At 35.2% G+C, this 72,089-nt stretch overlaps 4 protein-coding genes and 1 long non-coding RNA gene across 6 annotated transcripts; 3 read left to right on the forward strand and 2 right to left on the reverse strand.

Annotated features, from left to right (window-relative positions):
• The first annotated feature begins 1,558 nt into the window (after positions 1-1,558).
• On the forward strand, positions 1,559-4,735 carry LOC145953895 (uncharacterized). Its single transcript, XM_083067676.1, has 4 exons — positions 1,559-1,621; positions 1,825-2,074; positions 2,176-3,110; positions 4,637-4,735. The coding sequence occupies exons 1-4, from the start codon at positions 1,559-1,561 to the stop codon at positions 4,733-4,735; spliced, it is 1,347 nt and encodes a 448-aa protein (XP_082923802.1).
• Positions 4,736-7,879: 3,144 nt separating this feature from the next.
• On the forward strand, positions 7,880-20,944 carry LOC145959092 (receptor-like protein EIX1). Its single transcript, XM_083077194.1, has 2 exons — positions 7,880-11,257; positions 20,619-20,944. Exon 1 carries the CDS (start codon positions 7,933-7,935, stop codon positions 11,206-11,208), a length of 3,276 nt encoding a protein of 1,091 aa, XP_082933320.1. The 5' UTR covers positions 7,880-7,932; the 3' UTR covers positions 11,209-11,257; positions 20,619-20,944.
• LOC145959093 (uncharacterized) lies at positions 12,424-14,702 on the reverse strand. Its single transcript, XR_014434721.1, has 2 exons — positions 14,287-14,702; positions 12,424-13,402 (listed from the first exon to the last, which is right to left on the reverse strand). It is a non-coding gene; the product is annotated as an uncharacterized LOC145959093 (long non-coding RNA).
• A 6,204-nt stretch (positions 20,945-27,148) lies between the features above and the next one.
• LOC145953913 (uncharacterized) lies at positions 27,149-28,872 on the forward strand. The gene is made up of 3 exons (XM_083067684.1): positions 27,149-27,217; positions 27,849-27,920; positions 28,039-28,872. The coding sequence occupies exons 1-3, from the start codon at positions 27,149-27,151 to the stop codon at positions 28,870-28,872; spliced, it is 975 nt and encodes a 324-aa protein (XP_082923810.1).
• A 20,106-nt stretch (positions 28,873-48,978) lies between these two features.
• Positions 48,979-53,913, reverse strand: LOC145959094 (uncharacterized). 2 transcript variants are annotated; one of them, XM_083077211.1, is made up of 2 exons: positions 53,706-53,913; positions 48,979-51,708 (listed from the first exon to the last, which is right to left on the reverse strand). In XM_083077211.1, the coding sequence occupies exon 2, from the start codon at positions 51,700-51,702 to the stop codon at positions 49,162-49,164; it is 2,541 nt and encodes an 846-aa protein (XP_082933337.1). In that variant the 5' UTR covers positions 51,703-51,708; positions 53,706-53,913; the 3' UTR covers positions 48,979-49,161. The 2 variants fall into 2 exon arrangements, 1 of the variants encoding a protein (XP_082933337.1); XR_014434723.1 differs by lacking the exon at positions 48,979-51,708 and adding an exon at positions 51,918-52,175.
• Positions 53,914-72,089: the final 18,176 nt, after the last annotated feature.

Below are 72,089 nucleotides of genomic sequence, written 5' to 3' on the forward strand. Positions count from 1 at the left end.
AATTCTACAATTTCAAGAAATTTTACAAATACTTGAATTTCAAATTCTTTATAAATTCTTCATCCAAACAACTTATTTCACCTCAAAGAATTTAAAATTCTTCAAATAAATGAATTACTCCATTTAAATTACCTATCCAAACACACAATAAAGCAATTTGCAAGGGATTTATTCTCTAAATTTGCGAGGGAGTTAATAACAATTTGCAAGGGTCCTGTTCTCTAAATATTCGAGGGATTAGCGAAAAAACTTTTCCCTCACTAATTTGCGAAGGCTTTGCGATGGCTATACTTATAACTCATTTGCGACACACAAACTCTCTCGCTAGATGAAAAATTTGTTTTTTTATTTTGACTCATAATTTGGCGAGGGATTTGCAAGGCATTTGCAAGGGCCTAAGTTTCTCGCTAAATAAGCACTAACTTCAGCGACAGATTTGCGAGGAAATAAAGGTTGGTCGCAAAATGTTCCTATTTAGCGAGGGATATAAACCTAAGCTATTTGCTCGCTAATTAGCGAGGGATTAGAGAGGAAATGTGTTTCTCGCTAGTCCCTCACTAATTAGCGAGCAAATAGCTTGGGTTTATATCCCTCGCTAATCCGCGAAATTCTTGTAGTGTGCGCAAAGTTTGTGACCTGGCATGTACTCCTAAATTACTCTTCGTGTATTGCTAGTGGCAATATGCCACGTGATGTGTTATTGGTGCCACATGCATGATAATATGTAGTTTGTGTCCATACATGTGCATTTTTAATGTTATATGATAAATTGATATTTTTATGTCTTGGATGAGTGGGATGTAATATTGTTGTTAATCTATCTATTTTATACATGTCTTGTTTGTGTTTGATTATCTGGTGTATATTCCTACACTGTAAGTCAGAGTGAGATGTTTCTCACTCCCTTTTTTTTGTGTTGTTTTCCTTTAATTGTTATACAGGTGATTATCAGTATGAGGCTAAGGATGTTGGTGATGAAACTTAGGCTTCTATGTTTGGCTTTGCTCTGATAGGACATGTGACATCGGGGCGTAGACAGGATTAGATTAGGATGTTGTTCTTATTAAATTATTTTGGAAACCTTAGTATTATTTCTTTGTAATTTCTACTAATTAAGTTATTTGTTTAAGTCATGAATGTGGTAGTCTTTATCTAAATACTTTGGTACTCTAATTATGACAAATTATGTTATTCAAATTTTGTTATCTATATGTTATGGTATGCGGGGTAGAGGGTGTCACATTTAGTGGTATCAGAGCACAGTTGATTCAAACCGGACGTGTGTGTTATGTGCTTAACATGATTTTGTTGTGTACTTTGTTGGTGTTTTGCTTTGTGACGATTGTGGTTGCTTTGTATTGTTAATGATGGCTTAATTGTGTGTTTCTTTTCTTAGATTATAGCTGGTAGAAATGATCGTGCTATTACTGATGCTCTTCAAGCATTAGCACAAGCTGTGAGTAATAGTAATAGGATTGGCGTCGCTCCTAACTAGTTGGAGCAATTTCAGCGAAATAATCCACCTACCTTCAAAGGAGGATATGACCCAGATGCTGTGATGAATTGGCTAATGGAGATCGAGAAGATCTTCAATGGCATGGAGTGTCCCCTCGCTCAAAAGGTGAGTTTGGCTACCTTCATGTTGACTATTGATGCCCATTTTTGGTGGGAAGGAGCACTTTAGAGGATGATTGATGGAGGAGTGCACTTAATTGGGACAACTTCAAGAGGGCTTTCCTTGAGAAGTATTTCACAGACAATGTGAGGAGTCAGAAGGAAGTGAAACTTCTTGAGCTGAAGCAAGGGAATGATACAATGGTATAGTATGCTGCCAAATTTGCTGCTTTGGTTCGTTATTGTACTCATTGCCATGGTGAGGGTGGTGAAATAGCTAAGTGCATTAAGTTTGTGAATGGCCTTCATCTTGAGGTGAAGACAACAATCAATTATCAAGAGATTTATCACTACCTGACGCATGTCAACAAGTGTAGAATTTACGACTGTGACCGTGCACATGCTGCTTTCTACAAGGGAGTTGGAGGTCCTATGCGTGTTGCAAGTTCTAGTACTCCGGGTAGGAGTAAGCCTTACTCCGCTCCTGCCAAGTTCAAGGAAATCATGCTAGAAGTAGATCTGTTGCTAGAAACTCTTTCGTGAATGGTGATGCTAGTGTAGGAGGCTCTGTTTCTACACCTACTAGTCGATGCAAGAAATGTGGGCAACATGGGCATGAGCAGTGTAACTGTTCTGACAAGGAGATAACATGCTTCAACTGCAATGGCAAAGGTCATATTAGTATTCACTGTCCACAATTGCCAAGGCAACGCATGATGGGAACAGGAGCTAGTTCTCAACCTAGGCATCCGAAGACTACTAGAAGAGTATTTGCTCGTAGTGGTGCCAGAGCTACTCAGTCTGATAATCTAATACAAGGTATTTGTTTCATAGTTGAGAATCCTTTTGTTGTACAGTTGAATTCTGGTGCAAGTCATTCTTGCATTTCTCTTGCCTGTGTCCAAAAATTGAAATTGCTAGTGTCTTGTTTGAGTTATAATCTAGTTGTAGAAATCCCCACAGATGGTCCCATAACTACTTCTAGTATTTGTCTTAAATGTCCAATTGTTATTTCTAAAAGGCAGTTTCTGGTTGACCATATCTGTTTGCCTCTTAGTCAACTAGATATCATTCTTCGAATGGACTGGTTATCTTCTAATCATGTCCTACTAAATTGCTTTGAAAAATCCATATCCTTTGGTCAGAGTAAGTGTGCGAAGTTTTTAAGTGCTAATAAAATAAAAACATATTTAAAGGAAAATGAAAAGGTTTACATGATTCTCGCCTGTTTGACACTTGAGAAACACCATGAGTTTAGTGAGATTCCCTTAGTGAATGAGTTTCCTGACGTTTTTCCTAAGGACGTGTCTAGCTTACCACCTAAGAAAGAGATTGAGTTTTCCATAGAATTAATACCTGGCACTGCACCCATATCTATAGCACCTTATAAAATGTCCCCTAAGTTGTTAGCTAAACTCAAGAAACAAATAGAAGAGCTTCAGGAGAAACAATTCATTAGGCCTAATGTATCACCTTGGGGAGCACCGGTGTTGTTGGTAAAGAAAAAGGATGGAAGCATGAGGTTGTGTGTAGACTACCGTCAGCTTAATAAAGTTACCATTAAGAATAAATATCTCTTGCCTAGGATAGATGACCTTATGGACCAACTAGTTGGGGCTTGTGTGTTCAGTAAGATAGATTTGATATCAGGTTACCATCAAATTTGGGTGAAGTTTGAGGATATCCCAAAGAATGCTTTTAGGACTCGCTATGGGCACTATGAATATTTAGTTATGCCTTTTGGTGACTAATGCACCTAGTATATTCATGGATTATATGAATAGGATATTTCACCCATATCTTGATAGGTTTGTAGTAGTCTTCATGTGACACCCTCTACCCCAACATACATATATAGTAATTATAAAAAAAATAAAATTCTTCATCATTAAAAACCAAATCTCCAACCACATAAGGGTAAAGAGTTCACATTCATAAACTTAATCCAAATAACATGTCAGTGGAATTACAAAGAAATAAAACTAAGTTTTCCATAATAATTTAATAAGAATAACATCCTAATCTAATCCTATCTACGCCCCGATGTCACATGTCCTATCAGAGCAAAGCCCAACATAGAAGTCTAAGCTTCATCACCAACATCCTCAGCCTCATGCTGATAATCACCTGTATAACGGTCAAAGGAAAATAACAAAAAAGAAAAAAGAGTGAGAAACATCTCACTCTAACTCACAGTGTAGGAATACGCACCAAATAGACAAACACAAACAAGACATGTATATTTGTACATAGTATAGATAGATTAACAATAATATCGCATTCCACTCATCAAAGACATAAAAATCAGTTTAACATATAACATTAAAATGCACATGTAATGGACTCGGATTACATATTACCATGCATGTGGCACCAGTAACACATATCACATGGCATATTGCCAGTAGCAATACACGAGATTATTCTAGGAGTACATGTCATGTCACACCCTCTACGTACTCTCACTAGAAGGACATACTACCAGGGTCTTGTCGGGATAGCTAAGCCGCGCAAGATACATCCCATGCACACAATGGGTGAGACTAGGACTTACTTCATGCAAGTTTGGAAAATTGAATGTTTGTTACGGGAAATGCCAAAAGTGATGATCCGACGATTAAAGATATGGCATTGAATATGATGAACAAGTTTAGTAAGTATTGGGATCATTATTGTGATATTCTTACTATTGGGGCTATTCTTGATCCACGAATGAAGTTTGAAGCTATTAAGTTCTGTTATTCAAAGATTGATCCTTCTACGTGTAAAGAAAATATTAATATTTTAAAGGAGAAGATGTATAAGTTGTTCAAAGAATATGTCAAATTACATTCAAATGAGTCAAATACTTCAAGTTCTCAAATTTCCCGTTCAAGTTGCTTCTTTTACAAATAATGAGCAAGTGATGGATGCATTTGATGTAAATTTTTATTTCTCAAAATTTCCAACACAACTTGCTTTATTTTATTTACATCTTATTTCTTACTTATCCATGACTTAAAATTCTCTTATAATGTCTTAGGAATATGTTGATCATTTGAGTCAACATATTAATGAAACTGGAAGGTCTAAATTGGATCTTTATTTAGATAAAGGGAATCTTGACCCAAAGTTTTTTTGATAAGTTGGATGTATTAATTTATTGGAGGGATCGTCGAGATTGTTATCCAAACTTATCTAAGATGGCTTGTGATGTGCTTAGCATTCCATTCACTACAGTTGCTAGTGAGTCTATCTTTAGTCTCGATTCTCGTGTGCTAACAAAATACCATTATTCCATTCTTCCGGAGAATGTTGAGGCACTCATTTTAACTCAAAATTGGTTGCATGATTTTGAATTAATAGGTAGCATTTATTAGTATTATGAAATTAATTTAATAACTTATTACTTAATTTTTCATCATTATTAGTTAACATTTTTTTTATTATAGATGGGGATAAAGAAGATCCTTCAATAGATGAATATATTTTGGATTGCTCCATTCAAGACTCTAATGTTATAGATGGACAAGTGACAACAATGATTTAATGTTAGATTGTAATTTGTAATTTTTATGATTAGATTGTATTTGAAGTTGAAGATGATTTTGGGTTGTATTTGAAATTTGAGATGATTTTGAATTATATTTGTCTACATGAGATTATTTACATTTTATTTAGAATTATCATTTAATTAAGAGTTTCAAATTTTTAAAACAGGTTTGAGTTTTTTGGGCTTTAGTTGTATATTAAAAAAATACATTTTTTTTAAATTAGGTGAGCTAACCCCATTTAACCCACCAACCCGTGGTAGGCTGGATCGGATTCATTTTTTTTAGCTCACTAATAAATGAGTCGGGTTGGGTTGGCCCACCAAATGCTCAACCCGTGGTGGGTCGGGCCGGACTGGGCTAGGTTACCCATTTTGACAGCTTTACCAAGTTCAATAGTGCTATAAAACAATTAGAGATTAACTTTCACCTTGTACGTCTCACATCTCTTAAGAGACAAGATAATTAAATAAATAAATTAAAAAATATATAAGTAGAAGACAATCCTCATCTTACAAGTTCCACGTTGACTAGTGATAAATAAAAGTCACTAAATGGATAGAAAGGAGACAATTGAAAAAGTAACTTTTAATAGCCTTTAAAATGGCTACTCGAATTGTCACTAAAAAAAAGTTTTCCTAACAATTTAGTAGGTCTTTACCAGCATTTTATGTAAATACCGGTAATAGTATTAGCGACCCTGAATTTACCAGTCATTATTTAAATGCTTGTAAAAAAAATAATGGTTATTTATATGGCCGCTAAATAATAAATTTAATTGCCACAAAAGACTAATTTTGGTGTAGTGTTGTGTGACAAATTGAGAATAGTAAAAAAAAAAAAAGATGAAAAAGTAGTATCTTCTATTTTTAACAAAGATTATTATATAGGATGAAAATTAAACAAAGAGAATAAGAGATAAATTATATAAAACATAAATATATAATATAAAGGAATGAGGAGAAAATATAGGAAAAGAGAAAAAAGTCGTATCATGATAAAATAAAAATTAGACGATGGAGAAATGAAGAGATAAAATAGTAGCCTTTTTATCATGATGATAATAGAATAAAAATCAGATAATAGGGAAATAAGAGTTAGATTAAATAAAATGTATAGAGATGCAATATATAGAAAGTAAAGAGAAAATATGATAAAAGATAAAAAATTTGGAGAATTTACCACATAAACATATACCAACATAACAATATATAAAATTATTTTTATAATATATTTACGTAATTGAGTGTAACTTAACTTTTATATACAAATAGAAGATAGATGGATTATTACTTTTTCAACAAAATTAAGATTATTGCCTGTCTTCTTAATATTTGACCGCAGATTATCCTAACACCGATGACTCTCCGAACATAACAGTAGAACCTTAAATTATTAGCTAAAAATAAAATATCTATGTCTAATTGCTATCTCTGACTAGTATAACTTTAGGAAAATTATGAAAACATATTTAAAATGGGGGAAATAATATATAAAAACTAGAAGAAAATGTTTATTTCTTCTTAATATATTTTGTCATATTCACTCAAATAAATGGTTGTATAATTTTCGAACTTATTTGGGAGAGGTAGAGGATTGTCATCCAACTACTGCATAAATGAATTATATTTACCCTTTTTTTTTAAATATGACTATATCAACCGGAAACTATTTGAGGCTATATAAAAAAACTAACAAATCTATCTAAACAAGAAGATTGCTATGAATCCACACAACAAAGGAAATTAAATAGTTAAATAGCTGAGGAGGCCTAGTCTTTTCGATATAGTAATTCAAATATATAGATATATTTGAATTTATTTACAAGAAAAGTAGAATATGGTGCATCATTCTGTATATTACAATTGGAACTTTTTCTCTTCGTTTTTTCAATTTTTAAAATAACGCACTAACGAGATGTATGTGTATGTATATTGTGAGAATTCTCTACGGGAAGATCAATATATAACTAAAATCTGTTTTGGATATCAATTTTTTTTATCATGTGATTGGTGTAATTTTGTCTTTGGTGTGTGTGATTCTTGGGCTAACTTTCTAACCCATTAAATGGATTTGAATAGTAAGATCATTAAAAGTCTTTGGACTGTTTCATGCATTTTTTTTCATTTCTATTGGTGTGCTCAATATTCCAACCCATAAAATGGATTAGATGGGAAAGATCAATAATGTTAGATCTTTGAATTAGTTTCATTTATTCCTTTATTTTATTTTATTTTATTAAAGTCTTCTTCTTCTATTTTTTTTTTAACTCAGAAAATGGATTCGACCAAAATAATCAATTAATTAAAATTTTTGGACTAATTTCCTTTTTATTCTTTCTACGTGGGTAATGTGTTTAATTTTTTAACCCATAAAATGGGTGAGACTAAGAAAACCAATATAAATTAAGGTCTTTAGACTAGTTTTATTGTCCTTTTTTTTTGTGTTTGTTGTGCTCATTTTCTAACCCAAAAAATGGAAGGAAGTAGGAAGATCAATAACTTAAAGTTTTTGGACTAATTTGATTGTCTCATTTCTTGTGATAGGTGTGCGCTGATTGGTGTACTTAATTTTCCTCTTTTTTCTTCTTCTTTGTTACGTTTTATTTTTATTTTATAAAATCGTCTTTCAAGAGATTTGTTTATCGGAGAAGTGAATTAGTAGAAAGAGCTCAACAGTACTCTATATAAAGGTTGCCATTGAGCCTTGTGAACTTCACAAGCCTGAGACTAAAAGTCCATCATATTTCCTCGTTATGTTCCTTTGTTCTTAGTTAAACAACAAAACTATGAGTCGTTACTTGTTCAGAATGTTTTATTCTTTGCTCCTGCTTTTATTGCATTCCTCAGAGTTAGACGAGGCAAAGTGCATAGAGAGGGAGAGACAAGCACTCCTAAACTTCAAACAGAGTCTCTTTGATGAGTATGGCATGTTGTCTACATGGAGTGAATATGACAATGATTGTTGCAAATGGAAAGGCATTCAGTGCAACAATGAAACTGGCCACATACAACTACTTCATCTTCAAGGTTATCGGTATGCACATGCACAATTTTTGATAGGTCCAATCAATCTCACTTCATTGATTGACTTGCGTAACATTCAATATCTCGATCTCAGCAATAATTATTTTTTTGGGATTCACCTCCCAGAAGAACTCATGGGCTCCTTGGCCAACTTAACATATCTCAATCTCTCTTATTCTCTATTCAGTGGCAAGATTCCATCTACACTTGGAAATCTTTCACAACTACGATATCTAGACCTGGGAAACAACATGCTTCTTCAGGGACCAATTCCTTTTCAGATTGGGAATCTCAAACAGCTACAATATCTTGATCTTGGACAGAATCATCTTTCGGGAGAAATCCCGTTTCAATTTGGGAATCTCAAAGAGCTAAAATTTCTTAATCTTGGAAGAAATACTCTTTTTGGAGGTATCCCTTTTCAGGCAGGAAATCTTCGTCTCTTGCATACTCTCCGGCTGGGTGGCAATTTTGATATAAAAGATAAGGATGCAGAGTGGTTCTCTAATCTCTCTTCCTTAACGACTCTTGAATTCACTTCATTACACACACTTAGTGCATCTCCTCACTTGCTACAGACTATAAGTAAGTTTATTCCAAACTTAAGAGAGATGAGGCTTGTTCATTGTTCTCTCTCAGATGCTGATATCAAATCTTTGTTTTATTCTCATTCCAACTTCTCCACTTCTCTTACCATCCTTGATCTTTCTTCTAATCTGCTAACATCCTCAACATTTCATTTGTTATCCAATTTTAGTTTCAATCTTCAAGAGCTTTATCTTTCTCATAATAAGATTGTTTTGTTATCTTCTCTTTTTCCAGATTTTCCATCTCTTAAGATCCTTGACCTCTCTTATAATAATCTTTCATCATCAATATTTCAAGGTAATTTTAATTTTGGATCGAAACTGAAAGAGCTTCATTTAGAAAACTGCAGTCTTACAGATAGAAGTTTTACTGTTTCATCTACTTCCACAATGAATTCCTCATCTTCTCTTCTCTACCTTGATCTCTCCAATAACTTGCTGAAATCATCCGCTACATTTCATTGGCTTTTTAACTTCACCACCGATCTTAATACTCTTTACCTTGATTATAACTTATTAGAAGGTCCGATTCCAGATGTATTTGGAAAAGCAATAAACTCTCTTGAAGTTATTGATCTCTCCATTAACAAACTAGAAGGCAAGATTCCATCTTTCTTTGGGAACATGTGCAGATTGCGGAGGTTATACCTCTCAAATAACAAGTTGAATGGGGAAATTTCTAACTTCTTTCAAAATTCCTCATGGTGCAACAGACACGTATTTCAAAGTTTGGATTTATCTTATAACCAAATTACTGGCAAGATACCTAAAAGCATCATATTGTTATCTGAGTTGGTGGAGTTATACTTGGAGGTGAATTCTTTAGAGGGTGACGTCACTGAATCTCATTTGTCTAATTTTTCCAACTTAATAGTGTTGTCGTTATCATATAACTCATTGTCTGTAAAATTGGTCCGAAGCTGGATTCCTCCTTTTCATTTGACGTATTTGAGTTTGGCATCTTGCAAGCTAGGCCCGAGTTTTCCTATTTGGCTCCAAAGTCAAAGTTACTTGCTTTATCTGGATATATCTGATAATGGGCTTAATGGTTCCGTACCAGAATGGTTTTGGAACAACATGCAATTTTTGTACCGGTTGAATATGTCTCACAATACTCTCACTGGTACTATTCCTAATATACCATTGGAGCTTTATGGTGGAGCGTCAATAATTTTGAATTCAAATCAATTTGAGGGGACCGTCCCGTCATTTTTGCAACAAGTTTCAGAGTTGTTGCTCTCGAAAAATAAGTTTTCTGACTTGTCTTCATTCTTACGTGACCAAAGCAAAGCTAAATATTTGGTCATTTTAGATTTATCAAAGAATCAAATAAAAGGACAACTTCCTGATTGTTGGAAATCTGTTGACCAATTACTGTTTCTTGATTTAAGCAACAATCAGTTGATTGGGAAGGTTCCTATCTCCATGGGCACCCTTGTTCATTTGGAAGCGTTGGTTTTACGACACAATAGTTTATCGGGCGAATTGCCTTCTGCTTTGAAAAATTGCAGCAATTTATTTATGCTGGATGTGGGTGAAAATACGTTGTCTGGTCCAATACCGTCATGGATTGGAGAAAACATGCAGCAATTGATAATCTTGATCATGCGAGGGAACCACTTCTCTGGAAATCTTCCTATTCAACTTTGTTTTTTGAGGCATATTCAACTGTTGGATCTTTCAAGGAATAAGCTGTCAAAAGGAGTTCCAACATGCTTAAAGAGTTTCACCGCAATGTCTGAAAAGAGTATCAACAGAACTGAAATTCAAAGTCGTATATACACGTATAATATGACTAACTACGACATTTATTTTCTTTTAGAAAGTTCTGATTATACACTTGGCATAACATGGATGTGGAAAGGTGTGGAGCACAACTATACAGATCCCGAATTGATTCTTAAAAGCATTGATTTCTCATGTAACAATTTAACAGGTAAAATACCAAAAGAGATCGGATATTTGCTTGGCTTAGTTTCTTTGAATTTATCAAGAAACAATTTGAGTGGAGAAATACCTTTTGAAATTGGAAATTTAAGTTCACTTGATTCCCTTGACTTGTCAAGAAATCATTTTTGTGGGAGAATTCCATCTTCTCTCACACAAATTGATGGTTTAGGAAAATTAGACTTGTCACACAATTCTCTCTCAGGAAGAATCCCATTGGGAAGACATTTCGAGACCTACGATGCCTCTATTTTTGAAGGAAATGACGATCTTTGTGGAGAACAAGTTAACAAAAGTTGTCCCGGAGATGAGACAATAGTGAAGCCTCGAGAACAAGGTGTGCATGATGAAGATTCTGTTTTCTATGAAGCATTGTACATGAGTTTGGGGATAGGATACTTTGTAGGCTTTTGGGGCTTAATAGGAACAATACTAATTTGTAAACCTTGGAGAATTGCCTACACGAGGTGCTTGAACAGAATTACAAGCTGGCTAACGATGTAGTGAATGAAACTAATTAAGTTCTGCCAGTGGCTCAGGGCAAGGCTAGCAGGTGCGTTGTAACCTTTGCTTTTTATATTGTTTACTTACCACTGCAATTACTACCCCTAAGATACACAATTATTACTTACATTGGAGTGTAACTTAGAAGGGAATAAAAAGAAAGGAATGGCTCTTATTGTCAAAGTAAAGTATTCCATTTTGTTTAATAATTCATTTATAAGATAGATTTGGATCAAGTCATGCAACATGTTTTATTCAGGTGCTTTCTCTAAAGGACGTATTATTTTTTATCTCAACTGAATTTTGGATATGTTTATGATGTCTTGGTTTAATTCTCTCTTGGGTCATCTGTCTCATTCTCCTAAAATTTGGTGATTGGAATTCAGATGTATCCAATATATAGATGGGAGACAAAGTGCCAAATTAATAACACATAAAATAAATTTGATGAGGGCAATCTGTAAAAACTCATGTTTTAGGAAAAAGTTTTCTAATAGAGATTTGATATATTGTTTCTTTTCCTTTTTCAGAAAAATTGCTTGCTTCTTACCAAATTGCAACATATTTGTTGACATCTCGTAATTTTTCATGTATCATTTTTTTATATCTTCCTTAAGAAATTGCCTAATTTGATTCTTAGTGAGTAAATTAATTTTATGGGAAGCTTTACTCACTGTAAAATCAGCCTGCTGTGGGTTCTCATGGGCACAAATATATGATTCCCAAATCACATTAGTGTGTCGTTTGCACTTATTTTCTTCTGCTTCCAACGAAACATTGTGAACCATTTTCTATCATACATGTTATTGTAGCTATACTGTTTCAACATGTATGAGGTCCTTGATCTTTGATCCATACCTCTCAGTCGTCTCAGATAATGGTAATTATTTTATTACTCAAATGAAGTGACTACTTTTCAGCTTTTGAAGTAGTTAGTTGATGAGTTGAATTCAGACAAATTGACTAGATTTAACAAGCACTATTAGAATTTTTTTATTTCATGCAATTTTTTCTGCGAATTTTTGAAAATTCGCAGGAAACGTTGTTCCTACAAATTTTTCTGCAAAATTTTATGGATAGGTAATATTTTCGTGGATAATATATTTTACAAATTTTAAAATTCGCAAGAAATTTTTCTGTGGAATTTCTTGAGAAAAAAATTCGCAGCAAATTTTTTCACAAGAAATTTTGCTGGAATATTTTTTTACGAAAAAATTTAAAAAAAATTACTACAAATTCTATCAATAATTATTCAACTTTCAATTTAGAAAAACAGAGGGGTGGTGGTTGCTTTGTGGAAAAAGAAATTCGGTGGTTGTCATTGTTGACAATGGTGACTGGCATGTGCTGGCATGTGGCTCATGTGCTGGCATGTGGCTGGCATAGCTTTCCAGATCATTCTCCCGGGGTTGGAAAAGACTCGTCCTCGAGTCTAAGCGTCTTCCTCATCGAAGTAGGGTGAAAGGTCTGCGACATTAAATGTAGCAGAAACACCGTAAGAACCTGGTAGCTCGATCTTGTAGGCATTGTCATTAATCTTCTGGACTACGCGGAATGGACCATCAGCTCGTGGCGACAGCTTGGCATTGGACTGTTTTGGAAACCTTTCTTTCCGCAAATGAATCCACACTAGATCGCCTTCCTTGAATACCTGTTGCTTCCGGTGCTTGTCTCGTTGAGCTTTGTACTTTGCATTTTGCTTTTCAATCCTAATTCTGGCTTGCTCATGAAGCTGTTTAATTTCTTTGGCTCTCTGGTCAGCATCAGCGCTGAATTGACTCTTGTCTGAAGACGGAACCAAGTCTAAAGGGGTAAGAGGTCGTGCACCGTAGACGATTTCAAAAGGACATTTACCAGTAGCTTGATTAGTGGAATTGTTGTAGGCAAATTCCACTTGAGCTAGAATCTGATCCCAATGGTGTGACACCCTCTACCCCGCATATCATAAATCAATAAATTTAAATAATATAACTTTAATAATCAAACATGTTTAAAGAGTATCACATTTTTAACAAACATAATCAGCGGAAATTACAAAGAAATAAATCTCAAAGTTTTCAAAGTAATTTAAAATAACATTAACAACCTAATCTAATCTTATCTATACCCCGATGTCACATGTCCTATCAGAGCATAGCCCATAAAGAAGCCTAAGCTTCACCACCAACATCCTCAGCCTCATGCTGATAATCACCTGTATAACGGTTAAAGAAAAACAACACAAAGAAAAAGGGAGTGAGAAAACATCTCACTCGGCTCACAGTGTAGGAATATATATACTAGATAGCCAAACACAAACAAAACATATATAACATAGATTAACAATATCACATCTTACTCATTCAAGGCATATCCATTTGTCATATAATATCAAAAGACACATGTATGGACACGGACTACATTTTATCATGCATGTGGCGCCAGTCACTTATCACGTAGTATATTGCCGCTAGCAATACACAAAGAGTAGTCTAGGAGTACATGCCGGGACACAACCTCTGCGCACTCTCACTAGAAGGACATACTACCAGAGTCTCGTCGGGATAGCTAAGCCGCGCAAGATACATCCCATGCACACAATGGGCGAGACTGGGACTTCCAAACCGAGCCATCCCCAAGGACTGATCCCCACAGCTTTTACACTAGGGGGCCTTCTCTGGCGGCGTATTCCATATCGTACCCTTATCACTTTATGCAAATGATGCATGTCAAACAAGACTCTATGCATTCTCATATCACTTTATCACTTTCCATGGTCATTTCTCTTTATCACATTTCATATCTCATTGTCACATTATCACATTATCTATCTCATGGTCAATCATATCTCATGGTCATTTCACATCATATTTCATCATCACATCATATCATTAGAAACATCACATTCACATTATCATATCATATTCATAACTTTCACAATCATAATCTCAACAGAATTTCTATTCATACACACATATTAACCAAGCAATTAGAACATACAAACAATATAACATACAACAAACACAGGATTGGGGGCCAATCCCACTACCCAGCATACAATCCCACACCTAGAGCGAGATTTCTCACTCCCCCCCTTACCTGGATGACAAGCGCTGAAACTAAAGAAGAGCTTCCTCCTCTAGGCTCCTTCTACTAGGATAGAACCACCTCCTATGGATTCCTCTAGGTCTTCAAAGAGAAGAAGAGGAGAAGAAGAGAGTATAAGAGAAGAGAGAATGAGAATTGAGGGATGGTTTGCAATGGAGAAGTGAAGGGCTATTTATAGCCTTCAAGGCACATTAAAAAAATGGAAAATAATGAAAAAATCTTAGACAAAACTAAGTGGAATGAATTAGTGAGATGAATTATTAAAGTTGGTGGGATGAATTAATGGAGTTGGTGTGAATTAATGGAGGGTGCCATGTTCTTTTCCTCACCGACTTTAGCTACTGATTTGGACCTTATAGACAGCCGAATCTGAAAATATTTCCTTCATGAAAGTTGTAGGAGTTTCTCTTATCTTTCCATAGCCACCAAGTTTGTATCATTTGAACAACCACTGACCAAGTTATACCCCACAAACCGAGGCTTGCCAATCAGTCCAGTGAGAAACAATTGTATCAATCAAATTCCAATTTTGACCTCCTAAACGACCGATTTTGCAAATGGCTATTTCTGTAAAAGTTGTGCGTTTTTATCTTAGATTTCCATTGACACCAATTTTGCATCATTTGGACCATCACAGCCCAAGTTATGCCCTAAACACCGAGGCTTGCCAATCAGCCCAGCGAAAAACGGTTTTATTGAAAAGAAAGTTTACAACTATCTAATTAAGCCCAACAACACACATATCTTTCTAAGCATAAATGGAGTGTAAATTATCTACAATTGAAGTAAAATATAACCACCAATTTATGACCAAATACCACATAATAATAATAATAATAGTAATAATAACCATTTTGAAAACTAGGGTGTTACAAATGGCGAAGATTTTTACCTACAAAGCTGCGGAGTAAGTTACCTAGTAGCCTGTTGATAGCCTCTGTTTGACCATCTGTCTGTGGATGGCTAGCACTACTGAACTGCAACTTCGTACCCATCTTTTTCCATAGAGTTCTCCAAAAGTGACTCAGAAATTTAACATCTCTATCTGACGTGATGGTTTTAGGAATTCCGTGTAGGCGAACAACTTCCCTGAAATATAAATCAGCAATATTAACGGCATCGTTAGTCTTTTGGCATGGAACGAAATGTGCCATCTTCGAAAATCTGTCCACAACCACCATAACAGAATCTTTTTGTCTTTGGGTTCGTGGAAGTCCTAGGACAAAATCCATGCTGATGTCTTCCCAGGGTGCAGCTGGTACCGGTAATGGTAAGTAAAGGCCAGTGTTTTGGCTTTTGGATTTAGCTAGGTGACAGATTCTGCAACATTGAATGTGGCGAATGACATCTCTCTCCAGCTTAGGCCAGTGAAAATTCTCCTTGATGATAGATACAGTCTTATCTCTACCAAAATGTCCTGATAATCCTCCATCGTGTGCTTCCCAAATAATGGCTTCTCTTAAAGAGCAACGAGGAATGCATAAAACGTTGTCTTTAAATAGAAAACCTTCATGACGATGGTAATGTTGGAATGGCTGATCTTCGGTAGACTTCCAAACAATGTTGAAATCTGGATCGTCTTGGTATAATTCCTTGACGGTCTCGAAGCCAATGACTTTTGTTTGCAGAGTAGTGAGCAAGAAATGACGTCGGCTTAGGGCATCAGCAACAGAGTTCTGCTTTCCTGACTTGTGTTTGATCAGGAATGGATAGGCTTGAAGGAACTCAACCCATGAAGCATGCCTGCGGTTGATCTTTTGTTGTGAACTCAAATGCTTGAGAGCCTCGTGATCAGAGTAAAGAATGAATTCTTTGGGAAGCAGGTAATGACTCCAGTGCTGAAGTGCTCGTACAATGGCATAGAACTCCTTGTCGTAGGTCGAGTACTTTAGCTTTGCATCATTTAGCTTTTCACTGAAGAAAGCTATTGGTTGGCCTTCCTGGCTAAGAACTGCACCAACACCAATGTTAGAAGCATCACAATTTACTTCAAACACTTGATCAAAATTAGGAAGGGCCAATACTGGAGCATTGGTCAGGTGGTGCTTTAATTCATTGAAGCTTTCCTGAGCTTGTTCTGACCATTGGAATTTATCACCTTTGATACAGTTGGTGAGTGGAGCTGCAATTGTGCTGAAGTTCTTGATGAACCTGCGATAAAAAGAAGCCAATCCATGAAAACTTCGGACATCGTGAATGGATTGAGGAATTGGCCAACTGTTAATCGCCTCGACTTTGCTGGGGTCCACCTTGATACCGTCACTAGAAACAATATAACCAAGGAATATAATTTCATTGGTTAAAAATGAGCATTTCTCAAGGTTGGCATAGAGTTTCTGCTCCCGTAGAACTTCTAACACCTTCTGTAAGTGCTTCAAGTGCTCCTCCTTGCTTTTGCTATAAACCAGGATATCGTCGAAGTAAACGACTAAAAATTTTCCATTGAAAGGCCTTAGTACCTGATTCATCAGTCGCATGAAAGTACTGGGAGCATTGGACAATCCAAATGGCATGACTGTCCATTCGTATAGACCATCTCGGGTTTTGAAAGCAGTCTTCCATTCGTCACCTGGTCTAATTCTGATTTGATTGTAGCCACTGCGAAGATCAATCTTTGAAAAGATAGTGGCGCCATGAAGTTGATCCAACATGTCATCGAGCCGTGGTATTGGAAAGCGATATTTGATGGTGATCTTGTTCACAGCTCTACTGTCCATGCACATCCTCCAAGTTCCACCTTTCTTTGGAACTAGAATAACAGGGACAGCACAAGGACTGACACTCTCTTGAATCAAACCATTTTTCAATAATCCTTCAACCTGCTTTTGTACCTCTGCATGTTCCTGAGGGCTCATTCTGTATGCAGGCTTGTTAGGGATCACGGCTCCTGGTACAAAGTCTATGGCGTGTTGTATGTCACGCATAGGCGGTAGTCCTGGAGGAATTTCTTTGGGAACAACATCTGGAAATTTTGATAAGAGTTGAACAATCTCTGCAGAAGGTTTAGTTCCACAATTCTGTTCAAGTACTAATATAAATTCCAGATTACATACCTCATCTTTAGGCACCTTGGTGACTAAAGAAACTAAGGGAACTGTTTTCTTTTTATCCTGACTGGTTTCTTCGGGAGGCAGTGGAGCTAATTTGATCTTTTCTCCATCCTTGGTGAAGGAATATGTGTTGGCGTAGCCATCAAATTGAGCTCGTCTATCATATTGCCATGGCCTTCCTAAGAGGAGGTGACAAGCATCCATGGGGATGACGTCACACCAAACTTTGTCTTTGTATTTTGAACCAATGGAAAATGAAACAAGACATTGTTTGGAAACCTTGACTTCGCTTCCCTTATTGAGCCATTGAAGTTTATATGGGTGTGGATGGACTTGAGTTGGCAGCTTGAGTTTCTCCACCATGTAGTTGGATACTACATTTTCACAACTTCCACTGTCTATGATGACGTCACAGATTTTACCATTACTGGTGCAACGAGTGTGGAAGATGTTGTGCCTGAGCCAGTGATCGTCTTTTGTTGGCGCTGTGTGCAGACTTCGCCTTACCACTAATAGCTCTCCATGATCGGCAGGCGTACAGTCTTCGTCATACACAGGTTCAATGTCTGCTTCTGATTCTTCCTCTGATAATTCATGTGGTTCTTCTTCAATGATGGTGAAAGCCTTTCGATTGGGACAGTCGGAAGAAATATGTCCAAAGCCTTGACATTTGAAACATTTTATAGTTGATTTGGATTGTGGGGCAGGTTTGGAGTTATTGTTTTTGGTATTTTGGGCTGGTAGTTTGGAGGTGTTGGACCGGGTGTTTTGGGCTTTACTGTTATAAAAAGGATTTTTGGATGAGGATGGTTGATAAGGGTTTTTAGAGTAGGAAGGGCGGAACGGGTATTTGGATGTGGAGGGTTGGTCTCGAAGAGTGGTGGAGAGTTGTTTTTCAATTTTGATGGCAAGTTGTACTACATCATCTAAGTCCTGGTACTGTTGTAATTGGACTTGGTTGGCTATTTCAATGTTTAGTCCACCAATAAAACGAACTATTTTTTGTTCCTCGTCATCTTTAAGGTCACATTTCATTACTAACAACTCAAATTCCTGGGAATATTCTTCTACTGTGCGTGACTGTTGAGACAGTTTATGAAGCATCATATAGTTTTCTTGCTTATAGTGGAAAGGTAAGAACTTACTTGTGAGTTTCTTCTTCATCTTCTCCCAAGATTTGATCTTTTCCTTCCCTGTTCTTTCACGCTTCTTGTTGAGATTCTCCCACCAGATGGATGCATGCTTCTTCAATCGGATAGCCACCATTTTGACCTTGAGTTTATCTTGAACATCATGCAGGTAAAAAATTCTTTCCACCGTTCGGAGCCAATCCATAAATTCGTCAGGTTGTAATCTCCCTTCGAATTCAGGTATATCTACCTTGAAATTATGAAAACGATTGGTTTGTTGTGTCCTTGACACTTGGTGACTTCTAGAGGAATAAGAAGATGAGGAATCACTGTTGTCTGACTCATGATTTGGTTTATTCCTCAGCTGTTCAAGTTCAACTCGTTGACTTGCAACTGTTTCTTGAAGCTCTCGCAGTTGCCTTTTCATTTCCTCAAATTCGATATCTCGAATGGTCACATCGTTTTGCTTTCCACGAACCATGGTGAAGGTGGATAGGAATAAAGGGGTAATTTAAGAGGTTAAAGGGGTAATATGGGAATTTAGGTTAGGGTAAAATGGTTTTTGTAGAAAAGGGCAATTTTGGAATTTTGAAAATATAAGGGCTAAATTGTAATTTTAGAAAGTTTAGGGGCAAAATATAAATTCAGAAAGTACAGGGGTAAAAGTGAAATTTCAAAACTTACAGGGGCTTTTTTTGCAAATTATGAAACTTTGGTCAAAGTCAACACTGAAGACACGTGGCAGAATATGGTTGGTCAGAGGTGGCAAATGAGGGTTCTCAGTCAACGTTGACCACTTATACGTGGCGTCTCCTGAGTGGCTGATTAAAGATGACGTGGCGCTTATGTGGCGATGACGTCAGCTTGTCTTCAACCTCCAGAAATTTCGGTGACCGTCAAATTTTCCGGCGAACTTTTCCGACGAATTTTCCGGTGACTTTCCGGGTGGTTTCCGGCGATACAAACTATCGTTCCCAAGGTTTTGGGACCTTCCGGACGCTTCTACGGGGTCGGTTTTTCGAGAAAAGGCCTCTAAGGGTGGGTTTTCGGGGCTGGCCGAATTTCCAATGGATTTTCCGGCGACCGGAAAGTTCCAAATCTCTTTTCTAATAAACCCAAAGGCGTAGGAAGCTTCGGAACCTTGCTCTGGTACCAAAAATGGCACAGAATGCAAAGGAAGAACTCTCTAAGAGAGAAAATACTCAATTGAGTAATAGAAATGATATTGATTGATGAGTGCCTTGAGAGTTTACATTGATAGCTATTTATAGGAATCAGAAACAAAGAAAATACAAATCATAGAAGCTGGCAATTTAGAAAATGCTCACAATGAATTCATCTAAAGCATTTGTTTTCAAACTTCCAATATGTGATACATAATCCTTTAAACTATAAGATTGTAGATTAAAAGTCTAACACTCAACCATACAAATTAACTTGTAAGGTAAGTGTTGCCCCAACTTATATACTCTTTAATTGTTTTATTTTCAATTGATGTGGGACTTGAAGTTCTTTTAAAATATTAAACTTATAAATTTAAATATTTTTTTTATTTTTCCTACTGATTAAAATTGACAAGAAAATCTGCAGGAAAAGTTACTTACAAAATTTTTCTACTATTTAGTAAACATTACTTGCAAATTTATTTTTGCAAGAAAATCTGCAAGAATTTACCTTGAAAAAAATTTCTATAATCATTAAAATTGTAGCAAAATTTGCAAAAAAATTTTGTATATTATTTTATATAAAAAAATTGTAAGAAATATCGGTAAATTATTTTTCACAAATAAATTCGTAAAAATATTTTGCGAAATTATTGTTGCAAGAAAATTCGCAAAAAAAAATTACGAATATGTTTTTTAAAGAAAATTTGCAAAAAAAAATGACACTTTTCTAGTAATGAAGATAGTGTCTCAAATGTTTGAAAATTCTAAAAATATTTGTTGTTATCCCTATAGCTCTGATGGTTCTCTAAGTCCAATCAAAGGTGGAGGTCCGGGGTTAAAATTTTCCCGTACCCACTAACTCACTAACTAATTGAAAAATGTTGCTATCCTTTTTAACTGCTACCCATAATTTAATTATACGCTAGAAGTAGAACATATTTGAAATTTTGCTTTTTCCACTAAATGTTATGTTGCAGGAAGCTATGGATTCCCTAATTTATTTGATTGGAGAATGGAATCTGGAAGAGGCGTGTTTTTGCATAGGTGGTCAGAATTTTTAAGGAAAATGGGGCTTCAGGAATATTATATGAAAAAGGAAGGGATCAAAGTATAACAGTCCGATAGGAGTTTAGGAGGGATAATTAGTTCAGTTGTGTATTCCTTATAAATAAGCCCTACTTCAAGTAGTGAGGAGAAGTTTTGAATATTTTGGAAGGTTTAACTGTGAGGGAGAAAGCTCTTAAGGGGATTGGTTTGTAATCAGTTTGCTATAATAAAGAGAGGAAATTCAGAATCTTTTTTGTGTTCAACTGTTCTTTCACTAGTACAAAATCTGTTATTTACGTCATTGTATTATCGTTGGAAAATGAAAAATTTGACGTAAAAAAAAATGCAGTGATATTTTTGAAATTTAAACCAAGTTTTTTACGTCGGATATCACGAGGTCTGACATAAAATTTAAAATCTACGTCGACCTTTTATACAGTCCGATGTAGATTTAAAAATATACGTCGGACCTCGTGGTGTTCAACGTAAAAAACTTGTTATATCCCCTTCCCTGATTCATTTCTTCGTGCGCGCTTGAGGGTTTTAGTTGCAGAACGTTCAGATGACCTCTGACGACGAGTTTCTACGAATCTTGGGTGTTTTTGGTGACATTGAATGACGGTGACAGTGGTGGCGACGTCCATTCATCATTGCAGATCGTTTTATCCGGTTGTATTGAAGTTTTGATACGCGTCTTGCTTAAGTTAGCGTTTAAGGGTACTCGAAGGTGTTAGGATTCAAGGTTAGTGCAAATAGATTGGATTGGAGGATATTTTTGAACTTAAACATTGTTTGTGTGTGCTATTTTGGAGGATTTAGGGTTATTTCATAGGTATATGTTATGAATTTGGGTGTATTGTTTTTGGTACGTATATGTTAAGAATTTGGTTCCTATTTTAAGTCCTTATTGACAATGTGTAGCTATAGTTGTGTATATGATTTTTTGGTACGTGTATGTTATCAATTTGGTCCCTATATATTTTGACTCCTTATTTACAAAGTGTATAAGTTCATGATTATATATATATATATATATATATATATATATATATAGATAGATAGATAAATAATTTAAAGATAAATATTTTGGTATTTTACAAATTTAAATAATGAATAAATAATTTGCATTTGTAGTTAATTTTGAAATTTTTAAGGACTTAATTGATTATTTTATAAATAATTATTTTTTAATAAATTTGAAATTAAAATTTTAATATTTGTTTATTTATTTTTGGCAAGATAATTATTGTAATTACCCCCTCTGTAGATATTTTTTTAAAATATAAATATATAATATATATAAGATATATATTTCTAATTAAGTTACTTATATTTTATCAAATTATTAGTTGATCGATCTATTTTTCTATTGACTTTATTTGTTGTTTTATTAATCACATTGTTATCTTTTCAAGATTATGGCCGATTTAGGGTCTGACATACCGAGGAGGGAAGGTAGATTTGTCACCCGATTGTCTGGGTTGACAATGGGACCGATTGCAAAGGAGAGGACACTGGTTGAGGTGGATCCTCGTTCTGGCAAGGCATCAGGCCCAAATGCTGCAAAGTTTAGGAGCTATTTGGGAGTCATTGTTCGACGACATGTTTCTATTATCATTCCATCATGGGATGATGCTGAGGAAGTTGACAAGAACCTCATGTGACAGGATATATATTCAGGTATATACTTGCACATCCCTTAAATATTATATAACTTAATTACTTTATTTATTATTTGTTGTTATTTTGACAGCAAAATTTTGCGATTTCCAACACTAAGGTGATGAGGAAGAAGATTTTATCTGCTCTTGCAACCAGATGGACGGACTTCAAGACTTTCTTGACATTAGAGTATGTATTTGGAAAGCGACAAAATGAGACTCCTTATCTAAAGTACCAGATTAGTGACAAGGACTGGATGCAGTTTTGTGTTAGTCGATTAGACCCTTCTTGGCAGGTTAGTGATTGATAATTCAAACCCTAAACACATAAATACTTAAGGTATATTTTAATGTTATTTTTTTTATTTGCATTATTGCAAGCCAAAAGAGTAGTTGTCCAAGAACGACAGAAGTTGAATGATGCACCCCATCTTTTGTCACGAGGAGGGTATGAATTGAAAAAGAAGACACTCATGAAGGCTAGGGTGGAGGCATCAGGGGTTGAGTTTGCTGACCTTATCGATCTACCTCCTCGCTATGAGATGTGGATAGCAGCTAGAACAAAATCAGATAGACAAATGACTTCTCAGTCTACAAGAGTCATTGTTGATAAAATAGTAAGTAAAAATATACATATATACTAACACTCTTAATTTCAGCTCATTCAATTCAAAAGTTATGTAGTTTAGGGTATACTTACTTATTGTTAATATGTTGTAGGATGATTTAGTTGAGCAGGCCACCCAAGGCTCATTTGTTCCCCATGGTTGGGATGATATCCTCACAACGACCATATATAGGAAGGCCAAAGCACCCAGGGCGTGTGCGTGGTATTGGTTGTTCTTGGAGTCTCCGAGATCACTTTGGTGCACCACCACCGAGGAGCAGTTTTGACTCTTACAGTTAGGAGGTTTTGCAGAGAATGGAGATACAGTTTCAAGAAAAATTGAATAACATGCAACAAGAGTTTCAAGAGAAGTTTGAGATTTTGACTCGTTCTCAGCAACAGACTGCAATTGCTAATGATGTTGTTCGAGTGAGCACTAAAGGGAGTTGTGCTGCTCCAAATCCCTCAAAGGAACATACTCACACTGATGTACCAAACCAATGTGAGTTATATGTTGAGGATGACCCCCCACGTCTAGTAGCTAACGCTATTGGTCGAGTTGAGGGTGGCTCAACCATCCGTGGTGTCCCTCTACAGCCAGATTGGACACGGTTTGTGGTTGATCATGTTCAAGATGATGCTGCTCTAGTGCTTTTGCCTAATACAAAGGTTTAACTAGTAGGACAGGCAACTGGCACATTCTTGGCTTGGCCAACACGTTTGGTGATGTCACTTTCAGCAAGGGCAAAGGTAATTCTATTATTGTTCTTTTGTATACTTATAAATATATTATTGTTTAACTAACTTTTATCATTTTTTTAGGATTTTATCAATCGTGGTAAGGAGGTAATGAAAGAACTTGTTATTCATGATGTTGATATCCCAAAAGTTGAGGATGATCCCATATCTAGGCTTCTAACCATATTACAACGATTGAAGAAGAAATCAATTCAGATACAGTGGGACATCAGAGTTTTTGGAGTTGAGAGCTCTAATTTTTCACTATACATTTCCCTGCCCGACGCATTAGAGATTGTTGGGGTAAACTCCATGTTAAATATTTCTATCATACAACTTTGGGCCATGTAAGTGATATTTTCATTTATGAGTCTAAAATTACAATAATTACATTTAACTTATTAATTGTGTTAGGTACATGGACAAATTGAGTGTGGAGCAAGGACAAAGACACGTATATGGATTTCTTGAGCCTCAATCCATCCAAAAGTTAGGGAACATGAAGGTCCAGATCCAACAATATATGCAGGCATGGATGAGTGACTCAGAAAGACATATATACATGGCTCCATACATTGATGAGTTAGTATTTTTAATTTGTTTTTTAATCAAGGTAATTTCATAACTAATTTATTTGTCATACAATGTAGGTCCCATTGGCAATTAATTGTAATCATTCCTAAGGATTACACCGTGGTGTGATTTTTTTTGCTACATCGAAAACCAAGCCACGAAATGAAAATCCAATTACAAGGGTAATTATAATTTTTCATTATGTTTTAAAATTGTAAGTATTTATATTGGCTAAAATCTATTTTTATTTCAATTAATTAGAATCGTGTCTGGAACTAATATTTTAAGTGGAAGAGCAAGATCAAAGACATTGCACTTCATATACCCTAAAGCGAGATCAAAGACATTGTACTTCATGTACCCTAAGGTTAGCAAATTATTGAATAGAGGCAATAATATTTGAATTTATCAACTTTGAAAATAATATTGTTATTTGTTTCTCATTTTAGTGTAATAAGCAAACAGACTCGTTTGAATGTGACTATTACATCATGTATTGGATGAGAGCCATAGTTTCTGCGGGTATTAGTGATTCTTGGGTGGAGGTAATTCATATCAAAATTTATTTAAGTATATTTAACTTTATGATAATTAACATTGCATATTAACAACAGTTAAATTAAATTTCAGGTCTTTCAAGATCCATCTCCATTGCCCGAAGATGAAATCTCAAAGAGAGGAGAACAATGGATAACTTTTTTACTTCAAAATATATGATAGTTACATTTCTAAGTTTAATTAGTTAGTTGGATATTATGTTTCTAGTTTCATAGCATTGACAAACTTAGATTCTGTAACTTTTTTAGGATAATAGAGTTTACATTATTGTCTTAATTTATGTTTTTTAAGATTTATATATTATTTTTTTTGTGATTGAATTTTGAAATAAAAATTATATTTGAATTTATATTTTGGAGTGTGCCTGAGTTAGGTGTACTACTTGATTTTGTCCCTTTGGACATGCCTCTGAGGTATATACCAACAGATAATTTAATGTTGCTATCCTTTTAACTGCTGTACATTTTAGAATCTCTTCCAGGGCAGATCTGATTTTTTTTTTTTTTCCTGCTGGATATTGTTTTGCAGTAAATTGTAAACTTACTGCTCGGGCAGGCCGTCCCTAACGTCTTTGATGGGAGAATGGATTTAGGTGGAGGAATGTTTTTGAAAGGTATTTCCCAGCATGTCGAAGTTGGATTTCTCACATTGCTAGAATCCCTGAGTTTCTGTAATTGCAATTGGCAGCCTTAGGAGTTCACTGTCTTTTAAGTGTGAGATACTTGGGATCTTTCTTCTATCTCTAGTTCTTTCCTATTTTATGGAAATATGTTAGGCATTCCTGATTCTACCTACAAAATATGAACTACGTTTTTGACCGAATTTGTGTAGGTTTGAATGCTAGTTCACTGAATATTAGAATGTCTCCACACCAGACATTTTGGACCCATTATTAAAGATTAAAAAAAAAAAAATCAAATCAGATTACTAGCTAAGTGATTTATTGGGTGTGGTTACTTCATAGTTGCTCAAATTTGGCAACTTTGATGTGGGTAATTTACTTAAGAGGAAAAAATGAGGCATCTCAATGACTTGGCAAGAATATATTGCACAATTACAAGATTCCTATTTGAGGAATGCAATGACTTAGTAAGAACATCCACCAGTTGGTCTTTGGATTTGACAAAACAGGTAATGATGGCTTTGGATAAGATATTCTCCTAATGAAATGATAATCTATCTGAATACGTTTAGTCCTCTCTTGAAACATGGAATTTGAGGCAATATGAAAAGTTTCTTGATTATCCCAAATGAGTGTCATAAGGCCGCATCAACTGATCCTCAGTAGACCCAATCTGAATGGAAGCCTTACGTGTGTCACCTCCAGGTGTGTTTTTTCATGTGTTGCCACTCCTTATCACACCTAGCAGCATGTCTGATAGCAGTTCCAGATTCCAATTGCAGCACCAGTGGGGTATTTCTTTGTCTTTCTAGATTCTGCTGTCACTTGTTTGATTTGGCCCATGGTTTTGTTGGGTACCCTCGATACATGTTCATTTAATACTTGTTTCCTGTGTATTTCTTTTACCGACTGTCACCTATTGCTAGATCTACCTCTGGTAACAATCCTAAGGCTGGGACTGCTATTTTTACCAATTTGGTCAGTGCTCTAATTGAACATCTCTAACTATGATACTTGGGCTTCTAACAATTGTCCTCCTTGCCCAAAATGACCACCGCATCTACTAGAAAAAACTGATCACAGTTATTGAACTGAAGATTGATGAATCGAATGAGGCTGTTTAGCAACATTGGCTTGTGGTGGAGCTTGTAGTGATGAGGGTTTTATGTGGCAGGTTCAGCTACATTGATGGAGGCAATGCTTTACTTTACTTATATTCCATGGATCAAATTTGTTGCTGATCAATGATATTGTTGATTCATATCTTCAGGCAAACCTTCAAAGAATCACATTATGGTGTTCTTTTGAAGATACTTCTCCAATAGTAGGTAAAGCATCAACAAGTGCTTGAATTCTGGTTAGATATTCTGAAATCAATCCATCCCCAAGTGTTGTACATCGAAGCTGTTTGTAGCTGTTGAGCAAGCATTGGTGTGAAAAGGGAAATAAGCATGAATTTTGTTCCAAAATCTTTCATGAGATTTTTCATCCAATGACTTGAGTGGGCATCTCGCCAGAGATTAATGGCTGAAACCATGATAGAAGCAATTGATCTTTCTGCTCCCATGTGACAGATTCTTTTGATACTCAACTAGCTTCACACTCTTCCACTAACAATTTTTTATGGAATAATCTTGTTGACAAGATAATGGTGAAGTCAATGTCCTTTGATGATTGATTCTACCTGATGACACAATAACAATGGTGATTAGCTTAACAAAAATGGAATATGGGGTGACAGGTGCTGCCATTACTGTCAAAGCCTCCAAGGTGAAAACAATATATACAATTGCAGTGGTTGAGTGAAAGTTGGTGTGGAGCAGTGACTAGGGGCATTAGGGTTTGAACCTAGCTCTGATACTGATCGATATCTGTGAGGTTCTTATGATCATGTGAATCAATCTGTGTCTTGACTTCATACTAGAGGCTTTCATTTATAATTAGTGATAAATACAATGGATAACAGTTACATAATCCGTGTGCCTTACTAGTTACTATCCTAATTACAATATTTCGCCATTTGTTCAATATTTATATAATTGCAAGATTTCTAACATTTAACTTGTAAGCAGCTTCTGACTGAGTGAGCTAAATTCAGAATGTGTCCAGTTCATATACTCTTAAATTTTGAGCTAATGTGAGAATGGCTGTCTGTCCAAAGATGTTTATATCTTGGAAGCTAAAGTTTCCTGTCTTTATGCTTTTAATAAAATGTTTTTTTCAGTTTCTTTGACATGATTATAAATTATGGGTCTTCTTTTCCTGTGCACCATACATATGGTGGAATGCAATAGCCACTTAAGTGCTATCAATGCAAAGGAGGATCTTAATTTGCATTGGTCGTTATTTTTTAAAAAATGGGCTCATGTTAATGCATGGAATATCATGCTTTCATCTATAGGACTTGGTTCAAACAGACAGGGATGATCCTAGCCAACCTCTGGTTACTGCTCCCTTTGGACATGCCTCTGAGGTATATACCAACAGATAAATTAATGTTGCTATCCTTTTAAGTTCTGTACATTTTAGAATCTCTTCCAGGGCAGATCTAATTTTTAATTTTTTTTTTTCTCCTGGATATTGTTTTGCAGGAAATTGTAAACTTACTGCTCTGTGGGCAGGCCGTCCCTAACGTCTTTGATGGGAGAATGGATTTAGGTGGAGGAATGTTTTTGAAAGGTATTTCCCAGCATGTCGAAGTTGGATTTCTCACATTGCTAGAATCCCTGAGTTTCTGTAAGGTTGGTCAGTATTTGAAATGCCCAAGGTGGCCTATATGGGTTGTTGGCAGTGAATCCCATTACACGGTACTGTTTGCTCTTGACACCAGTGTTCAAAATGAGAATGAGCTGGAACAAAGGGAATCACAGATTCGCAAAGCTTTTGATGCGCAAGATCAGAGCGGAGGTGGTGGTTTCATTGGTGTGGATGGGTTCCATCAGGTTCTCAGGGAAACAAATATCAAACTTCCACAAGAGAAGCTCGAGCACCTTTGCAGTACAGGCTTCATTGTATGGAGCGAGTTTTGGCAGGTCATTTTGGATCTAGACAGGAGCTCAGGCGGTTTAAAGGATTCATCAGGATTGATGGGTAAAAAGGTGTTTGATCTTTACCATTTTAACGGAATTGCTAAATCAGATCTGAATAGCAGCCAAGTAAATTTTAGGGGTGAAACAACACTACAAAGACCTAGGCTCACAAAATTGAGAGTTTCAGTCCCCCCAAGGTGGACGCCTGACGAATTTATGGCAGATGTGACGGTTTCCTCTGCTTCTATTGCAAATGAATCTTCTGGTAAGGACACCAAAGTAATTAAACCTGAGCCTTCTCAGCATGCACCGTTGGTAGATTGCATAAGGACTCGCTGGCCCCGTGCTGTTTGCAGCTGGTCAGGGGATCTGTTAAAATATGATACAAACTTCTAGAATAATCTAGATTCTTATAGAAAAATACATAAGTATGCTAGTGATTACTAGATACAAATTCTAGAATCATGTAGATAATTATATATATAGATAGAAAACTACATAAAACATGAATGATGTCTTGAGGCCTATAAATAGGTCATGTACTTAACATTTGTACCAAGCAACTAGTAAGTCATTCTCATTACTCAAATCTATTCCAACTATTCCTCTAAACTAGTTTTCCTCTCAACTAAGCCTATCACTATAAATTTGCCTCCCCATTCTTTCTACCAATCAAATAAGTTTTTGCTATTTGATAATTCATAAACTAACAGTGGTACCATAGCTACGTTCGGTCATCTATTGGGCGTAGAAATATTACCCCACTACTTCCAAAAAAAAATTTTTCCCAATATTCTACCCACTTTCCAAAAACAGATACTAATCCATGGCTAACACCATTCAGTCATCATCTATCCCTATTCCCATTTTTAATGGTGAAAACTATGATTTTTGGAGTACAAAAATGAAGACATATTTCACCTTCCAAGATTTATGGGACACGATAGAAGAAGGATTTTCTACTCCAGAAGACACATCATCTCTTACTGCGGCTCAGAAAAAGGAGTTAAAAGAGAACAAACAGAAGAATTCAAAGGCGTTATTCATTTTGCAACAAGCTGTGACCGACACAATTTTTCCGAGAATAATGGGTGCAACAATAGCCAAAGAAGCATGGACTACGCTGCAGGAGGAGTTCAAAGGAAGTGAAAAGGTACGTTCCGTAAAATTACAAACTCTACGGCGTAACTTTGAATTGTTAAATATGAAGGAATCTGAGACTGTAAAGGACTACTATTCTAAGATAAAAGAAACAGTTAACCAAATGAGAGCGCACGGGGAAAATATTCTTGACAAGAAAATTGTGGAGAAAATTTTAATTAGTGTTCCCCGTAAATATGATCCAATCGTGACAACAATTGAGCAAACAAAAGATCTATCTACCTTATCAGTAACAGAGTTGATGGGGTCACTTGAAGCTTATGAGCAAAGGTTGAATAGGCATGATGAAGACTCAACTGAAAATGCCTTTCAATCAAAGCTCAAATTACGGTCTCAAAATAAAGATAAAAGGAATAATGGAGAAACTTCTAGAAATAAAGAAAATTCTAGAAATTTCTCTAGAAATTATCAAAATGAATATCCTCCATGCGGCATTTGCAAGAGGACAAATCATGCCGAGAAAGACTGTCGATATCGTGGAAAGCCACAATGCCGCCACTGTAAAAAATTTGGACATGTGGAGAAGTATTGCCGCAACAAAAATAAGCATCAAGCAAACTTTGCTGAAGAGAAAGATGGTGAGCAACATCTTTTCTATGCTAGCCAAGATTCCAATAGTGAAACAAGTGGAAGTTGGTACTTGGATAGCGGCTGCAGCAATCATATGGCTAAAGATGCAAGCATCTTCAAGGATATTGACGAATCCGTCAAAGTGAAAGTCCGAATGGGGAACGACACTCTCATTGAATCAAAAGGCAAAGGCACAGTTATGGTGGAGACGAAGAAAGGTACGAGACTTATTACTGATGTTCTACTAGTTCCCAATCTTAAAGAAAATCTCTTGAGCATTGGCCAAATGATGGAGAAAGGTTATACACTCCATTTCGAAGGAGACATATGTAAAATATATGACAATAAAAAACTAGAAATTGGCCGAGTAAAAATGGAGAAGAGGAATAGAAGTTTCCCTATAAGCCTGAGACAAGGCCCTAACATTGCCATGAAAGCAGAAGTAGACGACTCATGGCTGTGGCATCGAAGATTTGGCCACTTTAATACACATGCCTTAAAGTTATTATATCAAAAAAATATGATGAGAGATCTCCCATGCCTAAAAGAGAATAGTGAAGCTTGTGAAGGATGTCTCCTTGGCAAGCAACATCGACTACCGTTTTCAACAGGCAAAGCATGGAGAGCAAAGGACTTGTTGGAACTAATCCATACAGATATATGTGGACCAATGCGGACATTATCACTCCATAACAACAGGTATTTCATTCTCTTCATAGATGATTTTTCTAGAATGACTTGGGTCTACTTCATAAAAGCAAAATCAGAAGTCTTTGGTATTTTCAAGAAGTTTAAGACCCTTGTCGAAAAGCAAAGTGGCAAACAAATAAAAGTACTTAGAAGTGATCGTGGCAAAGAATACACTTCCCATGAGTTTGATAAATTCTACGAAGATGAAGGCATTGAGCGACAACTTACAGTTGCATATTCTCCACAACAAAATGGAGTATCTGAAAGGAAAAACCGCACAGTAATGGAGATGGCCAGATCAATGCTCAAGGAGAAAGGATTACCAAACGCATTTTGGGCTGAAGCAGTTTATACTACTGTCTACATACTTAATAGATGCCCAACTAAGGTAGTCCAAGATAAGACTCCAATTGAAGCTTGGAGTGGGATAAAACCATCAGCAAAACACCTAAGGGTATTTGGATCTATTTGCTACATACACGTTCCAGAAGAGAAAAGGCACAAGCTAGAAGACAAGACAGTACGAGGTATCTTCCTTGGATATAGCACACAATCAAAAGGCTATCGCGTATATAACTTGCAAACCAAGAAGCTGATTATTAGTCGAGACATTGAAGTTGATGAAAATGCAGCTTGGAATTGGAATGATGAGAAAGTAGAGAAAAACATTCCTATCTCAATTCAACAACCAGAAGAAGAAACTACAGAAGTCCCAGGTGAGCCTCATTCTCCTCCACAACAACAAACTCCATCACCAGAGTCTACTCCAAGACGAGTTAGATCCTTGGAGGATATATATGAAACCTGCAACTTGGCCATACTTGAACCTGAAAACTTTGAAGCAGCATCAAAGCAACAAGTATGGGTTAAGGCTATGGAAGAAGAGATAAAAATGATTGAGAAAAATAACACATGGGATCTAGTAGACTATCCAAAAGACAAAGATATCATTGGGGTAAAATGGGTTTACAAGACAAAGCTCAATCCGGATGGCACCATACAAAAGCACAAGGCAAGGTTGGTAGCTAAGGGCTATTCACAACAACCTGGAGTCGACTACAACGAGACATTTGCCCCAGTAGCACGCCTAGATACAATTAGAGCTCTAATAGCTCTTGCGACAGAAAAAGGATGGAATATCTTCCAGTTAGATGTCAAGTCCGCTTTTCTCAATGGAGTACTACAAGAAGAGATCTATGTAGAGCAACCACAAGGTTTCATAAGCAAGGTCAATGAAGACAAAGTACTAAGGCTCAAAAAAGCTTTATATGGTTTGAAGCAAGATCCTCGAGCATGGTATAGCAGAATAGATCAATACTTCACCGATCATGGATTTAGGAGGAGTAAGAGTGAGCCAACACTATATATCAAGTCCCAAGGTCAGTATGACACTCTCATTGTCTCCTTATATGTAGATGATCTTATCTACACAGGGAACAATATGAAGATGATGACAAAATTCAAAGAAGACATGATGAAGACATTTGAAATGACTGACCTTGGCTTGATGAACTACTTCCTTGGTATTGAGGTAAGTCAAAAGAAGAAAGGGATATTCATTTGTCAGAAGAAATACACTGAAGCTCTCTTGAAGAAGTTCAAGATGAGTGGTTGCAAGACTGTCACTACTCCGCTTGCAACAAAGGAGAAGCTACAGAAAGATGATGGAGCACCAGATGCTGATGCATCTCGCTACAGAAGTTTGATTGGAAGCTTACTATATTTAACAGCCACACGACCAGACATAATGTATGCTGTAAGCCTTCTATCAAGGTTTATGCAAAAACCAAGCCAAATTCACTTTGGAGCAGCTAAAAGAATTCTAAGATACCTACAAGGCACGAAGGAGTTTGGTATTTGGTACAAAACAATGACCAACTCAAGCTTGCTCGGATACACCGACAGTGATTGGGCAGGATCGGTAGATGACATGAAGAGCACTTCTGGTTATGCCTTCTCACTTGGATCAGGAATATTTTCTTGGGCATCAAAATAGCAAGCAACAGTTGCACAATCAACTGCAGAGGCAGAATATGTTGCAGCGGCTGAAGCTACAAGTCAAGCAATTTGGCTACGAAGAATACTTGAAGAAATGGGAGAACAACAAGATGGGCCTACTACAATCTACTGCGACAATAAATCAACAATCGCAATGACAAAAAATCCAATACATCACAGCAGGACAAAACACATTGCAATTAAATATCACTTCATCAGAGAAGCAGAAACAACTAGAGAAATCAAGATGGAGTATTGCAAGACTGAAGAACAAGTTGCTGACATATTCACAAAGGCACTGTCGAGAGCAAGATTTGAACAGTTTCGCACTATGATAGGAGTTAGAGAAATTTGTATCAAGGAGGAGTGTTAAAATATGATACAAACTTCTAGAATAATCTAGATTCTTATAGAAAAATACATAAGTATGCTAGTAATTACTAGATACAAATTCTAGAATCATGTAGATAATTATATATATATATAGAAAACTCTAGAAATAGATATCTCTAGAGTTTTCTACATAAAACATGAATGATGTCTTGAGGCCTATAAATAGGCCATGTACTTAACATTTGTACCAAACAACTAGTAAGTCATTCCCACTACTCAAATCTATTCCAACTATTCCTCTAAACTAGTTTTCCTCTCAACTAAGCCTATCACTATAAATTTGCCTCCCCATTCTTTCTACCAATCAAATAAGTTTTTGCTATTTGATAATTCATAAACTAACAGGATCCTCCTAGTATAGTCTGAGAAATTAAGCTATGCCAAAAGAAACAAGATATCAAATTTTCCTGTTTACTTTGATATTCTCCATGGCACATAAATTCGGGATCCAATATCCAATTTTTTTCCTATATGTGCATACTGCATAGCTTATGATTTAGAGTAATGTATCTTTTAACATTCACTTCAATTTTGTCTTGCCATTCGAATGGGATGTTATACTTGATGTCAAGCCAACTTGTAAAATCTAGTTGAATGTACACTTGTCATCAATTAGAGAGATTTAGTTCTTTCGGCGACGGGTTGTTATGGAAGTGTCAAATTTGTTGCTTCTGAATTGCTGTGATGTTCATACTATATTGCGCTCGTGTTCAAATAGGGAAACTTGAATATTTATAATAAGGTTAAATAAGTTTAGTTATTCAACTTTTTAAGAATTCCATTTTTAATTCTTGAATTTTCGGTCAACTTTTAGTCTTTCATTAATTTTCTGTTGCGTAAATTATTTTTTAAAATTAAGTCTCTTTTTTTAAGTGATAATATATATTAATAAATTATGATTGATTTGAAAATTGATGTTCACATAGCTATTTAGTATGCCAAGTCATATATCGTGCAATTTTTCTTTTTGTTTAGTCAAATGTATTTTCTGAAAATAAAAAATATTATTAAAACAATTTTTCACTTCTATACCCATGAACGAATAATATAATTACATTCATGTTATATGATTTGGTATCTATATTAAGCAATTATATGAGTATCAATAGTAAAGTTTGTCATAATTTATACATCATTATTTAATAAATGAGACTTAAATTGAGGACTGTTTTATGAGTAGAAAATTAGTGGAGAACTAAAAGTTGAAAAAAAAATTAAGAGAAACTAAAAATTAAATTTTAAAAAGTTGAACGATAAAAACTTATTTAATCCTTTATAGTATTATACATCCTGTCAACCCTAAAACATCATTACTCGTCCCTAAAGAAGATGACCTGAATCTTGATTTTATGAGTGACTAATGACAAACATCATTCTACTCAATACAGGAATTGCATTTTCAAAATTACTTCTAACAATTTTTTGAATTAATACTTTTCCTTTCCATTTAATTGTTTTTAACTTAATTAATGATTGTTTGAAAAGAGAGTATTAAACATTTGAAAACTATATCTTCTCATTTTCTTCAATCTTAATAAAAAAAATTATCCCATTAATTTTTAACATTTATTAATTTTTCTCTAAAAGAATCGTTAATTAAGGATATTATAAAGAAAAAAATTTAATACAAGAGACAATTGAGAAAGAAGAAACAATAATGTAAAAACATTATATTATGTTATAAGAATGAAGATATTAACATTTCAGCTTTTCAATATATAACTAATTATTTATATATATATATATATATATATATATATATATATTTTTTTTTTTTTTTGTTTTAAATATTATGTTGTATCATTTTTAATAAAACATTAACAATAAAGTTAAATATAAAAAAAAATTATTATCTTTTTCATCTATTTATTCTTGATTATATATTAAAAGAATCAATAAGACATTTATTATTGGAGGGCAGTTTCTTCTCAACATTTCTCTTGCAGATATGGAGCACTAACTTTCCTATTCCAGTATGCCGACGAATTTGTCTAAACGGTGTATTGGCTTATGATTTTATAAGATTTTAAAAGATTTTTTTTAATAAAAAAATTTATAGGTATTTGATCAAAATCTTATGTTACTTAAAAATAATCAAGTGGCATTCAATATAGATTTTTAAGATTTTTTAAAGAGTTTATTAAAATCTATCTATTGGTATTCATTTGAGACATTTTACAACTTAAAAATAATTCATTGGTATTAAAAAATATAGAAATTTTAAAGAATTATTATATCAGACGGATTTTGAAAGGCTTTTTAGTGATATCTATAAATACCAAATTCATAAAACAATCACATCTAAACCCATCAGATTTTGGAGGATTGTTTCAAGTGACATTTCAAGTTCTTCAAGAATTTTCAAGTGAGTTTTTTATTTCTTTTTGTTTCTATGTTCATGTCTTCTCCATTTTTTTCTCTCTTGTTAATAATACAACATTACTGCTCATACATAATACTATACTACTATTCTATTTCATTCCCCCTATTTGGTAAAATTTCTATACGTAAATAATAGAATTATTGACTTACTATATTTTTCTTTTCGTTCTCTTTAATTAACTTGCTCTGTTCTATTTAAATGAGATTGCTCCTCAATTATATAACACAAAAAATGCTTGAAATTTTAATTGTAGTAATTTTTTTATAACACGCGTAAAGGGAAAGGTGAAAGCTAAAATTGATATATGATCTCTATAATTAATTGTAGATCTTCAAGACCTTATAATCAATTTAAATTTATTAGAACAAATATACATATAAAAGATGGATTTGAGTTAGGGTTTCCGTGAGTAGAATAGTTGGGGGTTTTACCCACTCAGCATAAAAACTGCAATCTCAATGCTTTTCTTAAATTTGTTACTATTATCCTTCCCATTTTATGTCTCAAAAATTATTTTATTTCTTTTGTTTTTACTATCTTTTATTTTTTAAATTTTATATTGTGAAATTAGGATTTTTTTATATTTTAAAAAAGAAAATTAACATACGGCATTGTAGTATCTTAAAATTTAATACTAAAAATATTTTTTCACAAGTTAATAATTGAAAATAATTAAAAACTAAAAAATTATTTCGTACCTGTAACAATTTTCATATATATATATATATATATATATATATATATATATATATATATATATATTTTCACTTAGTTGATGTTTGTAAATTTCTTCGGTACCAATATAAAATGAAGGGACATATTTAGTTATAAGAGAGTAGGATAGCTGTCCCACTATTTTCTTTAATCATTTATAAATTTATAAATAAAATATTTTAAAACAAATTATAAAAAAATTAAAATGTTGTTTAGAATAGTTTTTAACAAGTGCAATACTTCATAACTTTCTTCGTTAAAAATGTCATTTTGATGCATTTTCAATTGGAGTGGTGGACGAACATTCATCTTCTGTAACGACCCACCCTAGGCCGTCACATCAATAACCAACCAAAATAAAATAATATAAAATAAAGAAAATAGAGCAAAAGCCAGCTACGCTAGAGTGTAATTATACAATAACATATAAATTGTTTCCAAAATATATAATATAATCTGCTATGGCAGAGTCATCATCCTTAGTAAAGTTATACAGTAATCCAAAAGATAATATAATTACAATGTCATGAAAACATTAAAATAAGACACCCTAGGTGCTGGTCAAGCTCTAAACCTAGCCACTTCTCAAAGTAGCTATCCAAAAGACTCCTTGCTAACCCAAAGCCTCATACCTGATCTGCTCCCCCACATAGTGAGATCATCACAGTCCAAACCACATGGAAACATGCAAGGGTTAGCACATATAAAACCAATCATAGTACATCATGATAAAATATCATTAAACAAATATTTATCCACAATATTTATCCAGACCAACAAGTCATTTCCATTCTAAATTTAAACCAATATATTGTATACACGTCCATGCCAATGTATACATATTTTATGATAATAAAATAATCCATAACCAATGTATACAATCCATACCATATGTATACAGATTCCATATCCAAAACAAAGTCACACCACTGTATAATCCATGATGTAACCAACACATCCAAACCAAATGTTGGCCTCAACACCATCCAAACCAAGTGTTGATACGGTGAAACATGTCAGCAACCCATGTCCCACACCTAACCTCTCATGGAAAATATACAGTTGGATTACGTCGTCACGTAACCCTGGTGATCATGGCCACTTCATCCATCGGTATGACTCGGCCTTGCCCCCATACCGGTAGCAAATAGAATACTTAAAGGAGTACTTCAGAATCCACCTAACATCTGAAGTGGTTTATCATATAACCTTTGGAAAAGTTCCACATTGGAATCCTCACCATGGGATTCCCAAATTTCATATTTTTCCAAAGATTATATCCTGATCTCACCAAGAGATCTAATCTATACCATAACCTTACTCCTTTAAGTCCTATTTACTTTTCCAAATCACATACATAGCATATTCCAATTTTTAAACATAACCATAACCATGCCAATTTGTCAATATAATAATAATATAAATATCCAAAACAACCATCAATTGATCCAAATTATATTATATGAAATGAAAATCTCCACATAAAATAGCATATTAAAATTATACTATTCCTATCATGCTCATATATACTAGATTAATTTTATAAGCACTACCCTTACTTGTATAAACCTGAACTGAAACTCGGGCAGAACCTCCACCTCTCTCCTTAAACAAGAACCGAAACTCGGGCAGAATCTCCTCTACTGGATTCTTCTTTCTCTCTCTCCTCTTTCCTCTCTCTTTCTCCCTTTCTCTCTCTTCTTTCTCTCTAAAACTTCACTCTTCAAGTTATGAATTTCCTTCAACCCCTAGCCCCTATTTATAGAAATTTTTGGCCACCTAACCCAGAACGGCCCGTTCCGAAAATGGAACGGCCGTTCTAAACTCTTTAGAACAATGTAAAATTTTTGACTGGAACGGCCCCGGAACGGCCCGTTTCGAAACCCAGCAGAACGGCCCGTTTCGAAACCCAGCAGAACGGCCCGTTCTCCTTTCGGAACGGCCCGTTCTGCAAGGAGAACGCCCCGTTCTCCAAGCAGAACGGCCCGTTCTGCAAGGGGAACGCCCCGTTCTCCAAGCAGAACGGCCCGTTCTCCTTTGGAGAACGGCCCGTTCCAGTCCTGTTCTGCACAAACCCAGAACACATATTTTTATCTTTTGGAACGGCCCGTTTCGCTTTTGGAACAGCCCGTTCCAAAATCTGAAAATACCCCAAAAACTTTAATAAAATTACGAAAATGTCACCGATAATTACTAAAATGCCATCAATAATAAGATTACAAAAATACCCCTATACCTTTGAAAATTTACGAAAATGCCATTGATAATTAATAATAATAAAATGGGTATTACAATTCTCTCCAACAACAAAAATTTTCGTCCTCGAAAATTCACTTACTCTAAAAGAGATATGGGTATTGATCCTTCATCCTTTCCTCCAACTCCCAAGTAGCTTCATTAGTAATCTCATCCCAAATAACTTTCACCAAATTGATAGATTTACCTCGCAACTGTTTAACTTTCTTATCTGCCACTGAAACTGGCTGTTTCTCAAAAGTTAAATTTCCCTTAACTTGTACTGCCTCTGATTCCAAGACATGACTTGGATCGTGAATATATTTCCTCAGTTATGAAACATGGAACACATCATGCAGATTAGAAAGGAATGGAGGTAATGCAATCTGATATGCCACTGGTCCAATCCTCTTGAGAATTTGATACGGTCCAATAAACTTAGGATTCAATTTCTTAGCTTTGATAGCTCTTCCCACACCTGTGGTAGGAGTTACTTTCAAAAACACATGTTCTCCTTCTGAAAACTCCAAAGGTTTCCTCCTTTTGTCTGCATAAGACTTTTGCCGACTCTGAGCAGCTCTCATTCTTTCCTGAATTTGTTTCACCTTTTCAGTAGTCTGTAAGATGATCTCTGGCCCCACCATCACTGATTCTCCCTCTTTAAACCAACACAAAGGTGTTCGACATTTCCTCCCATACAGAGCCTCAAACGGTGCCATTCCTATACTTGCATGAAAACTGTTATTATAAGTGAACTCGACCAAAGGCAACATCTCTTCCCAATTCCCTAGATGATCCAAAATACAAGCCCTCAACAAGTCCTCCAAAGATTGGATAGTCCTCTCAGACTGCCCATCAGTTTGTGGGTGATAAGCAGAACTGAGCCTCAACTTAGTCCCTAACGCTTGATGCAAACTTTGCCAAAATCGGGATGTAAAACGAGGATCCCTATCAGAGATGATACTAGAGGGCACACCATGTAATCTAACAATCTCCTTAATATACAATTGAGTTAACTTTTCCAAGGACCACTTTATATTCATTGGAAGGAAATGAGCACACTTAGTTAATCTATCCACGATCACCCAAATAGAATCACAATTCTTAGCAGACCTTGGTAATCCAACAACAAAATCCATGGTTATACTATCCCATTTCCATTCTGGCACTTCCATCATTTGTAACAAACCTCCTGGTTTTTGATGTTCTACTTTAGCTTTTTGACACACAATGCAAGATGTAACATACTCAGCTATCTCCCTCTTCATACCATTCCACCAGATCATTTTCTTCAAATCTTGATACATTTTTGTCATACCTGGATGTACACTCAACTTACTTTTATGACCTTCCTCAAGTATCAACTTCTTCAACTCCTCATCTTGTGGAATACAAATTCTACCCTTATACCTCAAGATTCCATCCATATCTTGTTTAAATCCTTCAGCTTTCCCAGAACTCATCAACTCCTTAACCTTGTTCAAACTCGCATCCTGAACTTGTTTTTGTTTCACCATCTCTAAGAAATCACTAGTAATGGTAGTCATACCACAACTAATAAAATCTGAGGCAATCACAACATTAAGATTCATATCCCTGAATTTCTCTACTAACTCCATCTCTTTAACCATCATGTAAGACATATAAAGAGATTTTCTACTCAAAGCATCTGCCACCACATTTGCTTTACCTGGATGGTACATTAACTGAAAATCATAATCTTTCAAAAACTCAATCCACCTCCTTTGCCTCATATTTAACTCTTTCTGATCAAACAAATATTTCAAACTCTTATGATCACTGAACACATCAAACTTTGCTCCATAGAGATAATGTCTCCAAATCTTCAAAGCAAAAACCACCGCAGCCAACTCTAGATCATGCGTAGGATAATTTCGTTCATGAGTCTTTAACTGCCTAGATGCATAGGCCACAACCTGTCTATCTTGCATAAGAACACATCCTAAACCTTGATGAGATGCATCACAATAAACCTCAAAAGATTTATTAGGATCTGGCAGAATCAACACTGGAGACGAAGTCAACTTTTCCTTTAACTCTTGAAAACTCCTTTCACACTCCTCCGTCCATATAAAAGGATGATCCTTCCTGGTCAGCTGTGTCAAAGGCATAACTATTTTAGAAAATCCTTCTATAAATCTTCTATAATAGCCAGCCAATCCCACAAAACCTCTAATTTCAGTAACTGATTTTGGACGCTCCCACCTCAAAATCGCTTCCACCTTAGTAGGATCAACTGCAATTCCTTGTGCAGAAATCACATGAGCCAAGAACTTAACTTCAGATAACCAAAACTCACATTTTGACAACTTTGCAAATAAATGTTTCTCCTTCAATACCTGCAAAACTACCCTCAAATGTTCTCTATGTTCTTCCATAGATCTAGAATAAATCAAAATGTCATCAATGAACACCACAACAAACTTATCCAGAAAGGGTCTGAAAATCCTGTTCATATAATCCATGAAAATAGCTGGAGCATTCGTCACTCCAAAAGGCATGACAACATACTCATAATGGCCATATCGAGTCCTGAAAGCAGTCTTTGGTATGTCCTCTTCCTTTACCCGAATCTGGTGATACCCAGATCTCAAATCAATCTTGGATAAAACAGAAGCTCCCCTCAATTGGTCCATCAAATCATCTATCCTTGGCAAAGGATACTTATTCTTGATTGTCAATTTATTTATGTGACACCCTTACTACCCCAACACATATATCGAAATATAATAAAAAAAAATTAAGGAAAATAAACTTTTTAAGTTGGTAAAAGGGTTCACATAATACTTCATAACTGTTCTGACTGAAAAATAAAACTTGAAAGATAAAATTCAAGAGTTTACACATTTTTCAAAGAAAATAACATTTATTACAATACCAAATATTCTATCCTAGAGATCCTTTTGCCCCGATGTCACACTATCAGAGCATTTCCCAAATTAACGGATGGCATTCTATATACCACTTGCAGTTGGATCCTCTCCACCTAAAATATCAATAATTTATACGGTGAGAAAAGAAAAATTATCTATATGCAAAATACATTCAATCATATCACAGTATAATTTCATCATAACTCATTATATAGTGTATATATATATATATATATATATCAATTACTCATCATATTCACATACAACATTCGTGCCAATCCAACAATTAACACTATGCCAAGGCCTCGCCACATCTGACACAAGTGATACAGGTTAATTGCCTCACTCAACCCACACCAGACCAGGGGTCACGCCCTCCCTGTAGCATCACTTACCCAGGGGCCGTGCCGTCCCTCGCCATTTTGGTGTGAGGAAACACAATCACATTACAATCAATACAATCTCTTGCAATTAACCCTATGCCAGGGCTGCCATAAGCGACATAAGTGGTGGTGTTAACTGTCCTACTCATCCCACATCATACTAGGGTCACGCCTTCCCTATAGCACCACTTACCCAGGGGTCGTGCCATCCTAGTCATCAATGTGAGACATCACAATCATAATCATACAATATCTCAACTCATAATTCAAATTCACATCAATATCATCCATCAAATAACATAACAATAACTAATATAATAATCAATAGAATGATTAGTATAAACTATAAACAGCGTATCAGGGGTTATACTACTCCTACCATGCTCATCCTTATTTCATATGAAAGATAATAAAATTTCCTACAACTCTCATGAAGACATCAAGTCCTAATTCCATCATCTACTTTGTGAAAAATGATAAAAACCGCAACAGCTATAGATAAAGCTGACAGCTTGACCCCTCTTCACTAAAACATCCATATCTGGAGTTCTAAACCTCCTTTTTGGGTGATTCCAACGCCATTGGAAAGCTAAAATCCAAGGCTACAACTTTCATTCAGACCTCAAAATCAAAATATTCACGCTCAGCGCCCAGACTTGCACTCAGCGCGCCCAGCGCATTCTGCAACCAGCAACCCATGAAAACCTTGAAAATTCCTTCCAATCATGAATCCAATCCAAATTACACGAATTTGAACCATTAAAAAAAACATAAACAATATCAAAAAACATCATTTTAAGCAATAAAATTAAGTTTTAACCATTAATCCATGGAAATCATGAAGAAATCATGAAAACCCTAACCAAAACCTTTTCCCCTCAATCCAACCTCAATCATACATAGAACATGGAATCAATGTGATAATTCAAACTCATACATACCAGATTAAGTCTTATAAGTACTATCCTTACAATATAGTGAAAAACTAGGAATACATATATATATATAGATAATAATAAAGAAAATATAAATTAACTCCAGTAAAGGTGGCAGTGCCTCCTAGTTAGGAATCCATTTATATTTTCCAAATCATAAAAAATATAACAAAGATGTAAATTTTAGTCTTTTATCAAGAACATTTAAATTACAAAATAATAGGAGGCTCAGCCTTCCATTCAGATAAATTAAACGTGATCTTAAGAAATTATTCCTCTACCCAATTCCCTCATGTACTCTACATATAAATAATCCCCTTTTCCCCCGTACCTGGATGAATAGGAACTTGGGCAGAACCTCCTCCTCTTTTTCTTAAATCGGGACCGGAATTAGAGCAGAACCTCCTCTCTTATTCTCTCTTTTTATTTCTCTAGAATTTCTTCTCTCTAAAATTATGAATTTTCAAAAACCTTAAGCTCCTATTTATAGAATTTTTGAAGTTACTATGCATAGGTTACTATTCATTAAAATAATATTATAAGTTACTATGCACTATTCATTAAAATATTCAAATTCATTTATAAATGGAAACTTGCTTCCCTCGTGAGCTCCCTTCAGCAGCCATTTACTATGCAATTGCATAGTAAAATACGTATATATGAATAGTAAAATACGTATATATGAATAGTAAAATACGTATATATATAAATAGTAAAATACGTATATGTAAATAGTACAATACGTATACATGAATAGTAAAATTCGTATAAAAATACATAAAAATAAAATTTTTTGGAATGTTACATTACTCCCCTCCTTTTAGAAATTTCGTCCTCGAAATTACCTGAATTAAACAAAAATTGATATGAAGTTCTCATCTTCTCCTCTAGTTCCCAAGTAGCACTTTCTGGTATAGCTCCTCCCCAAATAACTTTTACCAAAGGAATTTCTTTACCCCTAAGTTGCTTTACCATTCGATCCTCGACTCTCACCGGGGTAGCTTCCATCGTCAAGTTCTCCTTAACCTCAATATGATCCGACTCAATCACATGCGAAGGATCGTGGATATATTTTCGAAGTTGAGAAATGTGAAAGACATCATGAAGATTTGACAAATTAGGAGGCAAAGCAATTTGGTAGGCAACATTGCCGACTCTTTTAAGAATTTGAAAAGGACCAATAAATCGAGGAGTAAGTTTTCTGGATTTTAATGCCCTGCCAACCCCAGTCCATGGAGTGACTTTCAAGAATACATGGTCACCTTCTTGAAATTCTAAATCCTTTCTTCTTCTGTCAGCATAACTTTTCTGTCTACTCTGAGCTGTCCTCATCCTATCCTGTATCAATTTAACTTTTTCAGTAGTTTGTTGCACAATCTCAGGTCCTAAGATGACATTGTCTCCAGGCTCACTCCAACACAAAGGAGTTCTACACCTCCTACCATACAAGGCTTCATAGGGTGCCATACCTATGCTAGAGTGGTAACTATTATTATAGGTAAACTCTATCAAAGGTAAAAGGCCATCCCAACTTCCTCCTTGGTCCAAAACACAGGCTCTAAGCAAATCCTCTAAAGACTGAATAGTCCTCTCAGTCTGACCATCAGTTTGAGGGTGGTAAGCTGAACTAAGTCTCAGTTGGGTTCCCAAAGCTTGTTGTAGGCTCTCCCAAAATCTAGAGGTGAATCTAGGGTCTCTGTCTGAAATTATGCTAGATGGTATCCCATGTAATCTCACGATTTCATCAATATACAGTCTAGCCAATCTCTCCAGAGAAAACCTAATGTTAATAGGTAGGAAATGTGCACTCTTGGTCAACCTATCAACTATAACCCAAATGGAATCATGCCCTTTCCTAGTTTTAGGCAAAGCAACTATGAAGTCTATAGAGATGCTATCCCACTTCCACTCGGGTATACTCAAAGGCTGAAGTAATCCTGAAGGTTTTTGATGCTCTATCTTAGCCTTCTGACATACTAAACAGGCACTCACAAATTCAGCTATATCTTTCTTCATCCTAGGCCACCAGAATATCTTCCTGAGATCTTGATACATCTTCGTTGCTCCTGGATGAAAACTAAGCTTGCTCTTATGACCTTCCTCTAGTATCAATCGTTTAAGTGTAGGGTCACTAGGCACACATACTCGGTCTTTAAATCTTACCACTCCATCTGCACCCAAGGTAAATTCTCCTCCAATCCCTTGTCCTATAGCCTTACGTCTAGCCTCTAGAAATGAATCCACTAACTGAGCTTCTCCAATTTCCCTCAACAACTCACTAGTCACCCGAGTCATACCTAATCTCACACTATTATGAGTCACTTCACAAGTCAAACTTAAGTCTCTAAATTGGGTCAAAAGATCCATCTCCCTAATCATAAGAGAAGACAAATGCAAAGATTTCCTACTCAAAGCATCAGCTACCACATTAGCTTTTCCTGGATGATAATTAAGATCAAAATCATAGTCCTTAAGAAATTCCAACCATCTCCTTTGCCTCATATTTAAATCTTTTTGGTCAAATAAATACTTAAGACTCTTATGATCACTAAACACCTCAAATTTTGAACCATACAAATAATGTCTCCAAATCTTAAGTGTGAACACTACTGCTGCTAATTCAAGATCATGGGTGGGGTAATTCCTCTCATGTACTTTCAATTGTCTGGATGCATAAGATATGACCCTTCCTTCTTGCATTAATACTCCACCCAAACCCATCTTAGAAGCGTCACAGTAAACTACAAAAGTTTTACTAAGATCAGGCAACACTAAAACAGGTGCACTAGTCAACTTTTCCTTAAGGGCTTGGAAACTATCCTCACATTTATTATCCCAAACAAATATAACTCCTTTCCTAGTCAAGCTTGTCAATAGAGCCGTCAAAATGGGCCGTGGCCCGTGGGCCAACCCGGCCCACCTTGAAAACGGGCCGGGCCGGGCCAAAATAAATAGTAGTTTTATGTTAAGTGGGTAAATTCAAACCCGGCCCACTTTTACCCGGCCCACTTGGGCTGAACCCGTAGTGGGCCGGGCAGCCCACCAGCCCACTTAATTTTTTTTATTGAAACTGAACACCCAGGAGCCAGCCCAGCCCAATAGACAAGTTTCACTTCAATTAAAAAACAGTCCAAAAATTAAAACCCTATTCTAACAACATTACAAAGAAACGGGAGTACGCCACGGGACCACGCCGCAGTGACGAAGGCTGTGCTTCAGTTCGAGAGTCGAGACTACGCGCAGTGACGAAGGCTATGTTTCAACTTTTACTGTTTCTTTCACTGCTTCAATTTGACTAAGGCTTCACTTCACACGAAGGTGCCCCTCTATATAAATGCTAATCTTTATAATGTAGTTTGTTTTACAGTTTAGGACTAATTATTTAATAGATATATTGGGTGATGGATTAATGTTGTTTTTTTTAACAAATTATTTAATAAAATAGATCTATTTGAAGTTTGAACTACTGGAGTAGTGGAGTGAATATGATAATGAAGGATTGAAGTAATACTGGAGTAATATAGCAACCAATACAGGTTTCGCTTTTCCGATTTTTAATGTTAATTTATTAACACTAATTAGTATAAATTGTTTGCGGTTTTTAATGTTAATTTATTAACACTAATTAGCATAATTTCAAGCATTTAATTATTTCCGGTTTTCAAAATTTGAATCCTAAGTAGCATAAATTGTTTCTTTTATTGTAGTTTCGTATAGTTAGCATTTAGGCATTGCTATATATTATTAATGTCTTGATATATATTATTACTAGTGATATATTGGTGTTTAATTGTATGAGTAACTTTCTTTTTATTAATGCTTTCAATATACAGAATGGAATCTGAAACCCATGAGCAAATTATTGATGTTGGGTTAAATGAACAACTTTCTCCTATTATTGAAGATATTGATGATTCTAGGCCAACTAAGAAGCCTAAAACAACCACATCTAAAGTTTGGGATAATTTTACTAAACTTGGGGTAAAAGATGGTAAAGAAAAAGCTAAATGCAACCATTGTGGTAATGAATATGTTTGTGGTGGTGTAAAAATAGGAACTTCATCCATGTTACGTCATTTGCAAAAGTGTGACATCTTAAAGCAAAAACAAAAATCTGCACAAATTGGAAATATGATAATTGATCAAGCTGGCAAGCTGAGGTCTAGAGAAATAGATCAAAAACATTTTGAAGATTTGCTTTCAAGGGCTATTATTGAACATGGGTTATCATTTAGTTTTGTTGAGTATAAGTGGATTAGAGAGTTATTTTTGTATTTATATCCTGGGTTAAGAATTCCTAGTAGGAATACAGCTGTTTCTAACCTTTGGAGGATTCATGATGAAGAAAAAGTAAAGGTGAAAAATGCAATGCGTAAAGCTAATAGTAGGATTTGCTTAACATCTGACTGTTGGACATGCATAACTCAGGAAGGATACATTTGTGTAACTGCTCATTTTGTTGATTCTAATTGGAAACTGAATAGTAAGATTCTTGCCTTCTCTAAGTTAGATCCTCCACATGGTGGTCATGAAATGGCAAAAAAAATCTTTGAAATCTTGCTTGATTGGGGGATAGATAGGAAAGTGTTTTCCATTACTTTGGACAATGCAAGTGCCAATGACACAATGGTAAATTTCATGAAAGCACAATTTAATTTGCAAAATAGTTTGATTTGTAATGGCTCATATTTTCATGTGAGATGTAGTGCACATATACTAAATCTCATTGTTCAAGAGGGTTTGGGGGTGGCTAGTGGTGCTTTGAAAACAATTAGAGAGAGTATAAAATATGTAAGAGGATCAGAAGCTAGAAAGATTGCTTTTAAAGAATGTGTGCTTCAAGTGAGGGGTATTGATACTAAGGTGGGTTTGAGAATGGATGTGCCCACTAGATGGAATTCCACTTATGTTATGCTTGATAGTGCAATTAAATACAAACGTGCATTTGGTTGTTTAGCTATTCGAGATAGGAATTATGTTCATTGCCCATCAGATGATGAGTGGAATAGGGCTGCAAGAATGTGCGAGTTCTTGAAGCCTTTTTTTGTCATGACAAATTTGATATCAGGCTCCACTTATCCAACATCTAATCGGTACTTTATGCAAGTTTGGAAAATTGAAAAATTGTTGCGTGAATTTGTTATGTGTGAAGATCTAGTGATTAAAGAGATGGCTTCAAAAATGATGACTAAGTTTTCAAAGTATTGGCATGATTATTGTGAGATTCTTGCCATTGGTGCTATTCTTGACCCACGAATGAAGTTTGGAGCTATTCAGTTTGCTTATAGAAAAATTGAGCCTTCAACTTCTGAAGAGAAAATTAGTGCTTTAAGAAAGAAAATTTATGAACTGTTTGAAGAGTATGAAAAAGTAAAATCAAATGAGTCAAATGCTTCAACTTCTAATGTGTCTCTTCTTCCACCACAACCAATTTCATATACAGATGATGAGCAAGTACTTGATACCTTTGATGTAAGTTAATAATTTTTTTAAGTACTTTATTTAATTTCATTTTTATTTAGTAATTATCATTGAATAATGAATATTGAATTTATTTTTCTTTGTAATCTCTTAGGAATATGTTGATTATTTGAGCCAAAATGCTACTGCTAATGGAAAATCTGAATTGGATCTATATTTGGAGGAAGGAAATCTTGATCCAAAGTTTCATGAAAAGTTAGATGTGTTAGCTTATTGGAGGGATCGTCATGATCGTTATCCAAACCTCTCTCGGATGGCTTGTGATGTGCTGAGTATTCCAATCACTACAGTTGCTAGTGAATCTGCTTTTAGTCTTGGGTCTCGAGTGCTAACTAAGTATCGCTCTACCATTCTTCCTGAAAATGTAGAGTTACTCATTCTAACTCAAAATTGGTTACATGGTTTTGAAGAATTAGGTAATTTTTATAATGAAAATTTCTTATTTATTTTTACAATAACTCATCCTAACACTTCTTTTCCCTATTTGTAGATGGAGATAAAATGGATGTGCAAAGAGAAGAAATTGTTATTGACATTTCCGTGCAAGATTCTAATTAAGTTTATTTTGCAAGACTTTCGTATGATAAAATATTGAAGCTTTTTATTTTGAAGTTTGGAGTTTGATTATAGTTTGTAGTTAATTTTGTATGATGAGACATTGAAACTTTTTATTTTGGAGTTGGACTTTGATTATGGTTTGTAGTTAATTTTGTATGATGGAACATTGATATTTTTTATTTGGACTTTTAGCATGGTTTGTATTTAATTTTATATGATGAGTTATGATTTATGACTATTAATAATGTTAATTTTATGATTATTATGTTATTTGAAATTTTAATTTTTTTTTATTTTTTGGTGGGTTGGTGGGCTGGCCCGTTTGACCCACCAACCCGTGGTGGGCCGGGCCGGGCCATAAAAATTCTGGAAAAATATAAAGTGGGCCGGGTTGGGTTGGCCCGTTTTTTAGGTGGGCCAAAGTGGGCCGGCCCATATGGGCCGGGCTGGCCCGTTTTGACAGCTCTACTTGTCAAGGGTAATGCTAACTTAGAGAATCCCTCTATAAATCTTCTATAGTATCCAGCCAATCCAAGAAAACTCCTAATCTCACTAACTGACTTAGGTGCCTCCCAATTCAGCACAGCCTCAACTTTAGATGGATCCACTGTTATACCTCTACTTGAAATTACATGCCCTAAGAAACTCACCTCCTCTAGCCAAAAATCACACTTGGACAACTTAGCATAAAGTTGTTTCTCCCTGAGTGTTTGTAGTACTACCCTTAAATGTTCCTCATGCTCCTCTTTAGTCTTGGAATAGACTAGTATGTCATCTATAAAGACAACTACAAATTTATCCAAATACGGATGAAGAATCCGATTCATGTAATCCATAAAAATTGCAGGAGCATTTGTCACACCAAAAGGCATTACTAGATACTCATAGTGTCCATAGCGAGTCCTAAATGCTGTCTTAGGTACATCCTCCTTCTTAACTCTGATCTGATGGTACCCTGATCTGAGATCAATCTTACTAAACACACAAGCACCTACTAACTGATCCATAAGATCATCTATCCTAGGCAATGGATATTTGTTCTTAATGGTCACCTTGTTCAACTGACGATAATCCACACACAATCTCATGCTACCATCTTTCTTTTTGACTAAGAGTACGGGTGCTCCCCAAGGTGATACACTAGGTCTCACAAACCTCTTCTCCAACAATTCTTCTATTTGCTTTTTCAGTTCCACTAACTCTATGGGTGACATCCTATAAGGTGCAATAGAAATAGGTCCTGCTCCTGGAACTAAATCTATGGAAAATTCTACTTCTCTTCTAGGTGGTAAGCTAGACACCTCAGAGAAGACATCCGAAAAGTCACATACAACAGGCAGTTCATTTACTGAAACATTTTTCTCAGAATTTAAAGAAGCTAACAACATGTACACTTGGGCATCCGCTTGCATAGACACCTTAACTTGGTTGGCAGTCAAATAATCCTTACTCACTCTTTCAACAGGTTCACCAAAAACAATAGATTTACAAGCACAGTTCAAAAGGACATGATTGGAAGATAACCAGTCCATACCCAGAATAACATCTAGTTGACTTAGAGGTAAACAAATTAAGTCAACCAGGAAATCTCTACCTTCAATAGTTAGAGGACATTTTGGACAGACATCAGAAGTAATTACAGAACCATTAGTGGGTGTTTCGACAATTAACTCAAAAGACAAGGAAGAGACAGGTAATTTTAACTTAGACACATATGCATGTGATATGAAAGAGTGAGTCGCACCAGAATCATATAAAACGGTTAAAGGAGTTCCGTTAATGAAACACATACCCTGAATTAAGTCTTCGGATTGAGTAGCTTCAGCACCACTCAAAGTGAATACTCTTCCTGTGGTTCGAGGTTTGCTAGCGTTTCCTCTAGTCTCTATTGTTTCTTTCCTATTCTGGGGACATTCACTAGCCTTGTGTCCTTCTGCTTTGCATTTGAAGCATATCAGTACCTTTTGCATCCGACACTCAGCTGCTCTATGACCTGGCTTTCCACATTTAAAACAGTTGTTGTGTGGAACAAAACCCACACTTCCTCTTCCAGACGTTTGGCTAACCATTGGAACTTGGCTTCTTTGTTGGATAGAACCCTGATTATTCACCTTAGAACTTGAGTCCCCTGTAAACTTGGTATAAGGTTTACCCTTGGATGAACCAAACTTATTATTTCTCATTGGTCCTCCACTTTTATAATGAGTTACCCTAGCTCGGTTGTCCTCATCATAAACTCTGCACTTGTTCACCAATTCATGGTAGTGTGTGATCCCTTGATAATTGAATACTTGTTTGATTTCAGGGCGCAGACCGCTCACAAACTTCACACATTTGTCCTCCTCATTGTCTACGCCATCATACATAGGACAAAATCTAACCAAGTCTTCAAATTTAGTCACATATTCAGCCACTGAATTCTCTCCTTGTTTTAATTCAAGGAATTCTACTTGTTTCTTATGTCTCACGTCTCGGGGAAAATATTTCTCCAAGAACAGTCGTTTGAAATTTTCCCAGTTTACTTGAGTTCCCGCAGCCATCATTCTTTGTAAAGCACCTTGCCACCAAATACCAGCCTCCCCAGAAAGCATAAAGACAGCTAAAGTCACTTTCTGTATCATAGGACATCCCATAGCTTGGAATATCTTTTCGACTTCAAATATCCAGTCAGCAGCTCCGTCAGGATTATAGCCTCCACGGAAACTTGGTGGATTATTTCGCTGAAATCTCTCTAGCCAATCAATGTCTGGTCGTTGGTTCAAATTACCAAGAGCCTGAGCCATTGCTTGCAAAGCATCGGCTATTGCACGATCGTTTCTACCTCCTGCCATTGTTTTCTGTGTTTCCCCAAAAAGTTAACAATCATACTCTAAAACAACAAACTCAATCAATCGTCATATTATCAATAAGTTCAACAATTAATTTTGCCACATCATCCATCTACCAAACAAGCACAATAGACTCATAACTCACGGCCGATTGAATCGACCTGCTCTGATACCACTAAATGTGACACCCTTACTACCCCAACACATATATCGAAATATAATAAAAAAAATTAAGGAAAATAAACTTTTTAAGTTGGTAAAAGGGTTCACATAATACTTCATAACTGTTCTGACTGAAAAATAAAACTTGAAAGATAAAATTCAAGAGTTTACACATTTTTCAAAGAAAATAACATTTATTACAATACCAAATATTCTATCCTAGAGATCCTCTTGCCCCGATGTCACACTATCAGAGCATTTCCCAAATTAACGGATGGCATTCTATATACCACTTGCAGTTGGATCCTCTCCACCTAAAATATCAACAATTTATACGGTGAGAAAAGAAAAATTATCTATATGCAAAATACATTCAATCATATCACAGTATAATTTCATCATAACTCATTATATAGTGTATATATATATATATATCAATTACTCATCATATTCACATACAACATTCGTGCCAATCCAACAATTAACACTATGCCAAGGCCTCGCCACATCTGACACAAGTGATACAGGTTAATTGCCTCACTCAACCCACACCAGACCAGGGGTCACGCCCTCCCTGTAGCATCACTTACCCAGGGGCCGTGCCGTCCCTCGCCATTTTGGTGTGAGGAAACACAATCACATTACAATCAATACAATCTCTTGCAATTAACCCTATGTCAGGGCTGCCATAAGCGACATAAGTGGTGGTGTTAACTGTCCTACTCATCCCACATCATACTAGGGTCACGCCTTCCCTATAGCACCACTTACCCAGGGGTCGTGCCATCCTAGTCATCAATGTGAGACATCACAATCATAATCATACAATATCTCAACTCATAATTCAAATTCACATCAATATCATCCATCAAATAACATAACAATAACTAATATAATAATCAATAGAATGATTAGTATAAACTATAAACAGCGTATCAGGGGTTATACTACTCCTACCATGCTCATACTTATTTCATATGAAAGATAAGAAAATTTCCTACAACTCTCATGAAGACATCAAGTCCTAATTCCATCATCTACTTTGTGAAAAATGATAAAAACCGCAACAGCTATAGATAAAGCTGACAGCTTGACCCCTCTTCACTAAAACATCCATATCTGGAGTTCTAGACCTCCTTTTTGGGTGATTCCAACGCCATTGGAAAGCTAAAATCCAAGGCTACAACTTTCATTAAGACCTCAAAATCAAAATATTCACGCTCAGCGCCCAGACTTGCACTCAGCGCGCCCAGCGCATTCTGCAACCAGCAACCCATGAAAACCTTGAAAATTCCTTCCAATCATGAATCCAATCCAAATTACACGAATTTGAACCATTAAAAAAAACATAAACAATATCAAAAAACATCATTTTAAGCAATAAAATTAAGTTTTAACCATTAATCCATGGAAATCATGAAGAAATCATGAAAACCCTAACCAAAACCTTTTCCCCTCAATCCAACCTCAATCATACATAGAACATGGAATCAATGTGATAATTCAAACTCATACATACCAGATTAAGTCTTATAAGTACTATCCTTACAATATAGTGAAAAACTAGGAATACATATATATATATAGATAATAATAAAGAAAATATAAATTAACTCCAGTAAAGGTGGCAGTGCCTCCTAGTTAGGAATCCATTTATATTTTCCAAATCATAAAAAATATAACAAAGATGTAAATTTTAGTCTTTTATCAAGAACATTTAAATTACAAAATAATAGGAGGCTCAGCCTTCCATTCAGATAAATTAAACGTGATCTTAAGAAATTATTCCTCTACCCAATTCCCTCATGTACTCTACATATAAATAATCCCCTTTTCCCCCGTACCTGGATGAATAGGAACTTGGGCAGAACCTCCTCCTCTTTTTCTTAAATCGGGACCGGAATTAGAGCAGAACCTCCTCTCTTATTCTCTCTTTTTATTTCTCTAGAATTTCTTCTCTCTAAAATTATGAATTTTCAAAAACCTTAAGCTCCTATTTATAGAATTTTTGAAGTTACTATGCATAGGTTACTATTCATTAAAATAATATTATAAGTTATTATGCACTATTCATTAAAATATTCAAATTCATTTATAAATGGAAACTTGCTTCCCTCGTGAGCTCCCTTCAGCAGCCATTTACTATGCAATTGCATAGTAAAATACGTATATATGAATAGTAAAATACGTATATATGAATAGTAAAATACGTATATATATAAATAGTAAAATACATATATGTAAATAGTACAATACATATACATGAATAGTAAAATTCGTATAAAAATACATAAAAATAAAATTTTTTGGAATGTTACAATTTAACTGCCTGTAATCCACACATAACCTCACACCACTGATGAGCCTAAATTATACTTGTTTTTATACAAGATTTAATGATCAAATTCTTCCATTCTTTGTATCATTGCAATTTAATTGTTCTCATTTTGGTTTCTTTTGTATATGTAGGTATTCAAGTAGAGAATTGAGGAAAAAAAGGGTTAAAGGAGTAGAAAACCTAAGAAGCTAAGGAGCAGAGAAGAGGCTCTGCGCCGGGCTCAATATAACCTGCGCTGGGCGTGACAAAAACAGAGTATTTCATCTCTGCCAGTTATATTAAGCCGGGCGCAAAAGGAATTAAGCCGGGCGCAAAAAGAATTAAGCCGGGCGCAAAAGGAATTGCGCCGGGCTTGTGTTGAGACAGAGAGTGCTTGACTTCTCTGGAAGAACTTGCGCCGGGCGCGAAGAATTGTGCGCCGGGTGCGGAACCCTAATCTGATCTCCCAGGCTCGTATTTGAAGCCATTTTCGGGGATCTTTCTCACCATTCGCCCAGGGGCGCCTCCAGGAGCTCTGCAGGAGGGATTCTCAGGCTTCGGAAGCCTCCCACGGTGGATCATTCCTTCGGTTCTTCCTTTCCTCTTCCATCTCTATTTTAGTTTTCCCCTCTTTGTTTTGAGAGGTTCTATCCATTGTATTGGGGTTTTGATGTAACCAACAAACTCTATTGTAATCCCTTTGTGTTTAATGTTATATATGTTTTGTTTCATTCCTTGTTGTGTATGATTCTATGCTTAATGCTTGCTTTGGCTTGATCACCCTTTGCATGATTTAAGGTTTCATTGAGTATTGTGAAATATCCTTGAAATTAGTTCTGAACATATGCCTAGTGGGAATTGTACCTAGGGATAGGGCTTGACCCATTAGTAGTCTTAAAACCCTAACCGGTAATGCGGGTGGAGGTATTGAGTACTCAAGGGATTGATATTCAATATTTTGCACCTAGGCTCTTTCTCTAAGGAATTAGGTCTGAGTAAATTTATGGTTGACTGAACAATGAATGTAAAAAGAGACATAGGATTCACTAGAGTTTGTTTGGTGGAATCAAACCCCCACAACTTCAAGTGTCCATTTTGCCATTTCTCACCCCATTTCATTTCTAATCCATTTATTTGTGTTTTAACAATTCCAGTAGTTTTGTTCTTAAATTCACATTCATATTTATTGGGATTGTTCTCAAGTCACAAGTAGCCAATGAATGCTTAGTTTACCTTCTAATCCCTGTGGATACGATATTTTTACTACTTGTACGGCCGGTACACTTGCCGTGTTTGAGTCCGTTGAGGGAAGTAACCTAATCTATAATTATAAATAAAAGTACTTCAACGGAAATCTCAACAAGTTTTTGGCGCCGTTGCCGGGGATTAGAATGACAAATTGAGTATTTATAGTTATTTGTGACTTGTTTGTTTATATGTAAATATGTTTTGTGTTATATGTTGTTTGTGTTATGTATTGTTTGTGTTATTTGTTAAGTGTGTGAATCATGTTTGAAATGAGTAAATATAGGTTATACTTTGTTTGGAGTGTGAGATATGAGGTAATTCTGGTTCTGGTTGGTTACAAGGTTCCCTTCAAAGCAAATTTAGGCAAAATGTAACCATTTCAGAGTACCACGCCCGGCGCGAGTTTGTGTTGCGCCCGGCGCGGTATCAGAATTTGAACCTCGTTGGCCTTTTACTGATATGACGCCCGGCGCGAGTTTGTGCTGCGCCCGGCGCGAGCACTCTCCTGAACCTATATTTCTCTGTTTTCAAGCATGTTTCTTTGTGGTTAATTTTGGTCTAAGGTTGTTCTTCATTTTTGATATAATTGTATGGTCATCATTGTATACTATGCTCACCATGTTCTTCATGATTATACTCTTTCACAACTTCTGGTTACTAGGACTTGCAGGCATATACTGGTTGGCCTGGGGACCAGGCTTCTAAATGTGGGGGAGTGGAGCTGCTGATGCAGATGCGGTTGAGCACTTACTGAGGAAGATGACCAAATTTGATGGAAATAGATGAAGCTCACCTTAGTTCACCTCTGTTTGCAATTTATTTTTCTGTTGTTATTTTCAGTATTTTAATTGTTTTTGGATTACTCTGGTTGGTACATTTTTTTGAATATCCTGCTAGAGCATGGTTTTTAATCTTGTTGAATACTTGTTTTGTATGTGATCAATTTTGGATTGAGGTTTGCTTAATGTTTATGGTGTGTGTACTTTAGACATTTTCAAGTCATATTAGAGCTTTAGTTCATGATTAGTTGCATACGGGTTTCAATGTTGATCATAGACTGAGCTGAGTGTGATAATCTGTGGATGCCAACCGAGTGAGGTCTGAGCCTAAATACTGATGAGAGAAACTACACTTATGTTGCATGATAGACTTTGCTTGAGTTTCCCGGGTGGTTTGCTAGTGTAGTGTATTTACATGATCAAGGCATTTCTATATTTTGATAACCATCTAAGCCAAAAAGCCATATTTATTTTTCTTTTGACCCATATCTTCCTAAGCTTAAACACTCAACCTTCCACTTATCCCAACTTTGAAAAATTAACCTTAAATCCTTGTTTTGGTTAAGAGAGTATATTGATGACATCAAATAAGTTTGGGGGAGTTGAAGAATGAAGAAATTTGAGAAAGAAGAAGTATGTGGTCAGTAAAAAAAAAAAAATATTTGAAATAAGATGCAAAAGTGTACAGATGCATCATATAAAGGCTAATGGCTGGAATTGGTTGAGGGCATGTGCTAAAATGATACATTGGGGTATGGAGAAAGAAATTATTGAAGAAATTTCAAGTACTCTCTTAAGCTATAGCACCCTTATTCCTTGAAAAACCATGAAACCGCTATGCTTGACCCTAATTACCTTAAATTGCCTTAATAAAGCCCTTGTGATAAGTGCCTGCATGTGTATTACCATTGGTTTCATTTGGAAACGAAGAGCAAAGTTGAATCCTGTGGCGTGAGTAGTAGATATGAGAGAAACACTCACCCCTATACACTAGTGTGCATATGAGAGAAACACTTTCCTAGTGAGGATGCATTCATAGATAGTCATTAGCTTTTCTCAGTTCTTTGATCTCTTTTGAAACTTTTGTTTGCACATTGTCATGTTCCATTGCAATAATTGTGGCTGAAAATTCGTTTAAGGTTCATGCTTGTGAAATGAAATTGTAAGTGAACCAAGAATAAGGAATTTGACACACATGCATTGCTTGTTATCTGCTTGATTAATTACCTTTTGCTTGAGGACAAGCAAGGTTCTAAGTTTGGGGGAATTTGATGAGCCTAAATTATACTTGTTTTTATACAAGATTTAATGATCAAATTCTTCCATTCTTTGTATCATTGCAATTTAATTGTTCTCATTTTGGTTTCTTTTGTATATGTAGGTATTCAAGTAGAGAATTGAGGAAAAAAAGGGTTAAAGGAGTGGAAAACCTAAGAAGCTAAGGAGCAGAGAAGAGGCTCTGCGCCGGGCTCAATATAACCTGCGCTGGGCGTGACAAAAACAGAGTATTTCATCTCTGCCAGTTATATTAAGCCGGGCGCAAAAGGAATTAAGCCGGGCGCAAAAAGAATTAAGCCGGGCGCAAAAGGAATTGCGCCGGGCTTGTGTTGAGACAGAGAGTGCTTGACTTCTCTGGAAGAACTTGCGCCGGGCGCGAAGAATTGTGCGCCGGGCGCGGAACCCTAATCTGATCTCCCAGGCTCGTATTTGAAGCCATTTTCGGGGATCTTTCTCACCATTCGCCCAGGGGCGCCTCCAGGAGCTCTGCAGGAGGGATTCTCAGGCTTCGGAAGCCTCCCACGGTGGATCATTCCTTCGGTTCTTCCTTTCCTCTTCCATCTCTATTTTAGTTTTCCCCTCTTTGTTTTGAGAGGTTCTATCCATTGTATTGGGGTTTTGATGTAACCAACAAACTCTATTGTAATCCCTTTGTGTTTAATGTTATATATGTTTTGTTTCATTCCTTGTTGTGTATGATTCTATGCTTAATGCTTGCTTTGGCTTGATCACCCTTTGCATGATTTAAGGTTTCATTGAGTATTGTGAAATATCCTTGAAATTAGTTCTGAACATATGCCTAGTGGGAATTGTACCTAGGGATAGGGCTTGACCCATTAGTAGTCTTAAAACCCTAACCGGTAATGCGGGTGGAGGTATTGAGTACTCAAGGGATTGATATTCAATATTTTGCACCTAGGCTCTTTCTCTAAGGAATTAGGTCTGAGTAAATTTATGGTTGACTGAACAATGAATGTAAAAAGAGACATAGGATTCACTAGAGTTTGTTTGGTGGAATCAAACCCCCACAACTTCAAGTGTCCATTTTGCCATTTCTCACCCCATTTCATTTCTAATCCATTTATTTGTGTTTTAACAATTCCAGTAGTTTTGTTCTTAAATTCACATTCATATTTATTGGGATTGTTCTCAAGTCACAAGTAGCCAATGAATGCTTAGTTTACCTTCTAATCCCTGTGGATACGATATTTTTACTACTTGTACGGCCGGTACACTTGCCGTGTTTGAGTCCGTTGAGGGAAGTAACCTAATCTATAATTATAAATAAAAGTACTTCAACGGAAATCTCAACAACCACCATCCTTCTTCTTTACCAATAACACTGGTGCTCCCCACGGAGAGACACTTGGTCTGATCATCTGCTTCTCCAAAAGCTCCTCAACCTGCTTTTTCAATTCAAACAACTCCGCTGGTGCCATTCTATAAGGAGAAATGGACACTGGTCCCGCCCCTGGTATAAGATCAATACTAAACTCTAACTCTCGCTTTGGTGGTAATCCCGGAACATCATCCGGAAAAACCTCTGGAAATTCTCTAACAACATCAATACTATTCAACAACTTTTCATTCTCTATACTAATAAAAGATAAGATCATAAACCCAAGAGCTCCATTCTTCAACAACCCATCCACCTATCTATTAGAAATAAATCTCTCCTGTTCATCAGTAGGAAAGATTAATTTCTTCTCTGAACAATCTATCAAAATCCTATTGGCAGAAAGCCAATCCATCCCTAAAATCACATCCAAATCGGATAGAGGTAAACAAAACAAATTCACTTTATAACAACGCCCTTCCACCTCCACTGGACATCTCAAACAAACCTCAGAAGTCAAAATAGACCCTGAAGCTCGGGTAGAAACAACTAGATCCACACACAAGGAACTCACAACTAAATTTAACCTTGCCACGCATTCATAAGAAATAAAAGAATGTGAAGCACCAGAATCAAATAAAATAGAAATATCATTACCATCAGCTTTGCCCTTTCCTTTTACCAGCTCAGATGTCGTTTCAGCTTCAGCACCTGTTAAAGCAAAGACACGACCTGCTGCAGTAGGCCGATCCACTTTCTGGTTCTCTCTAGCTGGAATATTTTTGACATTGCAATCTTTAGCCATGTGACCCACCTTGCCACATTTAAAACACGTATAGTTCTTTGTAGGACAGTCCTTCATCATATGTGGGCCTCCACAGATATAACATCTAATACTCTGAACATCTCTTGTGGTAGTAGTCCCCATCGGTTTCTTATTAGCATTTCCAATTTGAAACTGAGATGGTCTCTTTTGAGGATGTTTCCCCCTACCAAATCCAGATGATCCCTCTGAACCCTTTGCCATTTTATTTCCTCCTTCAAATCTCTCAACTGTTTTTGCCTTTTCAACTAGAACTGGGAACTCCATAATTTCCATAGGGACAATAGTCGTTTTCAGCTTAAATCTTAAACCCTCACTAAACTTCCTGCATCTCCAGGCTTCAGTGATAGCTTGAGAATAATACCTAGCCAAGTGTTCAAACTTGACCACATACTCTTGTACTGACATATTTCCTTGTTGCAATCTCAAAAATTCAGCTTCCTTAGCATATCTGGCGCTATCTGGAAAATATTTCTCTAGAAATACCTTTTTGAAATTTTTCCAATTTATCACCTCCCCTCTAGCTTCCATCATAGCTTGAGCACCTTTCCATCAGAAACTAGCCTCACCCACCAACATATAAACAGCATAAACTAGCTTCCTCTCCTCGGGGCATTGCATCACCATGAAAATTTTCTCCATCTCCTCAATCCATTGATCAGCAACTTCAGGTCCATTAACACCTGTAAATTGAGGAGGATTCCCTTTTCTGAATTCTGACAAGCCCCTATATTCATCAGGTACTTCAGTCCTAGCTGCTTCAGCTGCAGCCCGGTTAGTCTCCATCTGAGCCAACAAGGTATTCTGTTGTCCAATAGCAGCAGCAATTAGCTCCATAGCCTGAGCAATCTGCTGCTCATCTACACCTGAAGAAGAATGAGAATGGTTTCCCCTACCAACCATCCTAATAAAGATAAAAGATCAAGGAACCCATGAGTTTACACTAAAACACATAAGAAATTTCTTTCCAAAATCTATTTCCTCACAACAGGAACATAATAAGACCATTTCCCACAAACCCTAAAGAGACTCGACCAGCTCTGATACCAAAATTGTAACGACCCACCCTAGGCCGTCACATCAATAACCAACCAAAATAAAATAATATAAAATAAAGAAAATAGAGCAAAAGCCAGCTACGCTAGAGTGTAATTATACAATAACATATAAATTGTTTCCAAAATATATAACATAATCTGCTATGGCAGAGTCATCATCCTTAGTAAAGTTATACAGTAATCCAAAAGATAATATAATTACAATGTCATGAAAACATTAAAATAAGACACCCTAGGTGCTGGTCAAGCTCTAAACCTAGCCACTTCTCAAAGTAGCTATCCAAAAGACTCCTTGCTAACCCAAAGCCTCATACCTGATCTGCTCCCCCACATAGTGAGATCATCACAGTCCAAACCACATGGAAACATGCAAGGGTTAGCACATATAAAACCAATCATAGTACATCATGATAAAATATCATTAAACAAATATTTATCCACAGTATTTATCCAGACCAACAAGTCATTTCCATTCTAAATTTAAACCAATATATTGTATACACGTCCATGCCAATGTATACATATTTTATGATAATAAAATAATCCATAACCAATGTATACAATCCATACCATATGTATACAGATTCCATATCCAAAACAAAGTCACACCACTGTATAATCCATGATGTAACCAACACATCCAAACCAAATGTTGGCCTCAACACCATCCAAACCAAGTGTTGATACGGTGAAACATGTCAGCAACCCATGTCCCACACCTAACCTCTCATGGAAAATATACAGTTGGATTACGTCGTCACGTAACCCTGGTGATCATGGCCACTTCATCCATCAGTATGACTCGGCCTTGCCCCCATACCGGTAGCAAATAGAATACTTAAAGGAGTACTTCAGAATCCACCTAACATCTGAAGTGGTTTATCATATAACCTTTGGAAAAGTTCCACATTGGAATCCTCACCATGGGATTCCCAAATTTCATATTTTTCCAAAGATTATATCCTGATCTCACCAAGAGATCTAATCCATACCATAACTTTACTCCTTTAAGTCCTATTTACTTTTCCAAACCACATACATAGCATATTCCGATTTTTAAACATAACCATAACCATGCCAATTTGTCAATATAATAATAATATAAATATCCAAAACAACCATCAATTGATCCAAATTATATTATATGAAATGAAAATCTCCACATAAAATAGCATATTAAAATTATACTATTCCTATCATGCTCATATATACTAGATTAATTTTATAAGCACTACCCTTACTTGTATAAACCTGAACTGAAACTCGGGCAGAACCTCCACCTCTCTCCTTAAACAAGAACCGAAACTCGGGCAGAATCTCCTCTACTGGATTCTTCTTTCTCTCTTTCCTCTTTCCTCTCTCTTTCTCCCTTTCTCTCTCTTCTTTCTCTCTAAAACTTCACTCTTCAAGTTATGAATTTCCTTCAACCCCTAGCCCCTATTTATAGAAATTTTCGCCACCTAACCCAGAACGGCCCGTTCCGAAAATGGAACGGCCGTTCTAAACCCTTTAGAACAACGTAAAATTTTCGACTGGAACGGCCCCGGAACGGCCCGTTTCGAAACCCAGCAGAACGGCCCGTTCTCCTTTCGGAACGGCCCGTTCTGCAAGGAGAACGCCCCGTTCTCCAAGCAGAACGGCCCGTTCTGCAAGGGGAACGCCCCGTTCTCCAAGCAGAACGGCCCGTTCTCCTTTGGAGAACGGCCCGTTCCAGTCCTGTTCTGCACAAACCCAGAACACATATTTTTATCTTTTGGAACGGCCCGTTCCGCTTTTGGAACAGCCCGTTCCAAAATCCGAAAATACCCCAAAAACTTTAATAAAATTACGAAAATGTCACCGATAATTACTAAAATGCCATCAATAATAAGATTACAAAAATACCCCTATACCTTTGAAAATTTACGAAAATGCCATTGATAATTAATAATAATAAAATGGGTATTACATCTTCAACATTACCAATTAATAAAAATCATAATTTTGAGTCTATTATTAAATCCCAAGAGCAAGAGCCAAAAGATGCTAATACTTGAAGGACTAGTATATCTATGGATATGGGGTGAATGTTATTTAGAATGACATGATATTATGGAGAATTATTATTATTATTATTTTATCCAGACATTTCTATTTTTTTATTTTTGTATTTGAATCTTTTTAAATTTGAGTTATGAAAAAAATCTTGAACTCTTATCGTATGTCAAAAATCTACGAAATTTTGCAAAATTCACAAAGTCCCACATAATCCATTAAAATTCTAACTTAAAAGTTTTGCTGAATCTATTAAAATCTCAATTGAAAGTCTTGCGGAATCTTACAAAATCTTAAAAGTCATGAACATCCTGCAAAGTCTTTTAAAATCCACAAAACTTTTTTCAACTAAAAAAGTCCTTTAAAATCTTAATCCAATACACCCCCTAAGTTTTAATATTAGCATGAACATTCTATTCAAGCAGGTCCTCCAAAGCATATCATTAATTAAAATAGTTAACTAAATGAGATAAGGCCCGGGTAATTATTATTAGGGTAAAAATTAAGCATTTCCTCTTGACATGTTTGATATGCGAAATGTTTTTTTACATTTATTAGAATCTTAAAGTGAAAATCTTAATTTTCAATATTTATTAGCTATTTTTAAAAAAAAACCTAAAAATGTAATTTTTTGGAAATCACTTTTATCTTATTTTTTCACAAAAACATTTTCATGGGGTGAGAATACAACATTCTTAAGTTAGGGGAAATTTCAATACATTAAAAATACCATAGTATCCTTTTTTAAAACATAAAATCTCTCTTTTTCTCTCCTTCTATCTCTCTTTCTCTCTCTCTCTCACTCCCCCTCTCTTCCTCTCTCCCTCCACCCTCTCTCTCTTTCTTTCTCTCTCTCTTTCTTTCTCTCTCTCTTTCTCCCTTTTATTTCTCTTCCTCCCTCTCTTCATCTCTCTCTCTCCCTCCCCCTCCCCCTTCTCTTTCTCTCTTTCTTTCTCTTTTTCTCCTTTTATTACTTTCTCCTTGTCTCTTTGCCTCTCCCTCTCTCTCCGTCCCATATCTTTATTTCTTTCTCTTTCTTATATTTTATTATTTCTTGATCTTATTAATTTTAATAATATTATTAAAGTTTGTTTTGTTTATATAATTTAATGGTATTCGTTAACACTTTTTAATTAATTAATTAATTTGAATCAAATGAAATATATATTTTTATCCTTCTTAATTATTATTTAGCATTTTTTTGAATTTTATGTTTAAATAATTTTAACGGAATTTTTAACTTTTTCAAAATAATTTAATGTTATATTTATAATAAGATCTGAGCAAATAAATACATCTAATAAATTTATTTTAATAAAGAATAACTTTGTAAAAAAAAATATTTATATCCTCATGAATATAGTAATGTAACCAAATATGGAATCTTTAATCTTTGAAAATCTTATATGAATATTTCCAAGAACATTTATAAATAATCAAACCTATTTTAACTATTTCCAGGAATTATAATTCTCAAGAATTTAATTTTTTGGTATGAAAAGATTTTCCTATTCCAGTATGCCGACGAATTTGTCTAAGTTTTATTAGCATGCGCATTCTATTCAAGTAGGTCCTCCAAAGCATATCATCAATTAAAACAATTAATTAAATGAGAAGGCCTAGGTTATTATTATGGCAAAATTAAATATTTCTTCTTCACGTTTTAATACACGAAATATTTTTACATTTGTTAAAATTTTAAAGTAAAAATATTAATTTTAGATATAGTAGCTATTTAAAAAAAATTCTTAAGAATGTAATTTCATGATAATCATTTTTATCCTATTTTTTCACAAAAATATTTTAATATATGAGAATTCAAATTTCTTAAGTTAAGAGGAAATAAGTTTAATACGTAAAGAAAAAACCATAGTATCATTTTTTAAAAACATAAAATCTCTCTCTTTTCTCTCTCTCTCTCTTCCTCTCTTCCCTCTCCCTCTCCCTCCCCTCTCTCTTTCTTTCTCTCTCTTCCTCTCCCTTTTATTTATCTTCCTCCCTCTCTCTCACTCTCACTCTCCCTCTCTTCATCTCTTTTTCTCTCTCTCTCTCTCCCTCTCTCCTTTTATTTGTCTTTCTCCTTATCTCTCTCACTCCCCCTCTCTCCCTCCTATATCTTTATTTCTCTCTTTTTCTTGTATTTTATTGTTTCTTGATCATATCGATTTTAATAATATTATTAAAGTTTATTTTATTTTTATAATTCGTTAACACTTTTTAATTTATTTCTTCGAATAAAATAAAATATATATCTTTATTCTTTTTAATTATTATGTAGCATTTTCTTTTGAATTCAGTGTTTAAATAATTTTAACCAAGTTTTCAACTTTTTAAAAATAGCTTAATGTCATATTTGTAATAAGATCTGAGCAAATAAATGTATCCAATAAATTTATTTTAATAAAGAATATTTTTGTAAAAAATATTTATATCCTCATAAATATAGTAGTGTAATAAAATATGGAATCTTTAATCTTTGAGAATCTTATATGAATATTTTCAGGAACATTTATAAATTATCAAATCTATTTTAACTATTTTTAAGAATTATAATTCTCAAGAATTTAAGTTTTGGGTATGAAAAGATTTCTCCTTTACTAACCACTATCTAAAAGAGAACCGAGAACAAAGAAAAATAATTGAGTTAACTTTCTTTTATTTGGAGCATCTTTTGTTTGAACTTTGCTTTAAAGTATAATAAAAGTAGAAAAAGTAAAAAACCATGGAAGGAAACTCAAGTGGAAAATAAAGCAAAAAGCATCATATTAGATAGACACTACAATTTGTCTATCACCACTTAATATACGATATTTGTTTAAGTTTCAAATATATAATAAAAATAAATTATTAGACAGTTTTAAACCATCAAATATATATAGTCTGAGTAAATGTTTATATTACGTGCATTTGAATTTTTCGATTTACAAAAATAATAGTAACACTTTATTTGTCTATCTAATACTTTCTTTATGTGAATTTTCTTTTGGTTACATATTTTTGTGGAGTTTAATTAGGAATGATATGCTCCAGCACAGTCTAATAATTCCTCATAACAATCGTGTGAGCACAGCATGTCAAATATGAGCCCCTAATCATGAATCAAGCAACAGAGTACGCATATATCACAAAGGAAAAAGATCGCAGTTTATTGAAACCTGCAAGCAATTTCCTTAAAAATAAAAGGTGAGATAAGCATATACCACAATTGCACTCGATGGGATTGAATATGTAAGAAAAGAAATATCTAGTAAGCATCCATTCAAAAAAAGTATACAATAGTGAGTGAGTGAAAGAGAGTATGGTTGACTCAACAAAAACTAACCAACCTCTTCATTTCCTTAGTCTAATTTCACATCACATCAACTTCTTGTTGAGGTTAGTGGCAGGGATGATGAAGGAATATTTTTTTTTTTTTTTGTCTTTCATAATTGCTTACTTTTTTAACTTGTAACAAAGTGTTATTTGACAAATATTAATTAACTTCCAACAAATTTTTTTAACTAGTTTTACATATAAAATTTAAACAATTTTTTTTATTTTAAATAAGAGTGAATGATTGGACTTGTTAATTTAGATTAAAATTATAGGAATTAGAGATGATATAAAACAAAGAAAAAATGTAATAGAAAACATATAGGAAAGATGTAATAGAAAATAAATTATAGTGTCAATTTGTTTGCAAAGATGTAATAGAAGATAAATTGCCGTTTCAATTTGTTTGCATGATGGAACAATTGCTCAGAGGGAAAAAAACAAAAAAAAAAAAAAGAAACTAACTGGAAGGGTGAGAATGGAAGATGAAAGTGTGAGAATCAGGGTGAGAGCGTTTAGATATTATCTATTTATAATATAAAAAGTTCAACTACATTTTATTATGTCGATATATTATTATAAAATTAATTTTATATATGTTAATATATTAGTCTACGTTTTAAATTTGAGCATATTTATTTAATATATTAGTCTCTGTTTTAAATTTTTTAAATTTTTAGTTTTTATCATATTTTTCCTTTATTTTCTATATATTATATCTTTCTGCATTTTATTGAATATAACTCTATTTATTATCTAATTTTTATTTAATCATCATCATATATAAAAAAGTACTACTGATTTTTTTTTTCTTTTTTTTCCTCTCATTTATCTATTGTCTAATTTTTATTTCAACATTATCAAAAAGGTACTACTTTTTTTCTCTTGCTTTTTGTTTTCTCTTGTACCCTCTATATTATATTTTTGTTCTATCTATTCTTTTTGTTTAATTTTTATCTTACATGACAATCTTTCTTAGAAATAAAAGGTAATACTTTTTCTTCTTTTTTTTCTCCTCTACCTTTTATTTTACATATTTACGTTCTATATAATCCATCTCTCACCCTCTTTGTTTATTTTTCATTTCACATGGTAATCTTTGTCATAAATGAAAGATAATACTTTGTCTTCCTTTTTTTTTACTCCTCAAACATCTATATTACATATTTACATTTTATCTAGTTTATATTCTTACCCTCTTTCTTTAATTTTCATCTCAAATGATAATCTTTGTCAGAAATAGAAACTACTATTTTTTTTTTCATTTTTTTACTATTCTCAATTTGTCACACATTTTATCTAATTTATTTTCTACCTACATTGAACTAGAATTTTAAATTATTTGTTAAAATGCAACTATTTATTTTGCAGGAAAATGAAGGAAAAAAAATTGTTAAAGTGACAATGATATATTCTCTATATAACACTTTCTATAATATTATTTTTATTATCCTTCTATATTTGTATTGATTAACAAACAGATTCAAATTGTATTTAATTAGTAAATTATTAATTATATAAATAATTATATTAATTAATAATTAAGATATTAAATTTAATTAAATTATTCATTGTAAAAGAATAAAATACAAAAAATATTATGCAATTATTATTAATTATGAGTAACATAAAAATATTTTCTAGTTAAAACTATAATGTTTGTAATTTAAAATTACATTTAATATGTAATTATATATGATTTAATGATTTTATTAATTAAGAAATTAAATTTTGTTAAATTTTTAGTTACAAACAAATTAATTTTAATTATAAATAAAAATAAAATGATATTAATTAATATTAATCATAGATTAAAATATTCAATCATTAATTTATTATTTAAGAAATTTACTTTGATTAAATTCTACATTTAAAAAATGTTATTAATTAATATTAATATTGATATTAATGTTAATTATAAACCATTATTAAAAAATTATTTTTGCAGAAACCTAATAAGTATTATTAATTGACATTTATACTCATTACTACGAAAAATAATAAATTTTTTATTAATATTAATTTTAAACAACAATAAAACATTTTTGACAAACCTCTCAACAATTGGATTCTTATTAAAAGCTACATATTTGAAAATAATGAATATATATATATATATATATATTCTTTATTATCAATTTATTAAATTTATAAAATATTGAAATAAAATATTTTATAATTTAGTTATAAAAAATATTTATTTGGATATACCTTTAATTATGAACTTTTTAAAAGATTATTTACCTGAATTTTATATTTTTGAATTTGAATCTAAAAAAAAAATAAAGGATGAAATATTATATACATATAAATATAAAAAATATTTATAATATTATTTTTCTTTAGCCTATTACAAACAATAATTGTGACACCTATTTACCCTAGGAGAGATACCAATTAAAAATACAAATAACTCTTAAATTCTCATTTCATGTTAATTAATAAGTCAAAAGTAACTCAATTCAATAGAAAAATAATAATAACGGATAATGGTAAACAATTCACAACTTAAATGTATTGAATTAAAATCAAGAGAGATTACATAGCTTCTAAACTACTCTCAAGCCCAGGTGTCACATTGGCATTAAAGTTTCCACATGTATCTAGATATCTCTCTACTCCTCCAAAAATTGAGGATCTCGTCTGCAAAAGATACAAAATGTAATGACCCGGCTGGTCACTACACACGGTATAGCACACTAAAACACCAGACAGATAGAACAAGTATATAAATACAGGATCTAGAATATATAAATATACAAGATTCCAGTCTGACTAGAGTTAAAGTGTACCAAGAAAAATTACAACCAAATGCTACTATCCCAAGTAGCTACAAGCAAAATATCCACACAAGCAAATTAGCTCCAAAGTCCGCCGGAGACTCATCCCAAGACGCCCACCTATTTCTGCTCTGCTCTCATACATAGTATGATCATCGCAGTTCCAACCACATGGAAAACATGCAAGGGTAAGCTAGTATTCTTTAAAAATCAAAACATACTAGTAAAGGATTAGCAATGTAAATGAATTCATCGTTATAATTATCAACACATCTGCACAACTTATATTGCTCAACAATATCAGCACCGTAATGCGGTTATATCAACACTGCTTAGTAGCAGCAACAGCACCACTCTAGTGGCTATAACAACACCGACTTAGCGGCAACAACAACACCACTCTAGTGGCTATAACAACACCGACTTAGCGGCAACAACAGCACCACTCTAGTGGCTATAACAACACCGACTTAGCGGCAACAACAGCACCACTCTAGTGGCTATAACAACACCGACTTAGCGGCAACAACAGCACCACTCTAGTGGCTATAACAACACCGACTTAGCGGCAACAACAACACCACTCTAGTGGCTATAACAACACCGACTTAGCGGCAACAACAGCACCACAATAGTGGCTATAACAACACCGACTTAGCGGCAACAACAGCACCACAATAGTGGCTAACAGCACCGACATAGCGGCTATAACAGCAGCAACAACACCACCTCAAGTGGGTATAATCAGCATACAGCTCAGCATTATATAGTACAGCAAATCAGCATACAACACAGCTAAGTAGTATTCAACACAACTTACTACTCATAACTCAGTTCAACATCTTTATAGTATAATACTGTTAAAAATCAACATATAATTCAGCTCGACTCAACAACAAAATTTTACACAGTTCAAAAATATTCATTTATTATTAATCATCAAACAATTAATAATTTCAAAAAAACTAACTTCCCTTACTTGGATAATCCTGAACCAAAACTCGGGCAGAACCCCCTCCTCTCTCTTCCTTAGATAGGAACCAAAATTTGAGCAGAACCTCCTCCTCTTTCTTCTCTTTTCTTTATTCTGACAGAACCACCTCTACCGGATTCCTCTTCCTCTTTCTCCTCCTTTCCTTTCCTCCCTCTTTCTCTAAGGATTTTCTCTTCCCAAGGTATGAATTTTCGTAACTCCCCAAGCCCCTATTTATAGCAATTCTGGCTCACCTACCCGGTACGGCCGTTCCAAAAATCGGAACGCCCGTTCTCGGCTCGAAAAATATACGCAAATTTTTGAACTGGAACGGCCCGTTCCAAATCCGGAACGGCCCGTTCCCAATTTCCAGCAGAACGGCCCGTACTCCTTTTGAAACGGCCTGTTCTCCCTTTAGAACGGCCCGTTTCACAATCAGAACGGCCCGTTCTCCTTGTCGGAACGGCCGTTCTGAGCCCGTTCTCACTCAAGATTTTTAGTTAAATTTTAAAGTTTGGAACGGCCCGTTTTGCTTTTGGAACGGCCCGTTCCAAGTTACCAAAACACCCTTCAAATTTTTTGAAAATTGCGAAAATGCCATCAATAATTACAATAATACCCCTATACCTTTATAAAATTCACGAAAATGCCATTTTAATAATAAATAATAATAATAAAAAAAAATAAGGTATTACAATTCTCCCCAACAACAAAAATTTTCGTCCTCGAAAATTCACTTACTTAGAATAGATATGGGTACTGTTCACTGAACTGACTTTCTACCTCCCAAGTTGCCTCACCCGTAGTTGCATCCCAAAGAATTTTCACCAATTTTATGGACTTGCCACGAAGCTCCTTCAACTTATGATCAATTATAGCTACCGGTTTCTTTTCATAAGTCAGATTCTCCTTCACCTGCACCTCATCCATCTCCACCACATGACTCGGGTCATGAACATACTTCCTCAGCTGGGACACATGAAATACATCGTGTAGGTTTGAAAGAGACGGTGGCAAAGCCAACCGATAAGCAACCGGACCCACACGCTGTATTATCTGATAGGGACCCACGAATCTTGGTGTTAACTTCCGAGTCTTCAGCGCTCTACCCACACCAGAAGTCGGAGTCACCTTCAGAAACACATGTTCCCCCTCAGCAAACTCTAAAGGCTTACGCCTTTTGTCAGCATATGATTTCTGCCTACTCTGGGCAGTCCTCATTTTCTCCTGAATCATCTTCACCTTTTCAGTAGTCTGTAGGATCAACTCTGGTCCCACAACCACTGACTCACCATCCTGATACCAGCACAGAGGAGTCCTACATCTCCTGCCATATAAGGCTTCAAACGGCGCCATCCCAATACTAGCATGGAAACTGTTGTTGTAAGTGAACTCCACAAGCGGTAATACTTCCTCCCAACTACCCAAGTGATCTAACATACAAGCCCTCAGCAGATCCTCCAAGGACTGGATTGTCCTCTCTGACTGACCATCCGTCTGTGGATGATAAGCAGAACTCAGCTTCAGCTTTGTGCCTAAAGCTCGGTGTAGACTCTGCCAGAATCTGGAAGTGAACCTCGGATCTCGGTCGAAAATAATACTGGAAGGCACCCCGTGCAACCGAACTATCTCCCTTATATACAACTGCGTCAGCTTCTCTAAGGACCACTTGATGTTGACAGGTAAGAAATGCGCACACTTGGTCAACCGATCAACAATCACCCAGATAGCATCATTATTCCTAGATGACCTAGGCAACCGCACGATGAAATCCATAGTAATGCTATCCCATTTCCACTCGGGAGTCTCAATCTGTTACATTAACCCACTAGGCTTTTGATGTTCAACCTTTGCCTTCTGACAGGTTAAACAGGCCGCCACATACTCAGCTATCTCTCTCTTCATACCAGACCACCAGAAAGTCTTCTTGAGGTCTTGGTACATCTTAGTCATACCTGGATGTATGCTAAGTTTGCTCTTGTGACCTTCCTCTAGCACAACTCTCCTTAGCTCAGCATCCTGAGGTAGGCAAATCCTGCCTCTGAACCTTAAGATCCCATCCTCTCCCAGCTCAAAGCCTACAGCTTTATCGGTACCCAACATCCCAAGAAGCTTCACCAGTTCGGTGTCTTGCAACTGCTTAAGTCCAACTTGCCTCAAGAACTCATTAGTTATGGTAACTGCCCCACAACTAATGTGATCCTGAGCTAACTCCACACAGAGATTCAAATCTCTGAACTTCTCAATCAACTCCAGCTCTCTAATCATCATACTTGTCATGTAGATGGAT

Source organism: Cajanus cajan, chromosome 1, assembly GCF_000230855.2.
Source record: "Cajanus cajan strain Asha chromosome 1, NIPB_CcT2T_4, whole genome shotgun sequence".
In the NCBI taxonomy this organism is placed as follows: Eukaryota; Viridiplantae; Streptophyta; class Magnoliopsida; order Fabales; family Fabaceae; genus Cajanus; species Cajanus cajan.

Bases quoted from the DNA above. Each gene is read 5' to 3' on its own strand.
- LOC145959094 (XM_083077211.1), bottom strand. From the start codon at position 51,702: ATGGCAGGAGGTAGAAACGATCGTGCAATAGCCGATGCTTTGCAAGCA.
- LOC145953913 (XM_083067684.1), top strand. From the start codon at position 27,149: ATGGTGATTAGCTTAACAAAAATGGAATATGGGGTGACAGGTGCTGCC. The intron at 27,218-27,848 runs GTGAAAACAATA...TTTCATCTATAG, and splicing joins TTACTGTCAAAGCCTCCAAG to GACTTGGTTCAAACAGACAG. The intron at 27,921-28,038 runs GTATATACCAAC...ATTGTTTTGCAG, and splicing joins CCTTTGGACATGCCTCTGAG to GAAATTGTAAACTTACTGCT.
- LOC145953895 (XM_083067676.1), top strand. From the start codon at position 1,559: ATGAATTGGCTAATGGAGATCGAGAAGATCTTCAATGGCATGGAGTGT. The intron at 2,075-2,175 runs GTAGGAGTAAGC...ATGCTAGTGTAG, and splicing joins TGCAAGTTCTAGTACTCCGG to GAGGCTCTGTTTCTACACCT. The intron at 3,111-4,636 runs GTAAAGAAAAAG...ATAATGTCTTAG, and splicing joins GGGGAGCACCGGTGTTGTTG to GAATATGTTGATCATTTGAG.
- LOC145959092 (XM_083077194.1), top strand. From the start codon at position 7,933: ATGAGTCGTTACTTGTTCAGAATGTTTTATTCTTTGCTCCTGCTTTTA.